The sequence below is a fragment of the Lotus japonicus genome, chromosome 1 (assembly GCF_012489685.1).
Source record: "Lotus japonicus ecotype B-129 chromosome 1, LjGifu_v1.2".
NCBI lineage: Eukaryota > Viridiplantae > Streptophyta > Magnoliopsida > Fabales > Fabaceae > Lotus > Lotus japonicus.
Window position 1 is genome coordinate 25377327 of NC_080041.1, and position 72089 is coordinate 25449415.

A 72089-nucleotide genomic window follows, 5' to 3' on the forward strand; every position below is an offset into this window, starting at 1 on the left:
TACTTATTCGGGAGAGGCTGTGGAGGATTACATGAGGTGGTATGGCGGTGTCCCATCGGTTCATCATCCCTGATGATAGGAGGGAGGAGTTCAGTGCTGTGGTAAGTTTGAATTTTATTTTTCATGCAATTGTGATTTTTTGTTCATGATATTTTATTTGTACACTCACATTTATGTACATTATTTTTGCAGACGGTTGTGCGTCGGGTCGTGGACTTGTTGGAGCAGTCACTGGAGGTGCCAGATGCTCTTGCAGTTGGCACGCATGCCCGATCCCTCACTGAGAGGGCGCTGGATCTTATTAGATCCAGCGCATTCATCGGTACCCAGGGAGTAGCCTTTGCTGCTGTCCGAGGAGCTGGAGCTGCAGGAGGCAGAGGTCGTGGAGGTAGAGCGCGTGGAGGCAGAGCCCGTGGAGAGGGTCCACCTGCAGAGGGCGCTCGTGGAGGCAGAGCTCGTGGACCTAGAGGTCGGAGGGGTGGCGGTAGGGGTCGGGGCGAGTGACTGTATATTTGTATATTTTTTGTGTACTTTTATATTATGACATGTGACGACTTTGTATGGACTCTTTATATATTAACCACGCTTTCTATTTCCACCTATTATGTTTAGACTCTTATAATGAAAAAAAACCTGTATAACTACACCGTAAATAATGAAAGGCAGGATAAGTAACATAAATAATCCATGGCAAGCAGTTCAAAGGGTACACGAAATTATTCAGAAGCAACACGAAAACTAAATTAATCCTTAGTGATATCGATGAAGTCGTGGGGTCCGTTATCCTGTGGAAATACTTCAACTACGTTGGGCAACGTTATATTCAGATAACGAACAGATTTACTCGGTGCAAACACAGCAACCTGCAAGTAAATTGCAGATTTAAAACCCACCATGCGTACTTGTTCAAAGGAAGCAAGATTAATGTTTAGGTAATAGATGATAGACCTTTTGGAGAACGAGAACAGATCCAACAGTTATGGCATTTCCAAATTCGCTGTCAGTGAACGCCTTGCGATGGATGCTCGCGTCAACGGTGCCCGTAGGGTCCTAAATCGATGCAATCGTGAAAGAAAGGGAGGCAAAAAATGTACGGTTAAAGAAGCTGGACAAAAGCGAGGAAATACCTTGAGGGTAACTTTGGCATCTCCGAAACCATTGGGAGTGCATGATTTAATAACAGCAACAACACTCTCTACTCTCTCAACATTCGTTGTGATTGTGCCCAGCGGAGTGGCAGATTCCACCAATTGCAGGGCTGAAATCCAAGCATTTGAATTGAAATCAGGATCAGTTTCTGTTGATCTGTCTTCGAGCGCACGCCTCACAATTTCTTGGGTCGGAATGAGTAGTGTGTTAGTGTTGGATCTACGGGCATACATGGCAGCCTGGACGGCGCCAGCTGGGCCAGGAATGAGAGGACGAGAGCTGCTAGAAGTGTTGCCTTGACGTTTGCAACGGCGGGCGAATGCATTCAGGTCCTGCTCCATGGTATGTTTTTTTTAACTTCGTTGCAAGACAGGAAGAAAGGGATGAAGAAGACGAATAGGGAAACCAGATAGATTTATAGCAGAATTGTTAAAAGATTTATGGTGTTTGGTGGATAGTACAAGTGTGGTTGGGGTTGTTTGGTGGTAGAGAGTAATGTCAGTTTTCAAGTTCGTCATTTAGTGGATGAAAATGACTAGACTCTGATGACGGAGTGGTTGGAAGTGACATGACTCTGATGATGGAGTGCTTGGAAATGACAGGACTCTGATGAAAATAATAAGGCCCATCAATATACCAATGACCATCAAATTACTATTATTAAAAGCAGCAATGAACAACATAAGGGCAAGACCCATCAGATTAATATTACAGAGCATTTAAAAATGAATATTACACAAAGTGTGGTGTCAGTCTGTGGTGATGTCTACATAGCTATGGTGACTAAGAGGAACACCAAAAGTAACAAGCCAAGCTTCGAATTCTGATGTGAACCTGCGTAAACGTGTATCATATGGGACGCACCAGCTTACTGATATAGGATCAACATACCGTTCCCACTGGAGAGCAATTGGCGGCATAGAATGTCAAGGAGTTAGATGGAGCTACATTATAGAGAATAACAATAAAATTAGATAACTTGCAAATACAACAAATTAATTCACAAACTGGATATTAGTGTACGCAATAAAAAAATATCTGTACAAAGTGATTTATCACATGACCAACAGCTATAACACGATGTACAGGAGGTGGACCTTCTCCTCTTAGTGGAAGGTATGACCAACAACCCTTAGAAGAGATGGATATGAAAACCACTTGGAACCTGGTTGCTACAAGGTATCCCATCTCTGGCAGTTGCATCCATTTATCCTCGGTAGCCGGATGACCAGGAGGAAGAGTGAGTCGGGAATGTAAGGCATTAACCACATGTCTGGACCACATTTCATCATACAACCCTCTGTGTCGTTCAAGTTCGTCTATCAATGCTTCCCTAACCCATGACCAACCTTCCTCACCTGATGGTAGTCCCAGTAATGCAGCAATGGCTCTATAGCCACAGTTACCATCATCCTCAACATTCTGAATTGTGTGTATATATGGGTGGAAAAAGGATGGAAAATGACCCATGAAATAGCTTATATCAGACTTCTTCACACGCTTCTTCTTCTTTGGTGGTTGCGAAGCCTTCTTTGCCTCTTTGATCTCCCTATCAACATGTTCAAAACCTGAAGGATCACGAGTCAAGGATCCTATTGCTTTAACCTTGGGTGGTTTTCTTTCGTTCGCCTTAAGAGTGCGCTTGGACCTTATCTGAACCTCAGGAGTACAAAGTGAACTGCTTTCAGGACAATAGATAGCTTGAAGCTTCCTCCTTACCATACTCTGCCCTCCAGTATCCAAAGAACTGAAATAATGTGTCAATGCCTCAACTTCTGGTTGCATATCTCCATGGTTCATGCCGCAAATATGGTTGCTGATAGTATCTGCAACAGGTTCAGGTACATGCTCCCAACTCAGTCTCTTCCAGAATGGATGAATTGCCTCATATGAAATTCTTTCATAACCTGCAAGTTCACAAAAGTGTCACTTTTAATAACAAATAGAATTAATTGACAAGAGAGTGGTTGACCGGTGACCTGCAAGTTCACAACCGCAAGGCAGTCCATGAGTCTCTCTCAACAAGCAATCGCATCGGCCGTAGGACTTCATTCTTATATGTTCAAACTATGCGACGCATCCCAAGAAGTGGCCAGGTCACCCTTGCAATCCCGCAGCATCTTCTTCAAACTGGCATGTGCACCCTCAGCCCTGCAAACAATAAACAGATATCTTATTAACTCTCCAATGTAAACAATCTATCAAATGAAAAACATATAACAAGGCATAAATTAAGCTCATATAATTTTTGTACCTGTTACTTGTTGTTGTTCCAAAGTGCATCACATGATTTGTCCATGCCTTGGCAAATTTTTCCTTGTGGACCAACCATGTAGTAGAACAATAGGAGGTAAAGTTGTTGTATTTGTCCTTGCACATATTAAACAACTGCATCCATTGAACTTCAAATTCTTCAACTGTTGCAGCATCCACCACCTCTCCCCACTTCCCCATAACCAATTCAGCAAAATCATCTGTACCAACATAGAGTTTGCACTTTGCCAAAACACACTTGTTGATGTGCCACAAGCATAATAAATGGCTGGTGTTGGGAAGGCTTTGCTTAGCAGCACTCAATAAGGCAAGATCCCTGTCAGTAACAATCACCTTAGGCAACATGGCTTGATCAGCTAATAGAGACTTCATACACTCCAGTGCCCAAACGTAGTCATCTGTGCCCTCATTAACAATGTAGCAAAAGGCTATGGAGTATGTCTTATCTGTGGAAGTCAGTCCAACAATCTCAAGCAAGAGAATTTTATATTTGTTTGTCTTGTATGTGCAATCCATAATCACTACATATGGAAATGTGTTGAACAGTTTGATAGCATTTGGATGAGCCCAAAATACATCCCTAATGACTTCCGATCCAGGCTCATGTCTTTCAAAGTGAACGTACTTGTCACCGTCCAACTTCTTCAACAAGTGTTGCATTTCTGTCAATGACCCGCGGAGGGATTTTCTTAACCTCTTACAAGCACCATAAATCTGAGATATGGTAGTCAAGTTTAAAGGATTGTTTTCCTTCAAAGTCAACAACATCTTTCTCGGTGGAACCCAACTCTTTGACATTTTTTCCACTTGCTCCTTCTCTTCGGAATTTAGACGACCAACAAAATTGTGGCCAAGTAGTGACCTAGCTGGTTCATGGTTGTGTGTACCTTCCATCACCTTTAGCCGCCAATCTCTATCTATGCCATTTTTCATAGGTCGTCCTTTTAGTCTAAAAGGACATTCTGTCTTTTGTGTTCTCGTTCCTTCAACAAGATCAGGGTCTCTGTAGGGAACATACTTACCATGCTTCTCGCACCCCCACATGACATAAGCTTTTCTGCTTCCATTCCCACCGCTATCTGACTTTGTGATCAACACAACATATCCATTTTCAATCGCAATTCCATGAACCCAATTGATAAGATCATCACGGGTAGGGAAAATCTGTTCAATGATGCATACCCAACACACAAACAAGGCATAAACAAGGGTGATCAAGACATAATAAGAATTGATATATTACACTTTCAAAACAATGCAAAAATCTGTTCAAAGAATACCTGATCAGTTGTAAATAAATGCGAGACATCTATACTTATACACGGGGGTACAAATGCTAGTGGTGACACCTCTGTAGTGGCCTCTTCAGGTTGAGCATTGTTCAATCCAACTTCAATCAATTGGGATTCATGAAATAAAAATGATTCTGTCATCCCTGGAAGAGAATACGGAACTTTATTATCCATATTGAATACGGAACTTTATAATTCGTATTGAATACGGTATATAAATTTTCGTATTGACTACGGAAATTTAAATTCTGTATTTGATCACGTCTCAGAATTCAGAAAATCATCATTCTAACTACTTAAACTACTTAATCTAACTACTTAATCTAACAACTTCAACTACTTAAACTAACAACATACAACAAACAACTAACAACACTTACCTCAAATGCTATCTTTTTGCATCCAATGGTGGAGAGCTTGCCAATGAAGGAGTTGGTGGTGGTGGTAGGAAGAATGGAAGTGAGGATGAAAGTGAGGTAGGAGAGGGTGAGAGAGAGGGTGGTCTGGAGGCATTACGGGGGTTAAGGGGGCTGGTGAGGGGTTGGTGACGGAGGAGTAATGGTGGAGGGGTTGGTGGAGGGAGGAGTAATGGTGGAAAAGGTGATGACTGTCAGAGTTAGAATACGGAATTTTAACTTCCGTATTCTATTTTATTGAATACGGAAGTTTAAGTTCCGTAGGGCATTTATGAGTTAAAAAAAAGAGGTGGGGCGCGGAGCCCCATAGGGAGGGCCCCAAACCCAACTCCCCTAAAGTTTGAATGTTTTTGAAGATTAAAAATTGGGATATTTTTGTCTAAAAGAAAAGGTGTTGGTTGCTAACTTACTCCTTCACAAATTTAAGTGGGAGTAAGTTAGCATTCCCCATATATATATATATATATATATATATATATATATATAAGAACTATATTATAATTATATAAACCTTGCAGCGAGGAAATCAATAACATCAACTGTTTGTTGTATGTTTTCATCTGTTTTTCCCCATTCTTGAGAACCATCTCTTGAAGAGCTATGCTCATAACCACTTTGAGAACCAGGTGCAGCATGAAGATCAATAATAACTTTCAACCCCTATTTCCTACAAGTAGATTAGTAATATTGAGCTATATCAAGTCACCATTATTAAGTAGCTATTTTAATTTTAGAATTTTGCTAAATCCATAAATACTATAAAAATAAGCTTATTTAATTAGGGACTCACTCTGCCCACAAGAAGGCATTGTCTTGTGCGTTCAAAGAACCCCCAACATAAGGTCACGGTGGAGTTGGATCACTTGCTATCCACCAACCAACAGGAATTCTAACATCATTTAATCCATTATTTGCTATGAACTTGAATTCCTCTTCCACAATAAAAGTGCTCCAATGTTCCTGAGAAAAGTCACACAATCAACCATTCACTTATCACCATGCTATAAATACAAATAAGAATACTCATAAGAAATTTCCTCATGTTAAAACTTCGTTAAATATCATTTGTCTACCACATAGGACTAGATTGATTGAACTCAAGTTTTATCATGAGTCATTTAGACCAAAACCTTGTATTATATATTACTATTAATGTTAATGTTACCTTCATAATTTGTTTTGCTTTTATGGGTCCATAACCATTTGTGACTTGGAATTCTCCTTGCAACTTCCCACCGATTGTCATTTTAAAAACAGTTGGGTCGTCTTCTCCCCATCCCCTGACCTCTGAAACATCAGCAGTCACCAGCACATCTATTTTTACCTGTAAATTAAAAATTCCACCCAATCAATACAGATATAAAAAACGCACGTGCTTCACAATTTAAGGTTTAAAACAATTGATTAATGACAGAGAATCTATATAACAAGTGGTATATAATATAATCCCTGTTGGTCACATTCTTCCAAGTTAAGGTTAGATGGAATTGTCGTCTTTACCTCAAATGGGGTATATAATATAATCTTCTTAGTCACATTAAGATACACTTGAGGACCGGACCGAACCGAACCTGAGCAAACCGGCGGTTTTTTTAAATATGTTTTTTTAGGGTTTGGGTGGTTTGACCGGTCGGTTTTGATCTGGGCTTCAGCCCGACCGAACCGACCGAAGTAACTTTTTATATTAAAAAAACCCAATCCCCCAATCCTTATCAGATCCCTAACCTCTCATTCTCACCAACTTCTCACTCTAACCAGCCGTCACACTCACGCTCCTCCTTCTCTGAAATTTCTCACCCACGTTCCTCTTCTCCTCCCACCCACCACAACCCGACCACCCTTCTCCTTCCCCTTCCTCCCCACCACAACCCAACAGCCCTAATCACCTAACCTCCTCCTTCTCTTCCTCCTACCGCAACCCAAAACCCTAATCACCCACCCTCCTCACTCTTTGACACCTAGAAAACAGAGATGGTGAAGGTGGTTGGTCGTGGCAACAACGCGATGGTGGGGCGAAAGGGAGATCGAGAGGACGAGGCTTTGGAGAAAAAATAGATCCAGATCGAGAGAGACATTTTCTAGATTCCGATCAAGGCCCAGATCAAGAGAGGCAAAGGGGCTTCTGAACTACACTAGATCCTCCTCCCTCTCTGCCACTCACCCTCTTCCGCCGGTGCCAGTACGAGATCGCTTCCCTCTCCCTCACAATGCAATTAGGTGGGGGTGAGATTTCCCACCCCGACTTCTAGATTTCATACCTCCCATTTTTGGATTTTTAAGTTCCGAATTATTTCGGAAATTAAGTTTCCAAAATTAATTCGTGATTTACATACCCCGGCAGTGCAAAATACAATGTAACACTCCACTTTTGAGTGGAAAAATACTTCGCATTTTTAAGTTCCGAAATATTTCGGAAATCAAGTTTCCGAAAAGTGTTTTAAGTGGGGTGACATTTCTAATGAATGGGGTGTCAAATCCAATCCCCCAATTAGGTTCGTTCTAGGTTCATCAATGGTTCTGGGTTCCCCCATGCAATTGAGTTATCTTTGTTAAGTACCTTTTTTGGTTCATATCTGATTGTATTATTTTTCTCTCACTGTCGGTTACCATCTAACCGACCCGTCAAAACCGCAACCCGCAAAATCCATGACCCGACCAAACCTATGATGTAAATGGACGGTGGTGGTTCTAGCCTACGGGTGTTATCAACCGACAAAACCTGACATCGGCGGCCCAAAACCGCTCGCAACCGACCGATTGCCAGTCCTAGTTGGTCGTTAGAATATATTGTGTTTTTTTAGATCTTTGCAACAAAAAAAAAATTGGTTTTTTATCCTTCAAAATTGTAATTTATGTTTTTAGTCATTAACATTAACTTTTCCATGCAAACTAAATAGAAATACTAGTTTTTTTTGGTACATCGGAAAGATAAACTGCTCCCGCCAGAAATCGATCTCAAGACCTCCTCCTACCCAACCCATATGTCCCCTAGCGCCTACCGCTTAAGCTATCCTACGAAGACAATAGAAATACTAGTTAGCTTAACACGAGGATTATTTTAAATTATTTTTACTGTCTATGAAGCACACATGGCATTGTCCAGATTTATCTCCCACAACCCTCTCACTCAAGATCTTCTCGCTCTCTCAACCGCAACCACCTTCCTCCTTCACCATCTCCGCCACAATCACCCAAAGTAAGCTAGAAATGCAGAAATCTTCTATAACAAAAACAACATTAATGCAAACACAGACATAGAACAATAACAACATCTATCAATCTTCTTAAAGTCAAAATATTCAAACCTTCAAACCCAGAAACCTGATCTCCAACATGCACGATTGTTGATATTGCTACAACGAGTCCAAATGAAGAAGACAAGACGACGATGCTAAAGATGAAGAGGACAACACACAACCACAAACAATTTCGAGGTCATTTCCTTGCCTACAAACCTAGAAACCAGCCAAACCTAGCGACCCCAACCCCTGCCAAACCTAGAAATCCTACCTTCGGCCACCCTCGCCAGAAAATCGTGCAACCAAACCACCACCGCACCTTGGCAACCTCAGCATAAAACCCTAAAAAAAAATCGGTCTCCCTTCAACCACAATGACACCATCTCCTTGCCCCGCACCTCCATCATGAATGTTGCCACAATCACCACCTTCCGCTGCCTCCCAAGCCCTAGCCCCGACAATGCATACAACCTCCAATAGATCTATGCCCCCAAAGCCTTCATCTTTCCTCCACCGATTCACCACCCTCTCTTAACAAAACCAGTAGACCAAGCCATGCCTCAACCCGGACGACCACGACCTCCACAAACAAGGGCTCAATTTTGATTTTTCTTGATCTCTTTCCTTCTCCATCTCTATGATGACATCGATGAGGGAAGAGAAACTTCGGTTGTGAAATCATCCCTCAACAATGTTTGAAATTCATAAAAAAAAGAAACTTACTTTGCATAATAGAAGAAGAGAGAAAGTTGTGAGATAGAATAGAGAAGAGAAAGACCTACAAATCTTAGAAGAAATAGAATAAGAAATTTGAATTGAAGGCGTTACAAATATCAGATCTTGTTTTTTTTTTCTTGCTAAATTGAATGAAGCAACATAAAAGATTTAGAATGAAAAAGGAGATGGTTGCGATTGGAGCTTTGGAGATGGGGAGGGAAGAGGAGATGGTGGGCGATGAGGGATGAGGGAAAAGGTGGTGGGGGGAGATGGGGAAGTGTGATGATTTATGTTTAGGTGACATAAAATAATTTAATATAATACACGTGCCACGCTGACTAGGATTACTGTTTGGTTTAGATGACAAAAATAACGTCAAGAACTACAAATAGAAATCATAATTTTGAAGGAATGGAAAATGATTTTTTTTACAAGGACTAAAATTGGAAATATGGTACATTGTAGGAACCAAAAACATATTTAAGACATAATTTTTTTTTACCCACATGAAAACAATCACTTTTTATCACTGCGACCGACGACAATTGAGTATCTAAGCCATAATTTAATCTTATTGGTCACATTTGCTGGGAGCATATTCTTAATGTCGGAGTAATGATTCCGCAGAATGAGAAAAAAATTGGTAAGGTGGTAAAAACTTACCAAGGCAAGGGTTGGGTCTTTGTTCTTTACATGTTTTTATTTTCTAGCTTTTATCTCTTCCTCCACATATTTCTACTTGTATTGGGTTGAAGTACCTCTTGTACTTTTCTTTAATATAATTCTTATTGCTTATAAGAAAAAAAGTGGCAAAAACTTAACAAAGACTAATTGGATTATGCAGTGGAAGAAATCAGATCACCAATATAATAAGTGATGTGAAAAGTCATGTAAACAACCTACATTTAATTAAGACTGACACGTGGAACAGTGATTGAGAAAATAATATGTTACGTATGTACTATGACGTTTTAGGTCCTTATTCAAATAATTTTTTTTTCATGATAAAAAACTATAAAAAAAAAATTGTATAGACCAGTTTAGATTCATTCCTATACATCAAAGAGTAAAGACATGTTTAACCCTTTAAATATTTTCCAATTAAAAAAATAATTCTATGGGCGAATACCCCACATACCAAATCATGGTATGTTGTTATTTCCCTTAGTATTTTGTTGACTTGCTCGTCAACTTATAATAAACATTTAAAGAGACTCCTAATTGACCGAAGAAGATTTTTAGTTAATTAGCTAATTTGTTTTATTTTATGCATTAACTAAAAGAAAGAAGGTAGTTAATGTTACCTCTTTCATCTAGTTCCACCTCCCTCCTTTTAAATGCGTTAACATCACACTTTCAAGTGTGTATAAAAAAGGGAGGTGAAACTAGATAAGAATGGTGACATTAACAATTACTAAGAAAGAAAGTGAATGCTCACTTGTTCGATGAAAGTTTGAGTTAAGTTAGTCCCTAGAAGAAAAAAATATATATCGTCATTGATTGTGTTAAATATTAATCTAGTTAATCCCCATGATTAAATAAAACGCATCTTAAGTTAGTCTCTAACTTCACCGACATTTTATCCAATAGGAAAGTATTTTCATCTTACAGGGATTCAATATTTGACGCTTTCTTTGATGAATTTGAATAAAATTAATTAAGTATTTACTCAAAGAGAAAATATAAAATGATGAGGATTAATTAATTACCTGTAGGAAGTATCCATTTGATGCTTTGATTCGAACACGGGTTGAATTGTCACTTTCCTTGATAACATGAAACGTTGCAGAATCAGTAGGAGTGTTGGTCACTGAAAGAAATGTTTTCCGTGAATATTATTGATGGGTAAACATCCTATTTATACAAGTACATTGTTGACTATTAATAAAAATTAAACCCTAATTATAGGCATAATTACATGAGAATTAATACAAGAATATTCTATTCTATCACACCCCCGCAGTCGAAGCGGGAGGTTCACCAACGCTGAGACTGGAACGAAAATCATCAAAAAGAACCCAAGGAAAGCCCTTCGTAAATATGTCCGCAATCTGATGGCAGGAAGGAACATGAAGGACGCGAGCCTGGCCACGCGCGACCTTTTCCCGAACAAAGTGGATATCCATTTCTATATGTTTGGTACGCTAATGGTGCACTGGATTGCCAGATAGGTAGATGGCACTAACATTGTCACAGTGGACCAATGTTGCCTGAGAGAGAGGAAAGTGAAGTTCGAGAAGTAAGTTGCGGAGCCAATAGGACTCAGAGACAACATTAGCAACACCCATGTATTCAGCTTCAGCACTAGAGCGAGAGAGGGTGGGTTGCCGCTTGGAGGACCAAGAAATGAGGTTGTCGCCAAGGAAAACACAGTAACCAGAAGTAGAGCGTCTGCTGTCAGGACATCCCCCCCAGTCAGCATCAGTGTACGAAACAAGTTTCTCGATGGGGGAGGGATACAAATGTATACCATAAGTCAAGGTGCCACGAACATAGCGTAAGACACGCTTAAGGGCAAGCATGTGCTCGGTGCGGGGAGCATGCATATGTAGGCAAACCTGCTGAACTGCATAAGAAATATCAGGACGAGTAAATGTAAGGTACTGGAGAGCACCAGCAAGACTCCGATACAAGGTGACATCCTCACAAGGAGTCCTAGAGGAAGAACTGAGCTTCTGCTTGGTGTCAACCGGAGTAGCATAAGGGTTGCACGAAGCCATGTCGGCTCGAGCAAGAATCTCACTAGCATAAGTGCTTTGACTGAGAAAGAGGGCACCTGCATGTCGATGGACAGCGATGCCCAGAAAGTAATTGAGAGGACCAAAATCCTTCATAGCAAATTCTAGAAGTGCCATAAAGGAGTTGCGGAGATCATGCGACGAAGCAACCAGAATGATGTCATCAACATAGAGAAGTATGTATGCAAGATCAGTCCCCCGCCGAAAGATGAAAAGAGAATGACCTGATGTGTTGTGTCGAAAGCCAATAGAGGAAACATAGTCAACAAACCGCTGATACCAAGCACGAGGCGCTTGTTTCAGACCATAAAGAGACTTCTTCAGGCGGCAGACATAGTCCGGGCGCTGAGAGACGCGGAAACCCAAAGGCTGATGCATGTAGACAGTCTCATGGAGATCACCATGCAAAAAAGCATTCTGGACATCTAACTGATGAATGGGCCAGGATCTAGAGAGAGCAATGCTGAGAACTGTCTGTATGGTAGCCGGTTTTACCACGGGGCTGAAAGTCTCATCACAATCCACACCTGCAATCTGAGACCTTCTATCACCTACAAGACGAGCCTTATAACGCTCAAACAAACCATTAGACTACTTTTTATGGCGAAAGACCCACATACATCGAATAACATTAACATCACAAGGACGGGGAACCAACTCCCACGTATTATTGCTAATAAGAGCATTAAATTCAGATTGCATAGCGTACTTCCAATTAGGATCGGATAAGGCTTATTTTGGGTTACGAGGCAAGGGTGAGATGGACGGGTCAACAATAGAGACCGAAATACTAAAAGACTTTTCAGGTTTGGAAATACCGTGCATGCTACGGGTGGTCATGGTCCGAATTGGAGGTGCAGGTGGGACCGGAGGCAAGGGTAAAGGTGCGGAAGAAGTAGGCGAGGAGGTGGGGGCCAGTGAGGGCGGCGTAGAGTCAGTGGGACTCGACAGTGGGATCGAAAGGTCAGGAGGGTGTGTGGATGTACTTTGCCAATGATAGATCAGAGAAGGAGGTAGGTCCTCGGTGAAACAATCATAAGAGGACGTAGAGTCCAAGGGCAAATCAGTAAAAGGAAATCTAGTTTCGTCAAAGATAACATGCCGCGAAATTATTAGTTTTCTGTTTAACAAATCATAACATTTATAACCTCTGTGATGCATCGGATACCCCAGGAAAACACACGGAGACGATCGTGGTTGTAGTTTGTTTATTGTAGCGGAAAAAAAAGAGGAAAACATAGACAACCAAACACGTGTAAGTGTGAGTATGAAGGGTCACGATGATACAACAACTGAGTGGGAGAATCATTTCTAAGAGTCTTCCGGGGCAGAATGTTCAGAAGCTACGTTTCCATTTGAAGGGCATGATGCCAAAAGGAAGGAGGAACAGACGAATGAGCCAAGAGGGTGCGGATCATGTTGTTAATGGTGCGGATTTTTCGTTCTGCTTTGCCGTTTTGAGAAGAAGTGTGAGGGAAAGAGAAGCGAAAAATAAGGCCATTAGCATCACAATACCGACGAAAGGAATCATTGTCATATTCACGCCCATTATCACATTCAAGACATTTAATATTTGCAGAAAATTGAGTTTTAATAAGTGTAGCAAGAGTAGTAAATATATCATAAACCTGAGATTTCTTGCTAATCGGAAACGTCCATAAAAAATCAGTGTGATCATCCAAAAATAAAACGTAATAACGATGACCAGCAGTGCTTAAAACAGGAGACGTCCATAAATCACTATGCAAAATATCAAATGGCCTCAAAGTAATAGTTTCAGAGGAACTGAAAGGCAACCGAACATGTTTGCCTAAAACACAAGAATCACAAACAGTACTAGAACGCGAAGGTTCACAATAAATAAGTTTATTATTTCTAAGGTGATTTAAAGCTGAGGAAGCCGGATGACCAAGACGATTGTGCCAGACACCAGAAGCAAGACCAGCAAAATGAGAGGAACGGGTGACTGGGTAGAGGTCGCCGAGGCTGTTACATCTCAGGAGAGGCATCCCCGTTTGGAAGTCAGACACCGAGAATCCAAAAGGATCAAAAGAAACAGAAACATTATTGTCAGTAGTGAGTTGTCGCACAGAAATTAAGTTTTTAATTATTCGCGGAGTGTGCAAGACATGGTTGAGTGCTAAAGGTTTGTGAGGAGTGGGAATAGAAGTGTGTCCCAAACCCTGAATTGGAATGCCCTGGCCACTACCAACTATCAATATCTGATTTAAATGACTTAAATTAGAAAACAACGTGAGAGTACCTTGAGATGCCGCAGTATGGGACGAGGCGCCGGTGTCCATGTACCACGTACGTGGTGTCTGGAGGAGTCAAGGACATAGTGTGCATGGCAGCAGCGATATCAGTGGGTGCTGGAGAAGCAGTAGCGGTGTAGGCTTGAGGACGCTGACCCAGAACGCCGGGTTGCTGCGGAGGAGCCATGGGACGCGACCATTGAGATGTGGGGTAAGGACAAGGAGGCATGCCCCAAGGGGAAGGGGCCAAACCAGGGGGAGGAGGCGTTGTAGCAGGGGAACCAGAGGAGCCAGATGATCAAGTATAGCGGGAGCCACCTTTCTTTTTAGGTTTACCAGAACTACCCTGATAGTTACGATTTTGCCCTGACCCAGAACGGTAGGAAGAGTGTCCCTGATTGCAGCGGTTGGTGGTGCGCTGCTGAGAAGAGTCATCAGAGTCCCGTGGATGAGAAGCAGCAGTGTGCAAAGCAGTCTGAGAGGCAGGGCCTGACATCTTGGCGAGACCAGATTCCTCTAGAATCAGCATGGAACGGACCTTGAGGAAAGGAGACAAAGGCTCACTCTGACGGATCAGAGTGGCAACACCACGGAAAGGCTCAGTGAGACCAGAGACCAACTGGAGAACAAGACGATGGTCACTAACGGGGGCACCAACATTGCGCAACAGATCAGAGATATGTTTCATAGTGGTATCGTCGGTTGGAGAGCTAGTGGTCGAGTCGGAGGTAGCCATAGAAACTGCAAAACATAACAATAAAATAAAAATAATAATTTTTTTTTTTAAGTTTCTGGATGGAGCGGTTGTACCGGGTTGGGTTGAGCCGGTCTGGTCTGGTCAAACCGGTTGTTGGCGAACCGAAAAGGAATTAAAAATAATTATAATAAAAGAAATAGGGCAATTGGAGGACGCGGGTCGGGTCCTGGGCCGCGGGTTGAAATGGATGTTGCAAACCCTAGGGGCGGCGGCGGCGCTGGCCGTTCTGACCGACGGGTGGCGCGCGCGCGAGCCGGTGGCGGTCGGCGACGGGGCAGGCGCGGTTGGGGGCTGCCTGAGGTGTGCGGATCGCGAGGAGAGGCGGTTGTACAGGTTCGTTTGGGAACGAAACCCGTGGTGCTGCAGTTGTTCGTTGGGGACGAACGGAGATGAGCGACAGTGCTGCTGGGAGGAGCGCGGTGGCTGGCTAGGACCGGCGGCGCGACGGAGGTGGCGCGGGTGGACTAGCGGCGGCGGCTGCACTATGAGAGATAGGCGGCGACGACTTTTGAGTAAGGAAGGAGAAAAAGGAAATAAAATAACAGTAAAGAATTAGGTCAGATAGGAAAGGATCTGAACCTGCTCAATGATACCATGAAGTAAATGTTTTCCATGAATATTATTGATGGGTAAACACCCTATTTATACAAGTACATTGTTGACTATTAATAAAAACTAGGGGTGTGCAAGGGACGGGTTGGGACGGGTTTTGGTTAACCCTAACCCGGCCCTAAATATTGATCGGACCAATTCATAGACCATAACCCGTCCCTAGACCCGAAGCAACCCGACATTATGCGGGTCCAATTTAGGACGGGTCTATGTAGGACGGGACCGGGTTGGCCCGAGGGACAATAAGTTTAAGACTATTTGATACTAATTGTAAAATTTAAAGATAATAACATATTAAAAGAGTTATAAGTTGGAACTATTTTTTGGATGAAATAACTTGAAAAGATCCAATTCTTTCATAATCTATTGCACTTGAGGTTTACATTTTGTTTGATCATTTCTTCACCTGTCTCACATATGCATAATACACACACATGATTTTCTCTTGTTAGAACAGGAAAGTGTGCATAGTTTGACAAACGTTTATTTAATTCATAAGGTAGATGTTAGACATTTTAATCTCATCTACATGGTAAGATAAATTTGAGCACCATGTATCACATTTTAATCATTATAACAAATTAAAATTTTATAAAATATATATGTGGGACGGGCCGGGTGACCCGAGTGTCAACCCGAACCCGACCCTACCCGAAGTCGGGTAACTCAAAGATCAACCCGAACCCGGTCTCTTTTAATGATCGGGCCGGGTTCAACCCGGCCCTAAAGGCTTGGGCCAGGACGGGTTGGCGGGTAGGGCTGGGTCTTGTACACCCCTAATAAAAACTAAACCCTAATTATAGACATAATTACATGAGAATTAATACAAGAATATTCTATTCTATCAGCCACAGCAACCGCATTGATCCCATCTAACCCCACAAACTGTTTGTTGAACACCGTGAATCTGAATGTTACCTCATTTATCCTCCACAGCTACAAAATTACAGAGAACATCATCAAAATGAAACATCCAACATCACTTAGAACACAAATTAGTTTCAATTGATTACTACTAAAACTACACTCATTGTAAATGTTTCCTAACCAGAAGCAACGGTGCTGTTTGCAACAAGGTTTGTTCCTCCACCAGACTCTGCACAGAGATATTTCCCTGTTTTCACAGACTTGAATTGAAGACCTGTTCCATCCTACAAAAAATTAAGAAACCATAAATAAATTTAATTGAAATGTAATTTGATTTTGCATAGATATGAACTGACCAAGAAATCCTTATTTGGAATTCCATCAAACAGAGAAGGTTTCATCCAACCTTCAGTAACCAACCAACCACCAAGATTAACTGCTCTCACTCGAAACTCAGGATTTGCTCTTCCAATAGACAAGGAAACCAAACTACAAATGGTGACCAAGTTAAGCAACTATATTTTGAGGTTGATACAGCTCAACGTCATCTTTAGATGTCTTGGATGTTGATCCAGGGCTCCTCAGACGACCCATTTATAGTTTTATATATGTGAAATTTTTTCTTTTTCTTTTTGAGGGGCTGATGAAGAAAACTTATCACTCCTAAATGATCAATTGAGGCGGAACCCACAAATTTTTTGGAAGTATATAGTTAGCAGTAATAGTAATAAAATCTTCAGGTTAAAGTAGTGACGGCTCCAGAAATTTTCTGTTGTGGTTGCAAAACTCTTCTCACACTTATAATGGATTTCTATGTCATAAGCATTGATATTACAGTTAGAGTGGCGCAGCGAAACATGAGACTTTTCATAGTCTAATGGCTAAAGAGAGAGTCTGGGATTTTACCAAACACATTATTCTAATGGAATAAGTGATATGGATATCAACTTATAAATATACTCACCACAAAACCTTAAAGTAATGAGTCATTCCACTTATAAATTACTCAACTCTTGTTTATATATCTTTCTAATGTGAGACTTATTTCATCCACATTTTTTTCTTCACATTTGTACTTCAACACCTCTCTTTAAAACATTATATATTTTTTAGAATTTAGAAAGGTGAGAAGAAAGAGAGGAGGGGAAAGAAGAAAACAACATAAGCATCGTTTAAGAAGATGAAGCATTGTATAAGAGGGTGTCAGATTTTAAGGTTTTCAAAAAATTGAGTAATTAACTTGTTAAACTAAAAACATAAGAAGCTAAATGAACGTGGGTGGGTGGGACGCAAATTTCGAAATGTATGGCTGTGTGGGCAAAAGATCACTAAGTATTATACTTCCATTTATTTAGTGGGGGCATTATTAGTTACTAGACAGTATAATACTTAATACCTAAAAATTTTACTATATTTTTATTAACTTTTATGAAAAACATGGGGGGCATTTGACCCTATTAAACAACATGCATCCGTCCCTAGGTTAAAGCAAAGTTTGATGATAGTTCCTATTGTTTTAGAAATTACTTTGTTTTGGTCCTTGTTGGAAGTGGCGGTCCGGTGATCTTGCCAAATGTCTTCACCGGTCCTATGTGGTTGTGCAACGTATTTAATGAAGTTTAGTTGGATTTTTTTCTCTTTTATTTAAAATTATATTTTCCACCCAACTTATCCTCAATTAACACAAACCTAACACTAATTCAATTAACCTAACCCAAATTAGATCCCCAAAGTAAAACCCCCAAACACCTCATGAAACACAAATAGAAGTGGAAAGAAGTGTCGTTGTCATGGAAGAGGAAAGAAAAGCAGTGCCCCACGACGGAGAAGTAGAACGAAATTGAAGCAGTGCCTAGCAACGAGATTGCAGACGAAGAATGATGAGGAAGAAGAACTCGCATGTGATTGGTTATAAAAGGTGATAATGAGAGAAATTTATTAAATGAAGATATAGGTGAAAAAAAATATCTTGATTTTATAAAGTAACAAACATTTTGAAAAATATGAAGACTAAGGGTATGTTTGCTTGTAGTTTTCAAAACATATTACAATTTTAAAAATATGAAAAACATGTTTGATACCACCTGTTTTCAAAAACTGTTTTTGAAAACCGTTCTCATTTTCAGTTTTTAAAACTAAAAAACAAAAACATCTAAAAGATGTTTTCAGTTTCTGTTTTTAGTTTTCAAATAACAGTTTTCTAAATGTTGTAAAACATGTCATTCAAACTGTGTTCTTCTTATGAAAACTGTTTATAAAAATTACTTCTGAAAACTGTTTTCAAAACTAAAACTGCAATCAAACAAAGCCTAAAATAACAATCGTTGTGGAATGTAGGGAGTAATTTCCAAAACCAGAAGCTATAATTTCAAAGTTGCAGGTCACTGAGGGTTAGCTCAAGTGGTTTGAGCTAGGGGACACAAGGGTCAGGAGGAATAAAATGTGAAGGATCTAGGGTTCGAACCCTGAGAAGGGACTAATTTACTGACATTACCCTGAGAAGCTCCACGACTGTGCATCCCCTTGCTTGCCTGTGGTTGAAGACATGTAAAGAAGCCATGGTCGTGCTTCTTGAATCACAATAGTGCTGCCATTTCACGCAACAAGAAGTCTCGTCTTTAACATAGGTGTTGCGCATAGTGACCGGGTGTGAAGGATAAAAGGAAGAGTGATACGTTGTGTGAGTTAGAGCAAAACACAAAGAAGGTGACTTTCTCTAGAGGAAAAGAAGAGAGGCTAAAGCAGTGAAGCTAGGTCCCTGGTTTAGAAACTATCAGGATTTATTTACTTTACTATTGTAATATGAGTAGCTAATTCTTCTCTCTTGAGGTTGTGATGCAGGTTAGGATTTGAACCCGTTATTTTTATTTATGTAGTTCATAATACAAATTTATAATTGTGCTTTCTCTTCATATGCTTCATTCTAATGTGGAGTATTTAACCGTAGCAATAATATGCTAGTTTACTCCTCGCTGGGAAATTAATATATGATAAAGTAAAGAGGATTGTGTATAGATACTAAAAAGTTAGTTTTGGTGCGCTCATGGCACAGGTGTTAGGATTCTTGTATACTTCCAACTCACCTTTGATTGAGTAGTGAAATATTAATTCATTTGGTATTTTCTTTGTTTTAGTGCTTATCTAAGGCAATCACGCTTCCAAACACTTCAGGTGCTACTTCTATATTGTACTTTAGTTTCTCCTTCACTTTAGTTTTGATGATGATTTGGATTCCACTTATGAAATTTATGGACTAGACTATGATGATGACGTTTATGCATGATCATTAAATTTTTATTAAGATTTTTTTTTTGTTTCATTCTTACGGTAGTCACCGACAGTCTCACTAAATCACCGACGGCCTAAGCCACGCGGTAATTTACTGAAGATTTTTAAATCCGTATGTAAAAAATTAGCAAGGAGCCCAATACCTACGACCAGAAAAGTCATCGATACGTGTTTCTTGTACTGGTTGCATGCATGACTATACTCAACCATGATAATATATGTTTTTACTAGGGGTGATGAGTCATTGTTCTTGCATGACTATACTCAACAACTTTTGATTTCCTGTGATTCTTTTTCGTTCATAAAGAACATATTTCTCAACATAGAAACAAGAAACTTGAGGATCTTCTTCTCTATGTGTATGTGAAGCATGATATGATTCCAAATCTCCTCTTGGTGAGAAGAGTCTGATCTTCTTTTAGTTTTGATTGTGTGGCATTCGAGATCCTCTTGCTGAATTGGAGTTGAATCTCCATGAGAGTGCTGCTTGCGACGTGTTGAAACCATGGTAATAAGAATTGATTTACATGATTTTACATATACGATTCTTTCAAAATCTCAGCAATATAATTCTCAGGTCAAGCCTAGGGTGTATATGGTGTGCACGACTGAGAGAGCATGTGCTTGCCAAAGACACTCTAATGCCAAAGTCAGCTTTGGATTAGAAAGAGAATTTTCTAAGTCTATAAGAGCAATATTAGTCATGCTTAGCTAACAATGTGATTAAACATGTGTATTTAGTGGTTGGAGTAAACAATGATAGAAGTGTTTACATTTGCCAAACCATTTAGTAGCCAGTATTTGAGATATCGACCTAACTTAGGTGAACTTGATCTTCTATTCTATTTGTTTGACAATCACTTAATAGTGTAGTCATTTAGTCAAAAAGTGGAAATTCAGTGTTTGGTCGTCGTAGCTGATCAGCTTGACGGTCACTTGGTAGTGTAGTCATTTTGACCAACCAGGACGATGATGGATCGTGTGGTCCTTCGGACCAACCAGAGCAGTATCCTTCAACATGTTTTAGCTAACTTCTTAAGGACAACCTTCACTAAAACCACAACTCACTATGGAAGAACCAGAAGACACATTATACAATCATTAATTTGAGTACTTTAAATTATATTGTTGGGACATATGTGATCCAAGCTTAAGTTCTTTTTTTTTTGAAAGAATTTGTAGAGAAAATTGAATCAACCCATCTTTTGGTATTCATTTGATCAAATAGTGATTTCATAAAGATTAAGTTCTAAAAATTTCTTTTTAAATAATCACAGATTTAAGCCTTAGTTAGATAAAAAAGAGTAGCACTAAATTGAAAAAAGATGAGGGTTCCAAAAAATTACACAAAATATCCAAAAAAGCAAGAGGAAACTTTCTAAAGTTCGTTTTTGTTTGATTAACAACTATTTAAAGCTTGATGTAACCATTATTGATCATCCACTCCAGACTCCAATGCTTGTAGTTGTCAGAATTTTTAAAAGCCCAGTAGGCCCATCCAAACGTTGCTCGCCCAAAAACATCTAACTGGGCCTTGGAGAATCTTTGGAAATCTTCTTTTGTAGCATTCTTAATTTTCCACTCAGCAACCCATTCACCTTGAATTGAAATTAATGTTAATTAAAATAATCAATAACATAAATTCTAAAATACATAAATGAATAACAAAAAATTCTAAAATAAAATCCACAGTTATCATTTGATTTGTTGTGGTGACAAAAAAATCAATTACATATAAGAGCATAAGCTTTTATAATTTAATTTCATGAAGTAAAACATCTTTAATACATTTAAGCTATTATGTATTCTATTGTTGGAAAAGTATACTAAATCAATGTTCACGGTTGATAAATTACGTATTTGCATCTTTTTAATCAGATGATTCATAAAATTATCTCGCTTGATTGATTAGATTTAGATTATCACTGAAATGATAAGCATTATTGTAAAATGACTGCAAAAATCAATCTATATTCATAAGGGATAAAGAAGGGTTTTTGAAGACTCACCGACAAATACCAGAGGACCATTTGCAGTTGTAACAAAATTCAAATCAGATGAACGGTTGGTGTATATGTAATCAATGTTTTGTTGAACAGTCATGTCGGTAAATAAATCGTCGAAAACACTGTAGTAGTGGACATCAATCACTGATCGCCTGAGGCCATTGGCAACAGGGAAGAATTCTTTAGGGTTTGGCGAACTTAGCCTATTTGATAACACCACATAAGCTGAGGAGGAGTGCTTGCGCACTGCTTGATAACCAGCCTTGTAGTACTTATTTAAACTTTCTAGTGTTGCACCAGGTGAGCGAGGCTCATTTAAGAGTTCAACTGCATAAAGACAAGGGCTTTTTGCATACCTATATACAATGCATAACAATATAAAATTGATTATATAATCCAAATACCAATGAATATAAATTGTGGTTTGCAACTGCAATCTTGATATCAAAGTTTTTCAAGTCCTTTCAACTATAACTATGAATGCACTTGTCGCATTTTACCCCAATTTTAAGAATTTTGACGCAACAACAACTGTTATCCTCCCAACCACAATTTAAAAACATCAGGCTACCATTTATATTTAAAACATGAAAGAAGTTCTCCATATGCAATAAAAACCTGGAAGTTAAGAAGCCTATAATTCGAACTGTCTGTTGGATGGTTTCATCTGTTACTCCCCATTCCTGAGAACCATCTCTTGAAGAACTGTGCTCATAGCCATTTTGAGAACCAAGTGCAGCATGAAGATCAATGATGATTTTCAATCCATATTTTCTGCAAGTTGACCAATAATCCCATTGTTATCATTTAAGTAATCATTATGAACCACACCATCTTCGGTTTAGAATCTAGTTAAAGCCATATAAATACTAGACAAAGGAATTTATTAAGGTTCTGAACTCACTTTGCCCACATAAAGGCATTGTCTAGTGCGTTCAAGGAACCCCCAACATAAGGAGAAGGTGGAGTTGGATCACTTGCTATCCACCAACCAACCGGAATTCTGACAGCATTTAATCCATTACTTGCTATGAATTTGAAATCTTTTTCCACAATAAAAGTGCTCCAATGTTCCTGAGAAAAGTCACACCATCAAGCATTCACATAACAACATGCTAGATAGAGGATTTCGGTTATATTTGAATTCATGTTGACACTATTCCAAGACATTAACATTTATTTTGAGATACAAGCAAAATCAAACTCTTATTAAAATTTCAAATAAAAGTTGTACAGGTTTCACTCGATCCATTAGTATCAAAAAATATGATCCAATGTGGATAATTTTACTCATGACTAGTAGACCAATAATATTTAAGATAAGTTAATTTAAAATATTTATTATTTACAAATAATTATATTAATTCATTAGTATTAAATAAAATTATCATATTAGTCATTTAGATAACTCCATCCAAAAATAGGTTCCCACTTGTATCATATACAAGTCTTAATCTCATATGTGAACCCGAAGGTTGAAATGAGGTGATAAATCAATAATTAAGCTTGCAGCTAGTTTTCAATTTCAAGTGGTCTATCAATTTTTGGGTCATGTCAATAAGTCAATTCATTTATTTAATGTTACCTTCATAACTTGTTTTGCTTTTATGGGTCCATAACCATTTGTGACTTGGAATTCTCCTTGCAACTTTTCAGCGATATTCATATCAAAAACAGTTGGGTCGTCTTCTCCCCATCCCCTGACCTCTGATACATCAGCAGTTACTAGAACCTCTGTTTTTGCCTATAAATTAATTCCACCCAATCAATACTTAGGTAAAAAAAATAATACTCACGTGCTTCACAATTTAAGGTTCAGAACAAATGATTAATGACAAAGATTTAAGAATCTATACAACAAGGAGTAATGATGTATACACACATCTCATTTTTTAAACACTTCATTTCCACCTCTTTTTGTTTCTATCTCTCATCTTATCATCTATCACATCTCATACTTTTTCTCTCTTACTTTTTCTTTTCTTCCTATCTCTCTCTTCATTCCACCTCTTCCACCTCAAATGAGAGGTGTGTAAGTAACATTATTGATACAACAAGGAGTAGTGGTATATAATGTAATCAATCCTTGTTAGACACATTCTTCCAAATTAAGGTTAGACGGATTTGTCCTCATATTTTTTATTAAAAAAAAATGGTAGAATAGAGATAAAACATCTTTAGACAATTAGGTAGGGTGTGAGTGACATGTTGTTTGTCTAGCTTAGGTTTACTTTTAGGTAGTGGTGTAAAAGGATCTTCTAGCTAGAGAAATGTCATTGAGTTATGATATATACATATTTTTCCACTTTTTTTTCCACCTTTATTTTCATTTATTTTTCTTTTATTTATCAATCAAATTATCTATCACATCTTTATTTTCTCTCTTCTTTCTTTTTATCGCTCTCTTCCTCCACCTCTACACACCTCAAAAGTAAGGTGTGAAGAGATGATTATTCGTCCAATTGACATTCAACTCGACGCAGAAGTTTAAATTTTGGATCCATGAAAATGTGAAAGTTAAACCAGAATCTATTCGTGACTAGTTGTGTCCATCTAAGTTGGTTGCAAAGAGCTCTCTTATTAATGGTTAAAAATGACATCCTATGAAAATATGCATGTTTATCGATATTATGCACATGTGGGATAATTAATAGATCCATTATTTACGGGGAGCATTTTCTTATAAGCTATTTTCATTTGCTGATTGTGTACTGGGGGAGCATTTTCTATACAACCAAGTGGTATATAATTTAATCCTTATTGGTCACATTTGCTGAAAATTTTGAAGGGATCATTTTCAACTTATAATAAACATTAAAATATCACTGGTTTGTGCGTCAACTTACAATAAACACTAAAGAACATTATCAAAAAAAATAAACACTAAAGAAAAAGGCAAAATGCAGAGGATTTACCTGCAAGAAGTATCCATTTGATGCTTTGATGCGAACAAGGCTTGAGTTGCCACTTTCCTTAATGACATGAAAAGTTGCAGAATCAGTGGAAGTGTTTGTCACAGCAACCACGTTAATCCCATCTAACCCCACAAACTGTTTGTTGAATACCCTGAATCTGAAAGTATTCTCATTTATCCTCCACAACTACACAAAATGAAACATGCAACATCAATTTTTTAACACAAACTAAATCAGTTTCAATTGATGAATAAAAAGTCACTCACTGAAAATGTTTCCCAACCCGAAGCACTTGAGCGATTTGCAACAAGGATAGTTCCTCCTCCAGACTCTGCACAGAGATACTTCCCTGTTGTAACAGACTTGAATTGAAGACCAGTTCCATCCTATACAAAAAATGATCATGTATGAAGAGGGCCATGAAAATAAGAACCCATAAATTAATTGAAATGCAAATATTGTTGGCTATAGCCTATAGATATTTCACTGACCAAGAAGTCTTTATTTGGAATTCCATCGAAGAGAGAAGGTTTCATCCAACCTTCAGTAACCAGCCAACCACCCAGATTAACTGCTTTCACTTTAAACTCAGGATTTTGATTTAATCTCCCACCATAGGTGATAACAAATATGGTGAAGATAATCAAGTTGAAAAGACATGTTTTGAGGTTGATACATCTCGTCATGTTTAGATGTCTTCGATATCTTTGTCTCAAGTTTAGAAGATTGTTAGAGCATTAATTATATAGTGAATAGAGATCAAGTGGAGTCTAAATCTAGAAACTCTGACCCATTAGAGTTCGCAGTAGGCTGCGTTAACATTGCAAAATATATTAAATAAAAGTTTGAGTATTCACATGGAAGTTGAAATTCCTCCACCGCACCAAAGTCCATCTCCGTCCTTTCCCTGTTGTTGTTTTCAATTCACTCTTGGAACTTTTATTTTGTTAGTTTAAAAGTTCATTATTGTTATGGATATTTGGATGCTCATCATAGTTAAGAGTCCATGGGTCAGACCCACATGTATACTTGTTCATCACTCTAAACCTAATAAGGGAGTCTGCACCTAGCAGCGGATCCCCATCAGACTACTTCTCATATCTCTCTTCTCCTTTCTCTCTTACTTGCTACGCTTTATATACAACACGTTATCAGCACGATAGTCTCTCCATAAAATTTCTAATTTCTAAGTGAAAGAGTAAGTACCACTTCCAGAGTAAGTACCACATCCATGTGGAAGGTTATAATTTTAAAATTTTTTTTTCCTTCTTCTTTCTTCCCCTTCTTCTTTGAATCATTTATCTATGAGTTTAGAAGTACCATAGAAATAAATATGAATCTCGAAGATTCATAGCATTACAGTCCAATAATTGAATTATTTTTGCATGAATCCTGAAGATTCATAGCCTTACAGTCCAGAAGCACTGTAATTTAATTATTTTTGCATGAATCCTGAAGATTCATAGCCTTACAGTCCAGAAGCACTGTATTGAATTATTTTTGCATGAATCCTGAAGATTCATAGTCATACAGTCCAGAAGTACTGTAATTGAATTATTTTGAGAAAAATATATGAATCCATAAGATTCATAACCTATTTAAAATATGAATCCGGGAGATTCATAACCTCATTGGAAAAATATATGAATCTTGAAGATTCATAACCTACGAGAGTCTGGAAGTACCGTAGTTGATTATCTAAAATATGAATCCTGAAGATTCATAAAGATCATATCCGAATTGCATTGAGATATATTCTCTTTGAGTTATGAGTTCAGAAGTACCATAACATGAATATTATTGAATCATATTCGAATTGTATTGATCATTCTTCATTCCTTTCTTGATGTGAAGGGAATATTATTGAATCTTTCCACCAGAAGTGGAAGAGGTAAAGAAAGTTCATAAGATACATCATATTAAAATAACGGGAAGAGATCAAGAAAAGAGTCATAAAATATACTATATTTTAGTTATTTAAATTGAATTGATCTCTTTATTTTGGTAAAAGATCTCTTTATTGAATTGACTATTTTTTTATATGATTTTGTTACATAAATCCTTTTATGATAATTCATTTAGTTAATTTGTAATATCTTTTTTATTAAATTCAATAGATCACTTTAAAATTAATAAATATAGTATATTCCGTATTTTTATATATAAAAAAATGGAAACACTAAGTCTGTATCTTTTTGTTAGTTCCTTTTAAAAATGCAATTATAAAATTAAAGATACGAAATATCTCCTAATTGATTTAACAATAGAGAAAAAAAAATCTGATTTGACCCTAATCTATTTTTTTTTAAAAGATATTTATATATATGAGGAAAAAAAATTGATTCTTTGTGCACTTCACGATAGTAGATGTAATATCAATTTACTTTTATAATTAGTTTTTTGATTTTGGGGTTATTGATATTATGAAAAAGAGCAAATGTAACATTAATTTAATTGCGACTCTTGATAGAATTAGAATTGGAAGGTAATTAGAAAAAAATGGAAGGTACTTATTGATTTTAAATCTTATAAGTTTTTTTTAATGTGTAAATATTTATGAGATCATGAAGAGAGTATATTTTGGAATAATTATATGAGTTTGTTATAAAATTATTTTCATTATTTATGACAAACAAATTTATTTACATGTATTTGAACTTCCTTTTTGTATGTTAAAAAAATATTTAAACAAACTTAGTTGTTTGAAATAAACAAAAGAAGAAGACCTTATAGTCTTTCGTCAATACATTATAGTTTCTGAAGAAATATATCGTTATCATTATAAATGATCAAGTTGATTGAAAGACACGTGTCTATCATGTAAGCTACAGAAGTAGCTATATTAAGGAAGGATTGTGATATTTCCTGAAGTGAATATTTCAACAAACATCGCAAAAGTTGTGATCATTTAGATCAACGCATGGTCAAATGTCCCTGAAGGACATCCAATGGCATATATGATATTGTTTCATGAAATGAAACTTTTGTGGTGGCTCTCTAGAAGAAGCCTATGAAATTTCAAAGCAATATCTTAAAATTGATCATTGACACTCTTGAAAAGATCTATTGATCAATAATCTTATATTTTCTTTTGAAGAAACAACCTCAGATGCGGTTGCAATCCTAAAAATGGTATTTGAATTAATGGTTGATGTGACCATGATAATGACTCCTCATTTCGAAAGTCTTCTTGACACAATGTGATGGTCAGACAACATGTCCTATTGACACGGTGATGAAGCGAATTGCAGTGCAATTGCTAATAGTTTGTTGAGGGGGAGCATAATAATATGGTTGTGACTCACACTTAGGGGGAGAAATGTTGAGAATTGAAGTGTGAGTTAGAGTCTCACATTGGCGCATGATCTCATGCTTTCTGCTCCCTTTATCTTCCCCTAAATTGGTATCAAAGTATACAAAGATAAGGAGCAATATAAAAACTGTTGTTAGATATTGCTTTGGATCGGTAGTAATCCAGACATGTAAATATGTCAAATCTATTGCGTTTTCCATGCGATGGATATGAGTTAAAGGAAATTATGAGATGTAATACTCATCTTGTGACACAATTGACATGTACACATATTCCTTATTAATTTGAAAGTCTTGAAGGACTTTATTTACATCTAATTGATGTAACGATAAACTATGGGTTGAAAATATGAAAATCCTTGAAGGATTTAAAATGTCAGAAAATTTTACTTCAAACATTGAAGTATTATTTTGAATGCTAAAGTTCTATATATGGAACAAATTGAATGTGATTGGCATGCATGACCGGTTAGACCATCCCAAGTCTTATGATGCGAAAGTATATGAATTCATATGAGTACCCATCGAAGAACCTAAAGATTCTTCCATATAATGAATTCTTATATCTTGTTCTCATTACCAATTAATAATTGGTAAAATATATGGGTTTGAATCCCGCATACTCTTGAGTATATTAGATGCGATACACGTGGACGTATTCACTCTTTTTATGGGTCATTTAAGTATTTCATAAATTTATCGATGCATCGACTAAATGACCAAATATATGTCATCAACTCTCAATATTGATAGAGTGAAAATTCCAACCTTGATCAAGTTGGTAAATGACATGATTTTGAATATCTAGTTGCACATGTTCGTATTCAAATTATCTAGCTGATTTGTTTAATTAAATGCCTCATATTTATAGCTAGACAATTACATATGAGAACAAATATCCTTATTTATGGACATGTGATATTGCAATTAGCAGCATTGACACGCATCAAGCCAACAATTCATTAGAATTCTCCCCATTGCAATCGGTTCATGGTCAGGAACCTAATATCTCTCATCTAAGAATTTTCAATGTGCGTTATATATTTTGAATCGCTCCACCACAACGCACTAAGGTGGGACCACAAGGAAAGCTGAGATTATGTAATCAATTTGAGCCAGTACCGATATATATTCTATATCTTACTTGTTGTTTCTCATCATTGGGGGGAGAGGAAATTAAGCAGCTCTGAAAATTTGTAAAGAATGCATATGTATATTCGCACTATGAACCAGAAGTTTAAAAGATGCATTCTCTGACCTAAAAGGAATTATTAAATTCCTTATATGCTGCAAATACCCTTCTCTAACTTGATATGCCAGTTGGAAAATTTGTCATTATTATTAGGTTAAGGCATGCCTAAAACTTGGTTCAAAAATATATATCCTAGACAAGGATGATGGTCTTGTTGAGGAGGCAAACTATCTTGAAAAGTGTAGAGACTACAAAAATGTTTATTCCTCCTGAAGAGGTTGAGGTACTTGTAATTATTTATTTAAGAGATCTCATATGATTATGTCTCTACAAGTTAACACAAGGAACCAAGAACATGAAGAATTGTCGACATGATGAAGTAGCGCTCAATATTAGAAATATGTGCGAGAATCTTGAACCCGAAAATGAATGGGTGTGATTGGCCATAAATAGAAAGAAGCAATTCATTTGCTGAATTTAAGGGTCTTTGGACCTCATATCTATACCCTAAAGGTATAAAGACGATAAGGCTTAAAGAGTCTTTGTAGTAAAGTGAAATAATGTTGTCATATTTAAGACAAACAAGTGACAATCGTGGTGGATACTTGGAGTTACAACTTATTGGTATGGCTCACTTGAGATTGATATCTCTATAAAACTCCTTGAAGATTGTAAGATGCCTAAAGCACACAATTCATGTTCTCAACAATGAACAAATTACTAGATTGAGGCAATCTAGATGATTATTTTCTTAAGGACAGTCACAAAATGACCCAACAAAATCATGCATATTTATGATGAGATATGAGATTGTTTATGTCATAATTAATGTTTATGACAATGATTTATTGAGACTCTAGAAGAGCTCACAAAAGCTGTAGATTTGCTAAAGAAAAAATTTGAGATAAAAGAGTTGAGAATGAAACTTTTGTCTAGCCTTATCAATTGAGTATCTAAAGGATGAGGTATTTATGTACCAAAGGACTTATATTGCAAAGGTACTAAAAGGATTCTATATGGAAAAATCATGTCCACTTTGTACTCTATTGATTTTAAGGTCATTAAATGTAAATAAAGATCATTTTAGACCTTGAGAAAAGAATGAAGAATTACTTGATCCTGAAGTACCATATCTTAGTGCTATCAAAGCATTATTGTATCTTGCTAGTCATACTCGACTTGATATATCATTTGCTATTAACTTATTAGCAAGATATAGTTCTTCACCTACACAAAGACATTGGAATGGAAAACAAGTGTTTCGTTATCTTAAAGGCACATTAGATATGAGTTTATTTTTTTCCTTTATGTCCAAGCTTAATCTAATTGGTTATGCAGAAGCTGAATATTTGTCTAAATATCTCAAACAGGTTACTTGTTTACATGTGGAGGAACAACCATTTCATAGAGACCTGTGAAAGAAACTATGATAGCCACCTCAGCTAACCTTGCAGGAATATTAGCATTACATGATGCAAGACGAGAATACGTTTGGCTGAGATTCGTGATTCAATGCGTACTTGATATTGGTGATTTGTCCTCTTGAAAGATGCCGCCAACAACTGTATATGAAGATAATACTACATGCACTACTCAATCAAAAGAAGGATACATCATGGGAGATGGACAAAGCAAAGATCACCGAGGCTCTTCTTCACTCATGATCTACAAAAGAATGGTGACATAGACATCCAACAAGTTCGTTCAAGAGATAATTTGGAAAACTTATTTACGAAGACTCTTCCAACTACAACATTTGAAAAGCTTGTGCGGAATATGAGAGTTCGTCGGCTCAAAGATCTCAATTAAAATGCATTGCACTCTTTTTTCCTTAACCATGTTTTTTTCCCATTGGGTTTTACATGGTAGGGTTTTTAATGAGGCAATGTACAAAGACGAACTATAGAATGATGTACTCTTTTTCCTTCACTAGGTTTTTATCCCACACTGGGTTTTTCCTAGTAAGGTTTTAATGAGGCACATTCTTAAGGGATGGTCATCCAAGGGGGAGTGTTATGAATATTTGGATGCCCATCATAGTTAAGAGTCCATGGGTCAGGCCCACATGTATACTTGTTCATCACTCTAAACCTAATAATATAAATACAAGGGAGTCTGCACTTAGCAGAGGATCCCCATCATACTATTTCTCATATCTCTCTTCTCCTTTCTCTCTTACTTGCTACGCTTTATACACAACAATTATGTTAAAATTTAGGTTTAATACATCAGAAGATCCCTATAATTATAAAGGAAATTAAATTCAGGGCCTGAATTATTTTTGCATCAAATTGGGTCCCTAGGAATTTTTTTTTTAATTCAATTAAGGTCAAATGCTGTCAGATCTCAATTTTGTCCTAGTCAACAATTACACGTGGCTTTTATAATTTTTTTTAATTAAAAAATTAAAAAAATAATTTTTAATTCCAACTCAATTATTTAATCAGAAAAAAAATTTAAAAACTTAAAAAAAACCCTAATTTAATAATCCTTAACTAAACAATCTAATAATATAAATAATAAACTAACCTAATAATCTAATTATAACCAATCCCTAATTAAACCCTTTCATCCCCAAATTAAACCCAATTACAAATCTTTCCCATCCCCAAATTGAACCCAGACAAGAAACCAAGCTCTCCTTCCTCCTCCATCACCAAGAACAACAACCAGTCAACCATGGATTCCAAATCCCCAAGAAACAACAACCATCACCACCACCTTCTCCCATCACCTTGCAGCTCAAGTAGCAGCAGCAGCACCAGCAACAATGCAAGCTGACACCCCATACCCGACTATGTACCTTCATCAGAAACCCATCACCAGATATGAATCCGCCACCCCATACCCGACTACCTTCGTGCAAGCTGACACCTCCCTTCAAGCAAGTCGTCTAGATGCTCACCGGATCCACCGAGACCGTCAAGCAAGCCTCCTCTGAAGTCCTCGCCAGCGCCGCCAAGCCCAACAAATCACACCACCACCACAGCGCTGCTGCATTTCTTGTTTCAAAGCCTCCATCCCAGAATCTTCTTCCTCTCTCAGAGCTTCAATCTAAGTTTTTTTCCTCAGTAGCATTACAAGGTAGGGGAAAGGGACATGAGGGATTTTGGGTTCAATTGAATTTTGATTAGGAGAAAGTGGAGGAGGAAGGTTCCAGAAGATGATTAGGTTTTTTTATATTAGATTTTGTTAGGTTAGGTTTTTTTATATGAGGAGGAGAGGGTATTTTATTAGATTAGGTTTTTTTAATTAGATTTAGGTTTTTATTAAGTTTTTATTTTTTATTTATGCTTTAATATATGAGTTGGATTTAAAAAATTAAGTTTTAGAGTTTTTTCAATTAAAAAAATTTAAAATGTCACGTGGAAAAAATGAGTAGGCTAAAATTGAAGTCACTTCAGCATCAGACACACTTTGTCCTTAATTGAATTAAAAAAAATTCCTAGGGACCCAATTTGATGCAAAAAATTTGCAGGCCCTGGATTTGATTTCCTTTACAATTCCAGGGGCCTTCTGATGTATTAAGCCTAAAATTTATTTGGTATATTCTTAAACCTTTAGCTATATATTATTTTTTCTTTCTGAGCGAAGCCAATATCTATGAGACTAATTCTTTGCCCGACCATCAACATACTATACAGTAGTGTTGAACTACGATGTGTACCCAATACTTGTGTGTAGCAATTATTCAGTCTATAGAAAATTATTGGTAACTTAAAAATATTTTAATTGAAATACTATATTCCGTTTTCTTGATAGGAGAAAACCGGAAACTGCTTTTTACAGTGGAAGCGAGCACAGGAAAGGGACTCTCGAAACTTGTTTTATTCTAAATTTTAGATTCGTGATTTTTTTTTTCAAAAATGTTGTAAATCTTTTCGTCTAGTATTCAGGGAAAATTTTGAGTAGTAAAAGGGCAATCGATTACCACTATAGTATCTGTCTCTACTAACTGGGTATTTCCTCATATTTGTGATGCTCGCCTTCTTTTATTGCTTGATTGCTTGGCAGCTTTTCAAAATCTTCCGGATAGTCATCGCGGCGCCATTCCTAGCCATCAGGGAAACTGCCCTCTTCCCTCAAGATGGTTCGTCTTGCTTCTGCTTGATGGAAACTAGGGTTCCCTCGCACTTTTTTTTTTTTCAAAAAAAAAAATGAAAAAAAGGGACCTGGTATCCTGAAATAGAAATAGAAAATTGTTCCGATGGAACCTTCTCTTATACCGAAAATTGACCGTTGATGTATCCATCTGGGGCTGATGCTGGCTCAGAAGCAAGCGTAAACCAAGAGCTGCATCAGCCTTCCCGCCCGGGACCCTCCGCTCCTATCCAAAATAGGTCGGCTTCCACTAGTTCCGTGGAGCAGCCAGCTCCGCCAGTTGATGAGTCAAGCTCAGTCTAGAGGTAACCCCAAAAGTTTCAAGCCACCAAAGACTCCAGTGGGTCACTGCTTTGAGCACAGACCAAGAAATGGTCTTTCTGCAAGAAGTTCCTCGAGTCAAATGACACGGAGTCAGAAGCGAAGATGGCAAATGAGGAAATGGCTCGTAGAATGAAGGTTGAGTACTCTGAGTCAACATGGTTGATTGGAAAGTCGCAAAAGACCGACGCTAAGAAGGGAAAATGAGCCAGAGAAAGGAGAGACCCAGGATGTAGATATGAAATACTCCGGTACTTTTAATTCAGAAGGAAAACCGTGCTTTGACAAGAAGGAAGATGATGGGGATGATGATCTATCAAAGAAGGCGGTCCTCAAGTTTTGGAGTCTTCCTCCAACGGAGAATAACCCCGAGTAACTGGATGAGGATGTGGAACTCTCCTCCAGTTGCGGAGATTGATTATGGTCTGGAGCCAACAGACAGATCAGAGGTGAGCAGGGACCCAGCTAATAAGGGCAAGGTTGTAAGACCCAAGTTTTTAAGCTTATGCTAAGGGAATAAAATCCTATTCATGATTAGGGTTGATGGATCGTGAAGGGAAACCTGAACTAGAGTTACCAAATGAAATAAATTTATGAAGGAGAAAGTTCAGGAAAAGTCTAAGGATTGTACCAAAGTCGATAAAAGTTATAGCACGATCGTTACACGCTTAAACCTAGGTCGGAAACCCTAGTATATAGCTAGTTTTCACTTTTAGGCACGACGGAAGTTAATTCCAAAAATCTTCAGAGAAAGGTTAGAACTTCTCTTTTTCCATATATCACAATCGTTTCGAGGCGAAACTCTAGAATCTACGAACGTCCGATTCCAATCATCGGAAGTTTGCCGAAACCGAAACCCTGGTATTTCAAAACCCTAGAATCACCCGACAATGAAGACTTTTTCTTTCAGAGCTTCAAATGAATATTCCACACGCGTACACCCATTTCTCTTGATGATTTCAATCTTTCTTCAGAAGGAAGTTTTCCATTCCGACATCCGATGCAAAAAGCAACTTATCGGGTAAAATAGTTTTATACCGACTATGCATTAGTTGCCAAAAATACAAGGAGACCTCATTTTAGTTTGGCTTAAATGCATTTGGTGCCCCTGATGTATTTCAAAAGTGCAAATGATAACCCTACTCTTTTTTTGTAAACGTTTGTACCCCCTTTGTTTTGAGAAAGTACACCGAATGCCCCTCCGTCAGGTTGACGTTAAAATCCTAACGGAGGAGCTGACGTGGATATTATTTTTACTTTTTCCTTTATTTTCTCTAATGCCACGTGGATTTTATCAACTAAAAACAAAAAAAAAGGAAAAATGACAAAGGCTTCAAGAAATTGGTCTTCTTTCTCAGAACAAAGCTCGCCGGAGAAACGCCAGTGGCGGTGGTGGCGGTCGCCGGAGTGACGGTGGCCGATCGTCAAATTGATTGAGGGGTTTTGAAGCGGATGATGAGGGGAGTTTAGCCATGGTGTTGGTTTCTCCAAAAGGTGAGTGGTTCCCCGGAGATCGGAGGTTGAAGGTGGCGGCTAGGGTTTGGTTTCTCCTCTATTTCTCTGTTGTTTCTTATCATGTTGGTGATGATGGTGCTCGCGGTGGTGCTGGACGTTGGTGGTGTGCTCGTATCTGAACCAGAGGTAAGGAAAAGAGGAAGATGATGGCTTGATGGTGCTGGTTCGTGAGGGAGAAGGTGGTGGTGCTCTGGCTCGCGTGAGGAGGGAGCGGTGGTGGCGGCTGGCACGCGGTGGTTGCTGGCGTGAGAGGAAGGAGGGAAACATGGTGAGGGTGATGATTCTTGCTGCTGTATCAGAAGAAGAGGAAAATGATGGCTTGATGGTGCTGGTTCGTGAGGGAGAAGGTGGTGGTGCTCTGGCTCGCGTGAGGAGGGCGCGGTGGTGGCGGCTGGCACGCGGTGGTTGCTGGCGTGAGAGGAAGGAGGGAAACATGGTGAGGGTGATGATTCATGGTGCTGTATCAGAAGAAGAGGAAAATGGGTTTGGAGAAGAAGAGAGAAAGAGAGATGTCGAGTGAGTGAGAAGAGAGAGAGCGTGAATGAGGGTAATATCCACGTCAGCTCCTCCGTTAGGATTTTAACGTCAACCTGACGGAGGGGCATTCGGTGTACTTTCTCAAAACAAGGGGGTACAAACGTTTACAAAAAAAGAGTAGGGTTATCATTTGCACTTTTGAAATACATCAGGGGCACCAAATGCATTTAAGCCTTTTAGTTTTGGAATTCTTTCGCCAAAACATATCTTAGAATTCATGGAGAATGAAGCCGGAAAAATCAGATTCGCGAAACTTTCATTTTACCGCGTTTTGCCAACCTCTATATATAGCAAGAAAGAAGAGAAAAATCACAAAATCTTGCCCATTTTCTTCCAAGAGGCCGCGAGTTTGAGAGGAGAGGAGGAAGAAGAGCTTTTGTTCAATTCTTGCTTGATCGTCGATCAATCAGTTGCTACTTCAAGGTTTCGAGGTATAGTCGCTAATCCTTACCTCTGATCGCTTTTTCCATAGCTTTTCTATAGACTTTTCTGAGCTGATAGTTTTGAGGTTTTTGCAAAACTATCCTGAATATTTCATTTTGATTCTAAACATCTTCTCTACATGCCCAAGATCACTTCTGCCGGATTAGATTTTCCGTTATGTCGCCGGATTTCCGCCGGAATCAATTTTAGCCTTAAATACCCATTTTTGGAGTAAAGCTTCAACCTTTAGGCTGAAAACTATCGCCTTAGCTTAGTGCTAGTAGGATTAGTTGTCATAAACGTCGTTGGTGACGTCCCTGTCAAATTTGGTTTTTGGGATTTCAGTTTTGAAATTCTAAGTTAAAAATCATGACCAAAATACCCCTGCGACAGTTTTTGATCCGATAATTTTTCCGAGTTCAGAATACCCTTAGTTACGGCTAATGATAGCATAGGAACCAAGTTTGATCGAAGAAAAATCGAGTCCCCTAATTACCTAAAGTGGCCGAGCCTATAGGGGGAGGAGGAGGAAAATTTCCTTTTCCGAAAACTTGTCCTTTCGCGCTAGATTATCGTACCTCGGAGTATGTACTACTTCGAGTAACCCTAGTGTCTATTGTTTGCTGAGTTTCCGATAGATTCTGATAGTATTTCTGTGGTTTTGCTCTAAAGGTGATTTTAAGGAATTCCCAGAGGAGCAAGCCTTTGATTGTGAACAAGTGTTAGGAGATCGTCCTGGAGAATCTACAGGTGAGGGCTACTCACTGAATCTCTAGTTAATGCCTAGGGTCGATACTTTCGACTTGATTTACTGTTTATGCACTTGTTGTGTTTGAATGGTAAAATGTTTTCTGAGGCTTCGGCTGACAATGTAGATGATGCATCTACTGAATGTTTTTGATGATTGACTTACATGCTACGTGCTATGTGGGTAATTTAGGATGTGTGGTGCATGCCTTATATGCTAAGTGCTATGTGGTTATTGCTTAATATGTTGATATATGACATGTTGATTGATTGTGCTGAGTATTTATGCTTTTGCAATGAAATCTGAGTTTCTGAATGGTGAGAATAGCGGGCAGGTCATGTCGATTTTAATTTGAGAGTTTTGAGAAAGTTTGATGGGACGAATGAGATTCGGGCCTTGTTATGATGTTTATGGATCGAGACATTCTCTGGAGTCATTTGGGGATTTGGAGATCCCGAGAACTTATAAGATTTTGCGATAAGACTAAAAGGATATTATTTTGAAAAGAAAACTCATAAGACATTAAACAACCTCTAAATCTTCAATTAATGATAATAAACTCAAAAGGAAGCTTCGGATGCAAATCTTAGTTTTGGAAAACGAGAAGTGTCGTCGGATCCAAGTGTTGAGGAGATTGGTAAGTTCTGAGTATGTTGATACTCCTTCGCTCGTTGAGCAGTTTGTTTAGCCATCCAAGGGATGAGCCGAGAAGCTTCACTGAGGCGTGAGACCTTGTGAATGCGTGATACTCCACTAAGGCGTGAGACCTTGTGGAAAGCATGGATCTTCACTGAGGCGTGAGACCTCGTGAATAGCATGAAGCTTCACTGAGGCGTGAGACCTTGTGAATGCGGGATACTCCACTGAGGCGTGAGACCTTGTGGAAAGCATGGATCTTCACTGAGGCGTGAGACCTCGTGAACAGCATGGAGCTTCACTGAGGCGTGAGACCTTGTGAAAGCGTGAATCTTCACTGAGGCGTGAGACCTTGTGAAAAGCATGGAACTCCACTGAGGCGTGAGACCTTGTGAGAGCATGAAACTTCACTGAAGCGTGAGACTTTGTGAATGTGTGAGACTCCACTGAAGCGTGAGACTTCGTGAGAGCATTGATGACTCGAAGAGTTGTTGTGAGTGGTTGCACTCATTTTATGATTATTGTATTTTGTCGCAGAATCGACTTTTACCTTAGGGTAAGCTTTTAGAGACATTAATTTACCTAGAACACGTGGCGACGTGTCGAGTGAGGTCGGAGACGTTGTTTGGTTAATCACATTGCATTCATGCATACATAGGAGGTTAATACACGGCGTGATACCGGACCTCGGAGAATTCCAAATGTCGTCGGTTTCCAAAATGGTCATAAGACCCGGAATGCCGTGTAAGAGCGTTTGTAGACGACTCTTGTAGCAGACCGAAATGGCAGACCTACGGGTTACGGCTGATCTGGCTACCTTTGTGTGGTGTAAGAGGCACGCGGGCAGAAATGGTCCCACCGTTGCTGGTGCTAGGATTGATCCGTTTGATGCCCCTCCGTTCCGGATTGCATGTTGGTTGACTGGGTTAACTTGCATATCATTTCATGCAACATGCATACTGACTTAGTTGCTGAGTGTGATTGCTACTTGTTAATTCTATTTGGAACATGTTAAGTGTTATTATTGTCGTTTATGTTATTGTGGAATATGCAACCCTAGGATGTTATCCCTAGCTATAAGCCTAAGTGGCTATTCTCTTATCTATATCTATTGGTGCTATTATTTACGTAATTCTTTGGAGTTGACCCTCGCGTCTTCTGTGTGTGCTTTGGCGGACAAACGCCCATTGTCAGATGTCTTTGGCGGGCTAGTTCATGATGGTTCACCCTTTGGGAGGAACTAGGGGAGAAGCTGGAACCGGAGCGCATCGCGGTAGCGAGAGGAGGACGGAGGATGTACATAGACTAGGTCGTTCTGGATTTCGAATTCGGACGACGATCATGCTAGCATGTAGGTCTTAGTGCTGGTGTGAGCTCCTAGAGATGGGATTAGTATAGGAGTAGAGTCTTAGCTTTGAACATCATTTGTTTCTTTGGGGACAGGGTAGTTTCCCACCTATAGCTTTTTGTGTGGTTTCTTTACGGGAATCACAGAGAGTTGGTTGGACTTAGGAGGTCTTGTTTCAGGCCGATTGGGCTAACTTATTCTCGTTTTTGAGGTTTGTGTTGCGGACACTTCACCTCTACTTTGGTCTGTACCTTTTGCCTACGGGCGCTACTTTTCTCATTACCCGTCACTGGAGGTTTACTCGTGACGAGGCTAGCTACTTACAGAGGGGACTGTAATATATATTGTATATTAGCTTTATTGATTTTCGCTTTTGGGTTTTATTTAATTCAGTTTTGTCTTAATTATTATCGGAAAAAAAAATATACACGTTTTTTCCGCATTAGTTTTCTTTTTGGTTACTAAAGTGACGCCACCGAAATCAGGGTGTTACAAAGGTCGTGATTACTGACACAACCATCTTGCCACGGTGCAAGAAGCTCCCAATTTATGTTACCATTGGGCATGTATGTAATTGAGTAAACATTAATTCGTTCAGAAAAAAATACACTATGAGATATCACTAATTAGGTCAGATATATATGACCACTATATACAATGAATGTTTTTTTCCAAGTATGTTACACGACTTAATCTTCTGAACATAGAAACCAAGATCACTAGTGAAGTTAAATCTACCCTTACTAAGGATGTAAAATTTGATAATATTTAATTTTAATCAAAATATTTCAATATTAATCATACAAGATAAAATATTTTTAATAAATTATCAACTGATTTTTTTTGTAGATCTAAACTTTCTTGAGTAGTTCTATTTGGTACGAGACGAAAGTCACGACCAATATAATAAAGGCAACATTATGATCTTTTTAAAAGATTAATACCTAATTAAAACATAAAACTATATTGAGATAGTTTTAAGCGGAAACAACAGAACAAGACGATTCTTGTGTATTTTGTACCGAATCATTCGTACTATGAAGCATTTCTTCTTTTTTCTCAAAACCAAACCCCACCCATCATCACGTTATGAAAAAGCTAGCTAACACCCACCAAACCAAGATCGAAGGGGACTAACATCAGATCAAAAGGTTTATGGGTTTTTCTAGGTCATATAGAAGGTTTTTGGGTCAAATCACAAGATTTCTGGGTCAGATCGAAGGGTTTCTGAACGTGGTTTGGGTTTAGCGAAGGAGAAGAGGACATTGGCGTTGAAATAATGGTAGTCAAGTCGTAGCGCACATAACGTTAGGAAGCAAGCAAAGATGACCCTTTGGAGCATGCAGCTCTTTGTGTTAGCGTTGAGTCTTTTCCTTAGTTAATGTAAGTTATGTCTACAATTAAGGAAGCTTTTGGTGTAGTGTACTGATGATAAGCAAAACATCATTAGATAAGTTGCTTGTTTAAATTGTTTTACTTTTCTCGTTTCCAAGAACAATATGTTGCCAAGTTGTATCGGAAATGTTATTTTCGCTCTATATAGTTTGTATAAGTCTTTTGATGAATGAATATTAAACTGTTGTTATTTGTTTGCCATTCAAAACCAACAAATTATTTAAGAGCTCCTTGACCTCAAGGGGACTGTGAGTGAAATAAAATAAGTAAGGAATCAAAACAAGTGAGAAACCCTTAACTAGAAAAAATGGCTTCCGGCAGCTCCTCCTTGCTTCAACCTCTTGTAATTTTAAGAGGAAAACTATGATTTATGGGTTGTATAAACGAGTACTTGTCTTAAAGCTCAGCGTTCATGAGATGGGGTAGAAAATGACAACAATCCATCCCCTCTACCTAGCAATCTAGCAGTAACTCAGATAAGGTTACACAATATAATGAAGAAGTGACTAAGGAAAGCATATCACCTGCCCTAAAAAAATAGCTTCACATGATGATGAGTTTATCAAGATTCTGAATCCAGCAAAAGAATTTTGGGACAAACTTAAAGAGAAGTTCAAAGGGCGTAAAGAACAAGGAAGATGGAGATATTAAACCATAGAAGAGAGTTTGAAACCATAAAAATGAAAGAATAGAAAAACATGAAGGAGTTTTCTAATAGACTTTCAAAATTGGTCATACAAATTAAATAAGATTGTTGGGTTAAGAGCTTAATCATCAAAGAGTGTTGGAGAAAATTCTAGTGTCTTCCTGAGAGGTTTGAGTATAAAATATCCTCTTTTGAAAAAAATAAAGATTTTTCTAAAATTTCAACGCTTGTGAATGCTTTGCAAATTGCAAGTTACTGAACAAAGAAGATATATGTGGATGTAAGAGAAGGTTGCATCTAAAAGTGCCTTTGTAGAAAATAACATAGGAGGAGGTTGGAAAGGAAAATATTGAGCATACTCTCATTGAAAAGACCACCAATCATACTGAAAACTTATGTTGGTTTAGATCGAGAGTGAAGTGTAGAGCCTGAAACCAGCTTTGGTCATGTGGAGCAAGTTTGCGGAAATATAACAAACTAACAATATCAGCGCGCAAGTACAAGTTGAGCTACATGAAAACACTAAGGATCATTTGTTTGTTGCTTCTTGCTATTTAGCAAAATATAGCAATGAAATCATACTCATATATAGTCAATATTGCATAAATCACATGACACATGATATGATGCTATTATTTTCAAGGAATTTCATTGGTCCTACTTCTCTAAAATTACTATTGGCAACAAATAATCGTTTTTAATAAAAATCATCGAAGGAATGACTTCTAAGGTTTTTTTTTGTTAGTACATCGGAAAGAAAACATCTAACTTCTAAGGTTTAACTTCATTTGAATACCTAGTAAAACTTTAGGATTAACACCACTGTCTTGCAAAATCTAAAACATTGATTTTTATTGGCTAAAAAAAATGTTAAAATAATTTAATATTTAATTAACTTACACAAGTAATTATTATTGCAGAGGCTAGAGCCGGAGGTGATTCACAGATTCAACTCATAGAGTAGTGGACAAGTTGGGAGATGGGAGACAGCCTTTGTTGATATCCTGAGGAATGCACAGGAGAAGTAATTCATTTGCTATCCAATTTATCCTTCTAGATGATAGTTACGTTAGTGGAAAACTTTATCATGGAACTGATGAATGAGAACTTGGGAACTCCATGAGCTAATAAGGGTACGAAGATATTCTTATTTTTACGATGATTTGTAAATCATCTTTTAATTTTCATTTTTAAATTAGATATTATATAAAGTTTTAAAAAATAGATACCATATAAATTTTAACTTAAACTTTTAAACTAACAAAATAAAGTTCCAAAGGCTACCCAAGAGTCAATTGAAAACAACAAAGAAGTCAATCACAAGAGGGAAAGGACGGTGATGGACCTTGGTGCGGTGGAGGAATTTCAACTTCTATGTGAATACTCAACTTTTTTTAATATATAATTTGCAATGTTAACGCAGCCTACTGCGAACTCTAATGGGTCAGAGTTTCTAGATTTAGACTCCACTTGATCTCTATTCACTATATAATGCTCTAACAATCTTCCAAAGTTTGAAACAACATATCATAAAGAAATCTAAACATGACGAGATGTATCAACCTCAAAATATGGCTTCTCAACTTGATTATCTTCACCATATTTGCTATCACCTATGGTGGGAGATTAAATCAAAATCCTGAGTTTAAAGTGAGAGCAGTTAACCTGGGTGGTTGGTTGGTCACTGAAGGTTGGATGAAACCTTCTCTCTTTGATGGAATTCCAAATAAGGACTTCTTGGTCAGTAACAAATCAAACTATCTCATCATTTTCTATATCTTTTGTTATTTTTTCTTCTATTTTAGTTCTTTCAGATTTTTTATTGTTTTAAAATTCCAAGATTTGTTTAATCTTTTGTATCTAGCTATACCCTAGTTTAACTAAATTAGTGATGAAGAATAAATAAAAGAATAATTATATCTTCACACCTCATTTTTGAAATGAGGTGTGGAGTGGAGAAAGAGAGAGGTAGGAAGAAAGGAGAGAAAAAGTAAAGATCTAATAGATGATTTGATTGATAGAGAAAAGAAAAATAATAAAAAATGAAGGTGAAAAATGAGTGGAGAGGTGTGTATATATCATAACTCTAAATAAAATGAGTCAGATACAAATAGTGATATAATATTATGAAACAATTAAAGATTTCTTGTATTGTGCATTAAGTTATGAAAATGAGGTAATATATTGCACATTAATCTTGTATTGTGCAGTCTTAATTCACGGCCATGAGAAATTCTTCCTTTTCAATTTTTGTAGGATGGAACAGGTCTTCAGTTCAAATCTGTGACAACTGGAAAATATCTGTGTGCTGAGTCTGGTGGAGGAACCATCCTAGTTGCAAACCGCACAACTGCTTCTGGTTGGGAAACATTTAAAGTGAGAAAATGACTTATTTTAGTACTGCTATTCATTAATTATTTATTACTTTGTATTAACAACTAATTAATTTCATGTTATCGTTAATTTTTATTTTTCAGTTGTGGAGAATAAACGAGGCTACTTTCAGATTAAGGGTGTTCAACAAACAGTTTGTGGGGTTAGATGGGATTAAAGTGGTTGCTACTTCTTCCAACACTTCTAAGACGTTTCATATTATTAAGGAAAATGACAATTCAACCCGTGTTCGAATCAAAGCATTCAACGGACAATTCATACAGGTGATCCTTTGCATATATAAGCGCTTATGTAATAAGCAGTTGTTTAGCCAAACGCACCTTATGGCGATTAACAATGCGAAATGTGGGGTTGCAGGCAAAGACGGAGGAGCTGGTGACGGCTGATGTTTCAGAGGTTAATGGATGGGAAGATGATGACCCAACCGTTTTTGAAATGACGATCTCTTCAAGGTTGCAAGGTGAATTCCAAGTAACAAATGGTTATGGTCCAATAAAAGCTCCACAAGTTATGAAGGTACGTTTTTTTTTTATATGCAAATGTTAGATGTTAGTAAATTAGTCTTTCATTAAAAAATGCACGATTTGACCACTAGCTGTTAGGTGTTAATGTTGAAAAAAAAGTTCCCCCACATTGATGGATGAAGAGGTTTACAATGTTGGAACTCCAATTGTTTCAAACATTTTTGGACCTTCAACGGCATTTTGGTATAAATACGTGATATCACAGCTAGTGTACCCAATGGGCTAAATTCGAAAATAAAAACTAACAAAAAACAACAATCAACCAAATCAAAGTGGGGGCACCAGGTTGATGGAACATGGTTCTGGCTTCGTTGGACTGGGTTGGTAGCTGCAATATGCTGGCTTGCCCGCACCAAGTTGAGAGTTGGGTCATGGGGCTTAGACGAAGGCCTATGCTCCCAAGCTCCAAGACTGGAAGGCACCGCGTGAGGTTGGCTTCATAGAGCAGTGAACACCTCCGGCTCCTGATAGTGGAGGGATCACAGGCCGCTGCACTTCCAGCCCATAATGCTTAGTGCGCCTAGCCTCTTGAACCATTATCTTTTTAAGAAGTTTCAAAAAAAAAAAGTCAGAGACACCTAAAAATCTAGTTTAGGCAGAGGGAGCATAAGATTGACGATTTATCAGGTTCTACTTGTATAAGCCTGGGCAACAAGTAAGTCTAATTCGACTAAGCCAATTAGATTTAAGAGGAGTGTTGAAACTAAAAAGTAAGTCTCAAATGAGTGTGATGACGAAGAAAACGTGGAAATGTTAGAAGTTTAATTGTCTTAAGATTTTTGAATCAGACAGACACTCACAAATAAAGCACAAACACTCTCCTACGGTCCTACCCGGCTTCCGCTCTAAAAGTTAGGATAATTTGAGGGTGAAGGCAAAAGTGAGGTTTGATCAAATTCAATGAGATTAAATGCATTTTATCATATTTTATTTTATTTTAGATAATTCTAACAATCCAGCATAATAGAACTACATTTCATTGCACTGCACTTACCTTATTATATATCAAGATTTATCTAAAGAGACTTACGCACTAAATGTGATCTCAGAGTTTTTGAGAATTAATCTCATGGTTGTTAATTGTAGGATACTTTGGGAAACCAATAAAATCTAAACATAGTGTTAAAATTAGCTACAAAATTAATTATTTGTTGATGTTCATTCACAATCAGATGAGACTTACATTAATTTTTAACCAATTAAAGATTTTAGTCAAAATTAGTGTTGGTAACACTCCTTTCAAATAAGTATTAAAAACAATATATTTCCAAAATCTTTTTAATGTATCAAATGACTTATTTTAAGCACTAATTGAAAATATAAGCGCGTATTTTTATAATTTTCATGTTTTTAGATAATGTTTATTCATTGCATATGTTTGTAGTTCTTTTAATTTTTTAATAGGTATTATTAAAAACCTATATTCATGTTCACCGGTATTTTACTAGATCATGATCAAGAAAACAAATCCAAGATATCTAGCAGGTTGTATTGTGATTGTGAATGATTGATGGCGTGCATTATTTCAGGAGCATTGGAGCACTTTCATTGTGGAAGATGATTTCAATTTCATAGCCACTAATGGACTAAATGCTGTTAGAATTCCAGTGGGCTGGTGGATAGCAAGTGACCCAACTCCACCGTGGCCCTACGTTGGAGGCTCCTTGCACGCACTAGACAATGCCTTCTTGTGGGCACAGTATGTCCATTATACATATGTGTGAATAGTTGTGTTTTCATTGAAAAAATTGGATTGATCCCAAAGAATCTTGTAGAGATCCAAATGACTAATATTTACGTATATATATTTGGTTTAAGTAGCTATAATTTCTAAAATGAAATATCTAAATAGTTGTGTTTTCATTGAAAAAATTGGATTGATCCCAAAGAATCTTGTAGAGATCAAAATGACTAATATTTACATATATATTTGGCTTAAGTAGCTACAATTTCTAAAATGAAATATCTAAATGATGAATTGATAATTTATCTGTAGGAAATATGGATTGAAAATCATCGTTGATCTTCATGCTGCACCTGGTTCTCAAAATGGCTTTCAACATAGTTCTTCAAGAGATGGTTCTCAAGAGTGGGGGAAATCAGATGAAAGCATCCAACAAACAGTTAACATTATAGACTTCCTATCTGCAAGGTTTATATAATACAGTACACCACTGCACTACTCTATACATCATTTACATTTGCAACATGCTAAATTCATCCAAGATAGGTAACTATTAACCATACATATATGCATATTTCTATGTATTTTAGGTATGCAAGAAGTCCAAGTCTTCATGCAATTGAGCTCATAAATGAGCCTCTCTCACCTGGTGTGACACTAGAGAGTTTGAACAAGTACTACAAGGCTGGTTATGAAGCTGTGCGCAAACACTCATCCACAGCTTATGTGGTGTTATCAAATAGGTTAGCATCGTCAGACCCAAAGGAACTCTTCCCCGTTGCAAATGGCTTTATACGATCTGTGATTGATGTCCACTACTACAACATTTTCGATGATGCATTTGAAAACATGTCTGCACAACAGAACATTGATTTCATTTACACAAATCGCTCATCAGAGTTGAATTATATCACAACCTCAAATGGCCCTCTAACTTTTGTTGGTAAGTCTTCAAATGACCCATCATCTTTATTTATGACATCTACGAATATGGTCTGATTTAGATGAAGATCCTTTACCCTAATTTAGCGTCGTATTCCTTGTATCACTAATAAAATCATGTCATATACGCGTGAGTATAGTAATTTTAACCTTAATTAAGTGATTTTTAAATAACATGACCCAATATGATTGATAACACATGAAATGAAAAACTGAAGAAGAAGTAGATATTTTTCTCCAATATGGTTTAAACTATTAGGATTTGACTAACTATAACAAAGTTGAGTAACTTGTATTAGGTTATATTCTTGATTTTCATTATCACTATATCATTCAAAACTATTAACTTGATTTTATTCTAGATAATTTTTGTCAAAGTTTATTTTAGAGCTTAGACTTCACATTTTATAATCTAATTTCTAAATTAACTTGATATTAATTCTAATTCAAGGTGAATGGGTTGCTGATTGGCGAGTAAAAAATGCTACAAAAGAAGACTTTCAAAGATTCGCAAAGGCCCAGATAGATGTTTTTGGACGATCTACATTTGGTTGGGCTTATTGGGCTTTCAAGAATGCCAACTTGCGTTGGAGTTTGGAATGGATGATCAAGAATGGCTACGTCAACCTTTAGACGGAAAAAAAATGCTTGTTGCAAAAAAGAAAACCATAGGAAATGTTTTGGACAAAACAAATAATAATGAAAGTTGGGTATCCACTGTTTTTAATTAAATAATTGCATAATATTACTGATGAGAAAAATTTTAGACAATAATAACCTTGGAAAACGTTTTTTTATGAAATAATATATATTAAAATCTTTTAAAGAGTATTTAATGGACATAAAGTTAAAATTTAGAGGTTACAAAAAAGTGAAAAATCACTAGATTTCTAAAACATTTAGTAGATGGTTCAATTGTAGAGAGAAGTGCATGAAGAAAATTATATTGGTAGATGTCTATCCACGTAATATAATTTTCAAACCTTGAGGAAATTAAGTTTATAGCTGCTGATTATAGGAATATCTTAATAATAAAATAACAATAAAGCATAAAATTTGAGGAGCTAGAACACTTTTATAGAATGAAATCTAAGATAACATAGAAGTAGTAGTAGTTAGTTTTTTTTTGGTCGAAGTAGTAGTTAGTTTTTTTTTTTAAGTCGAAGTAGTAGTTAGTTATTAGAAGAGAGAAAAAGAAAATACATTGGGCCATGTTAATGTTAAACTCTAATGTTATATGGGCCGAGAAATCCCCTTTCAATTCCATAGTCAATGTGTAGCCCATGATCACCAAGCCTATCTCCTCTCAGGCGCATTAGGTCCACAAAATTAGGTGAGTACTGGAACGAATTTTTTTGATAAGCAAGTACGGGAACATAATGACATACGGTGAACCTAATGTGGACCATTTTTAAAGTGGTCTAATTTTAGACCACTTTTTTTAACCTACTATAACAGGTCAACACATTTTTTTTTAAATAAATTTAATATATGACAAATTTTTAATGATATTTTTTCTTAAAAAAAATAATGTGTTGACTTGCTATACCCGGTCAAAATAGGTGGTGTAAAATTACACCACCTAAAAATGGTGCATATTAGGTTCTCCCATGACATATATGCATATATAACATTTTGCCCAAAAAAAAAAATGCATATATAACCTAAGATCGTTTTGTGGACTTACTTGGGCTCCCAAGGAAAGAAATGAGGTAGCACATGTGGCGAGAGCACTACACTTTTGAGATGACTTCCCTCATAACCGACTTTACATAAATTGTGTGTAAGTCGTCCTTTAACTAAATAAACATTAGTAATAATTGATAGAGGAGGATTACCATTCATACCTGTACCTATAATTGTACAATTTTGGTTACCACCAAAAATATCATATTGGGTATACCCAAATGGACTCGGATCCTTTCACAATAGTATTTTTTATGGGTGTTCTATCCATGAACATTGAGATGAGGTATAGTACCTATAGTGTAAGCACTACTACAGAAATGACATTTTGTCACGCTTTTATTGTCACGGTTATAGGCGGAACCGTGATAATAGAGCAATTACCACGGTTATAAAAGGAACCGTGGTAATAGGTAACAATATTTTATTAATTTTTTTATGGACCGTGACAATAGAGAACTTTACTCTTCAATTTTTTTCAGAATTTTTCCTAAACCCTCTCTCCCACTCGATCTCCCACTCTCCATCGACCCGTTCCCTATCTACCACCGCCGCTGCTCTCTTCTTCCTCCGATCGTAACACTTCAAATCCCTAACCCTTTGGCTAGCTCTACCTCTCCCTCGCCGGCGGCGACGTCCGCGTCCTCATCATCCCCTTCCCCGATGAACATGCCCCTGCCGTCGACGACGACCTGAAGCCTCCCCTGCAGCGGCGATCCAGAACCCGCAGATCGAGGAACTCGTCGTTGCTCCGCACTGCCGTCAGGTTCGCGAAATCCGAGCACCACAAAGGTGAGGGGAACGACATGGCGGCGGTGGCGGAGAAGGAGAAGAAGGAGTGGAGCGAAGAGGACGTTGAGGTTTGAAGAAGCAGATGACGAAGCATCCCGTGTGGAAACCTGGACAGTGGGAAGCGATGCAGCCTTCATTGTGCAACACAGGGTGGACAACATGATCTGGGAGAAGAGAAGCGACGATTCTGAAAGGAATTCTGGAAATCTAAGGCTGCTTGTGTGAAAAGAGTTGCAGAATTGAAGAAAGGGTTTCATAATGCAAAAGCTGCTTCCTAATGGTAAATGCACTTTTGATTTTTGTCAAATTCATTGCATGTTTGGTTATTTTGTCAACATTATTTTGTCAGTTCTAACTTTTTGACTCATCTACCTGCAACTGAAGGGAAAATCAGAGTTAGAGCTTGGAGCAGACATTGAAATATTTACAGGTCAGCATTGGTTTTGGGTTGACAATGATTCATTAGCAACTTGGCATGAATCTGCCAGTCTAATGTAGTTTATGTTCTTTCATAGTTATAGTTTGTTGTTAGCATATGCTTTATCAATTCTTGATCTCTTGCCAAGCACCACATGGATCTTTAGAGAAATTGAAGTTTAACATGGTTTACAATGTATGTCTTAACAATATCTGAACCCTTTTCTTTTTGCAGGTCATAAAGATTAGAGAAATTGTTGGCTTGAAGTTAAAAAGGAGAAGGAAAAATAGATTTTGTGGTAAGTATTTGTCCAATTTGTGGCTTGGTGTGTATTGTGGTATCATTGCATCATTTAGAATCTTTTGAACCTGATTCTTTCTTGTGCTCATTTTTGCTACTACCAGGTTGAGCATAGCTGCATCAATTGTGGTGTTTGCATGGGCAAGTACTTCAGTGAGACATGTAAACTCAATGATGATGATGTAAGTGATTCATCTTGGAACAAAGGAATTTTGTGTTTGTGTGTGTGTGTGAGAGAGAGAGAGAGATGGTCATAAGTTGGTGTCTGTTCTCTCTATAAATGTAGCATCTGGTTTGGTGATGGGTTATAAGAATTGTTAAATCATCCAGGTTTCCGTTATGCAACATGTTCTGTTGCATAAAGACTCCCAAAAGACTCAGCCACCCCTCCTTCCCCTCAGCCACCCTCCCTTCCCCTAAAGACTCCCAAACACACCCTAAGAGACCAATATTAGGGGGGAAAACAGCTTGGAGGACCAAATCCAAATCAAGTAAACTATAGGAACTATTTAACCTACAAAAATCAAGCGTTCGGAAGTCTTGCTGAGACTCCAGACACATTTGGAAATGGGTTAGGGTAGGCTGTAGCATTGTTGATGAATAGAACATTGGCTTATAAATTATAATTCATCAGCATTTCAGTTCAATAATATCTGCATTCCTTCCACATATCATTACAACTAGTTTAGTTAGCGGATGCCGCACCAGTGCATCACCAACTCAATCAGTAACATACAGCCAGTTCTAGTTAGTTTAATAATCAGATGATTAGCCTAATTGATTCACTTCACATGATTAGCGGATGTCTTTTGGTTTGTAATCTTTGGGATGGAGTACCCCTAGTACTCCATATTAGTCCAATTTTGCTTACCCATAAAAAAAGAACATGTTTGAAAAGTTTATGATGTTATCTGACCTAAATTGCTTGGCCTGGTCTTGATGATTTATTATGAATTGATGTCCTGCACCTTCTTTGAGTGCTGATTTTTTTTGTGTAACTGTATTGCTATTTTCATTGTAAATTCCCACTTGTTCTTTTCTTTTTTGCTTGTGTATTTGCCTAATTTTAATTACTCTTGTTTATTTTGAAGGATTAGAATTGCAATCAGTGTATCCTGCTTGGGAATCGGAAAATTGCAGAGGAGCAAGTGCCACGGCTGGAGCTCATAGTCATAGGCAAAGTTACTTGGTTGATTTGTTGTATCAATTTGTCAAAAAGGTATTTTGTTTTACATCTTTGCTTTGTTTTTCCTTGCCTTACCTTCATTTCAGCTTGATTTGTTTTTCCTTGCTTTGTATCAATTAAGTGAGTTTTGACATATGGTTCAGAATTTAAGCTGCATATGTATACATAAAAGCTAAGTTCCTGTGAGCAAAAGAGATAACTGTGTACAGTACATGTTGACAAATAGAAATAGAGAACTAATTGAGGCCAGGTCAACGGAGGCTTATCATGTGTAGTTTACTTCTATGTCTATTGTTTAATTTGTGTCACCTTGTGTTTGGTTATCTCATTTATATGAGCTCATGACAACATATGTACCCATAAAAGCTAAGCTCCGGTGAGCAAAAGAGATAACAACTCATGTTTACGGGCATCTTGTTCTGCGTAGGACTTTTGTTCTCTTTCTCTATTTTTTTTTTTGAATGAGTCTCAACGCTGTATGAATTTGAAATATGTGCTATTTAATATGTGGTTGCGAAGTCACTTTTCAGGGTTGGTAGGCCTTATTAGTTATAATCCTGAACCTCTTAGACATTGTTATTTGAAATGATTGAATGAGTTGTTATTTAACATGATATTAATTCAAGTTGTCGAGTAGAATCTTCTTATTGCCAATAAAATGCATACTGGAGATCTGATCTGAATAATTACAACTTGTGAAAGGTTAATAGGGAGTCTAATAAACTTTTCTATTTTTGACCAACATGATTCTTGAGCACCCACAATCTAAAAAATCAATTTAGTGTTCTGTACCACCCATTCTGTCGTTTCTACTTTTAATTGCTTGCTAGAAATACAAATTCATTTCAAGGTTGAAATATTTGAGTAATTTGGCTAGAATATCTGAATGTTGGTGATTTTATGCAATTTATTTTTCAATATAAAGTACTAAAATTTATGCACAGACCATGAAAAAAATCAAAAAATCTGTAGCTATTTCGCAGAATATGACCTATTGTCACGGTTAAAACCGTGGCAATAGAGGCCACCTATTGCCACGGTTACGTACTTAACCGTGACAATAGGTGGAATCTATTGTCACGGTTAAGTACGTAACGTCTCTATTGCCACGGTTAAGGACGTAACCGTGACAATAGAAGGAACCTATTGTCACGGTTACGATTTACTAACCGCGATAACAGGGGAGTCAATTGTCACGGTTCCGCCTAAAACCGTGACAATTGAGCAATTGTCACGCATTCTATCGTCACGGTTAAAACCGCCGGTAGTGAAGGAACGTGATGTGAGATTTCTAGAGAGAATGAGAGCGTAATCGTTTCGAGAGAGAAAGTAACTGAATTTCAATCTTGTTATTTCTTAAATGGGCTAAAAGTCCCTTACAATTGGTATTCATCCCCTATTTATAGATGTGGGGTTGGGCTTGGTGCCTTTAACCCTTCCTAATGGGCCGGTTGGGCCTCTGGGAGGAGGCCCAAGTTCCTAGTCCGCTTGTCGCTCTAAGCTGGTGGTCCTGGGCGAGGGACCCTGGGGTCTTGCCCAGTCCACAAGTCCACAAGACACCGAGCTCGAAGCATGAGAGTTAAGTGTGTTTTTAAGTAGAAAAACTAGGGCGACGACCATGAGAAGCTAATTAACGCTAAAACTTGAGGTGTAACAATAAAGAATAATGGCCAACATGGCTTGATAATTAAAGCTTTAAAATTAACATTTTGAACGTCTTGCCACGTTCCCTTGGCGGCCCAATTCCACAAGCGGGCTTGCGGCGATGACGCTTGGTTCCCTTGCCTTGATCTTAGTTGTGGCCGCCAGAGTCCACAATGCCTTGACGCGTGTACACCACATGTAATGTGCTGAAACAATGCAAAGGTCAATGAATCTGCAGAACCTCAACTGCCATTCTCGAAATGCCCCTTCAAATCTCAATTGAACTTGTCGATTTGATTTCGAACCAATGACCTTCAACCGTTGTAACCCTCAGCTTAATGCTTTGTTCCCACTTCCCGAAATCCGTGTCACACTCCCTCGAGTAATCATTTTATCTTGCCACGTCGAGGCTTGATTTCCCAACCGCTATTCTCCCTAGCCTTTAAATTCTTCCTCTTTCCATCATTCATCACTTGCTGTCAATTGTTCTCATATTCGTCCCTGGCTCTCATACTGGTTCCTTTCGCCGATCTTGCAAACTCCAAGCTCCGACCCTTCTTGCTCCTCTTCTCACAGTCACTTCCTGGTTAGTTTTTTCATCCCTTCTTTCTTCTTCCATTTTTACGATGCCCACTGCTGGGGCCCTTTCCTCTACAGAGGAAATCAAAGCTCATCGTTTGGCAACCTTTGCCACTCTCCCTTTCCCCATCTCAGAAGCTCCTGAACAGAGGATCCTTGATCAACCATCAAAGCTTTCTACCAGCGGCTCTATTTCTGACCTTGCTCGCAGGGTTGGTGGGCTTTGCTGTTCCCCGTCGTTAGAGGACCTTCTTCGTACCACCGGATGCCGGGCGCAAGACCGCCCTTGGCAACACCGCGTGTTTAATGACCCGAAGTACTCCCACTTCTTCTTCGTATATGAATACTTGTTTCTTGATCTAGGCGTTAAACTCCACTTCTCACCCTTTCTTACCCAAGTGCTGTGCGATATCAACGTTTCTCCTTGCCAACTTCACCCGCTCCTGGACCTATCTGAGGTGCTTTGAGATTCTCTGCCATAGTGTTGATGTGGCGCCTTCCCCTCCCCTTTTTTACTTTTTCTTTGAAACAGATTCTCGATCCTTGAGGACCCACGGTTGGGTCGTTCTGGTGCCTCGGCCGGGTCGAGAACTGTTTGCTCCTTATAGAGTTGGTTCCGAATCTTACTTGGCCCGCCGGTACTTCCGGGTCGTCGTTCACCCTACTTACCCCTCGTCATTCACACAGAGGGAAGGGAGAGCCCTTTTTCCGTTTTATTGGACACAGTGTCCCAAACCCATATCCGATTCTCCCAAAACGTCTTCCTCCTCTAGAGAAAGTTTCGCCATTGGGGTCTTATCCCGGCTTTCCCTTTTTAGTTGCACTGAACTACTTGGCGCTCCTCCGGGCTCCAAGCTGTCCCCCCTATTAGGTTTTCCCTTTTACCGTCTTCTTCACACCTTCCTCCGAATTTCTTCGTTTCTGATGATTTTCCCTGAAATTCTCTACTGCCGATCTGCTGGAAGCCTTCCTCTCCGGGAACGTTAAGGCGCCCTCTCCGGTCCAGGTTGGAGAGAAAAGGCAAAGCTCATCGGTGGGCAATGGTTCTCCCAAGAAGAGGAAGCTAGGCGATCCAAGCTCCCAGTTGCACCTTTGACCGTCTCAGGCGATGGGTCCATCGTGCCTGACTCCATTGTTCCATATATTGCACCCGATTCCTTGGCGCCCGATCAGCACGGCGAGGTGAACGCTTCCCCAGCCGTGGGTACCTCTCGCCCCCTGACCTCAACGGTGGGCAAGCCGCTACCGTCCTCTGCCCGCCCTCCGTCTCCTCTGAAGGTATGAAAAACGATAGAAATGGGGGTTTGAATAGCGTTTTACAACTAAAAACTCAGCCCACTTGAGATTTAAATAAATCTCTTTGAACACCAAAGATAAGAGTGCAGAGATAAGAGATAAGGAAAACACACAAATGATTTTATCCTGGTTCACTTGATAAATCCCTCAAGCTAATCCAGTCCACCCGTTAAGGTGATTTCTTCCTTCTTAGAATGAAGGCAATCCACTAATCAGAGTTTTGTTACAACTGCACTTGCTACCTGCAAAGTGACTAACAATACACTGACTTAGCTAACACTAAGATTCACTCTCTTAGTCTTCTCTAGGATCCGATCAACCTTGATCTCCTAAAGGTAAAACAAACAACTGTTTGAAAGTATTGGGTTTACAAATAAGTGCTTCTTCAAAAGCTGATAGTAAACACACTTAGTTCTATTTGAAGAAAGATTGCTAAGAAGATTTGAAAATATTTCTTGTGCGTGAGTAAGTTTCTTAGGCGGCATCTTTCAATCTTCAGCCTCTTTATATACTCCAAGGATTAAGGTTTGAACGTTGCATGGAGATGCTATCGTTGGAGGGAAGATCTGGAATTTCCAAGTTCTGCTATGGCAGAATCAGTTAGGTAAGGTCGTCAGGAATGGTACAATTGCTTTTGTACTTTGGATAGCGACATGACCTTCAACCTTGTTGACTTCTGATCAGAGTGATGCTTCATCTTGGAACTTGTGAAGCTTGATGATCAGAGTCAGAGGGAAGCTTGGATCCTCTGACCTTTGTGCCTTCTGCTTCTGGACTCAGAGGAGAAGTACTTGGTCTTCAGAGCCAGCTTACTCTTGGACTTCAGAGTCTTCACTACTCTGCTTCTGAAGCTTCAGAGCGTCTGATCCTTCAGAGCTTCTAGTGAGCTGAATCCATGTCAGAGCTTTGTAATCTTCAGATCTTCTGAAGCTTGAACTACTGTTCAGATTGAACATAGTACTTGCGAAAACGTTGCAGAGGTTACTCTTTGAGTATTGTGCTTCTGATTTTTGTGAGATAGGTCCAGAGTCTTGGTCTGTCATTTGAACACTCAGAAAACAACGTTAGAGTACCATAATTGTTCATACTTAATAGTTAACTTGTAATCATCAAAACATAGAGTTTTACTACTAGATCAAAACTTGATCTTACAATCTCCCCCTTTTTGATGATGACAAAACCAAGTATTTTCATGAACAATTCTTAATCAATAAACTGAATTCACTCAGAGTTTAGAGAATAGAGAAAAACTTATCTTGAGGTGAATGGTTTATGTTGCTCATTCTGAATCCAAGTCACAGCTTGATTCTGAGCTTAGCTCCCCCTAAATCTAGGACTTAATGAAAATGTTAGTAATATCTAGATTCTGAGCTAAATCATAAGAGTTCAGATTGATAATTTATGACATAGACAAAGTGAGATAATCAGAGCGCATAAGTATCAAGAGTAGAGTAAAGGTATCAGAGTCAACTAGTATCATGTAGGTTCAATCTGCAAGTGCACAGATATCTCCGGGTTTTAATATCGAATCCACACGGACCGTGAGTGAGAATTATGGTTTAAGCTTGAAGCTTGTGAATTTGAAAGCAAGTAAAATTCAGATTTTGGATTTGTTTGTTTGTAACAAGAGTTTGCAAAATAAGCAATAGTAAAGAAAATGAAAATATCAATTGATGAAAATGCTCTGGGTTAATGTTCATCCAATCCTTCCTAGACAACCTACCCTATGCAATTGAAACCTTGAATAATTCCCTTATTGTTATAGCCTAGATATTCACTCATTGATTCCTCACATGAGCAATTCTCCCATACTAAAAGCTGTAAGATCAAGTTTTGATCTAGTAGTACAACTCTATGTTTTGATGATTACAAGTTAACCTTTTGATATGAACAATTGTGGTACTCTAACGTGTTTTTCTGAGTGTGCTATTTACAGGCTCTGACCTTGACTCAATCTCACACAAATCAGAAGCACTGTGTATAAAGGGTAACCCAAGCAACGCTTTCGCATTCACCATGTTCAGTATGAACAGTGGAAAAGCTTCAGAAGATCTGAAGCTATACAAACTCTGATGAGGACTCAGTCGCTAGAAGCTCTGATGATCCAGAAGTTCTGACAACCAAGAAACACTGAAGGTTCAGATGTTCTGATGGTGTAGAAGACTCTGAAGATCCAGAAGCTGAATAGTGGAAACTCTGAAGTCCAGAAGCAAGAAACTCTGAAGGCCATGTTCTTCCCTCTGAGTTCAGAATCAGAAGATACAATGGTCAGAGGATCTGTGCTTTCCCTCTGACTCTGATCAACCGGCTTCACAAGTTCCAATATGAAGTATTCCTCTGATCAGAAGTCTCCTAGGTTAAAAGGTCAAGTCGCTATCCAAGTACAAAAGCAAGTGTACCTTCCTGACGACCTACCTAACGTTCTCAGCCACAGCAGAAGCTGGATTTTCCAGAACTGCCCTCCAACGGTAGCATTTCCCATGCAACGCTCAACCCTAATCCTTGGAGTATATATAGAGGCTGAAGATTGAAAGAAGCGGTGAAGAAAAATATACGAGAAGCAACACACGCGCAAGATATTCAAAATATTCTAAGCTTTCTTTCATCCTGTAATTTATTTAGTTTACACTCAGCTTATTCAGAAGCAAACCCTTGTAAACACCAACCTCAAACAGTTGTTTGATTTTCCTTTAGGAGATCAAGGTTGATCGGATCCTAGAGAAGACTAAGAGAGTGAATCTTAGTGTGAGCTAAGTCAGTGTAATTGTTAGTCACTTGTAGGTTTCAAGTGCAGTTGTAACTCTTACCTGATTAGTGGATTGCCTTCATTCTAAGAAGGAAGAAATCACCTTAACGGGTGGACTGGAGTAGCTTGAGTGATTTATCAAGTGAACCAGGATAAAATCCTTGTGTGCTTTTCTATCTCTATCTTTTGCACTTAGTTCTCGAAAAGATTTGTTAAAATCTTTAAGGTGGTAGTTTTGTACTGAAAACGTTATTCAAACCCCCCTTTCTACCGTTTTTCATACCTTCAAAAGCTAAGCCCAATTCCTTGTGTACTTAGTCATTCATATGAGGTTTATAAGCATGCAATTTTCAGGCCAACAAAACCAATCCCTCACTCTATTCCTAGAAGCAAGCAAAAAGAGGTCAATTCCAACCCAAGTCCCCAAATTACAACAATCTTCCAATATGATTGCAATTTAGCCTTAAGCAAAGGTGCACCCAAGCTTATCATGCATAAAAGAATTGAAATATAAGGTAGATTCAAGAACAAGGGCATAGAGATAGGAATTAAGTCTAGAAATTCATGAAATCACATTGAACCCAAAGCAATAGAAGAGTCTAGCCACTCATGGCTAGTGAATCCATACAAGAAATGTAAAGAAAACCTGGAAAATACAAGGTGGAAGCCTCACACAAGCCCCAAAAGCACTTCCTAAGCTTCAATACTTGGTAAAAATCTAAGAAAAAATCAGAAGTCCTGAACAAAATGGCCTAAAGCCTTATTTATAGGCATTCTGGACGAGCTAGGGCGCTCAAGCGCCGCAGCGCTTGAGCACCCATGAAGCAGAAGCTTCACTTTCCCTTCTGGCAAGCTGGTGCTCAGGCGCCAGGCTAGGGCGCTTGAGCGCTAAACACTCGGATTTGGGGACTTTTCAGCTTTTTGTAACCCCCCTTTGAATGCTTTCTTCAATTCCTTTGCATCTTGGCCTTCCTTTTCCATAAGTTACCTGCTGCAGCACTAAAGGACCAAGACAAGGAGTAAAATCAAGAAATTCAAAGGGCTTTTAACCACCTTAGTCCCCACAAAATCATGGCAAAACTCATGCAAGTCCTAAACTCTATAAAAATGCAAAAAAACCCTCATAAAACCATAAAATTACTAAAACTTGACTCAAACTCAAATAAACACAAAAATGCATGAGAATGCATGAAACACTACATGAGACAAAGAAAAAGACTCAAAACACTCAAAGAAATGACCCTAAAACCACTACTAACATAGGGTCATCATATCACTTCAGAGGAAGTGAAAATGTATTCCTTGTATTTGCCTAGTGACACATCTATGGTCATAAAGGTGGAACTCTTAAATTCTCCAAAAGAAAAAAAATCACACTAACACAGCTTACACATAAAAAACTGGGTTATACTCCCCCTTTTTGTCATAAGCAAAAAGCATGGAGTGTGAAAAACTTAGCTTGAAGTACAAGGTACTCCCCCTTAGAGAAGGTCTAAGTTTAAAAAGACGGAGAAAAGAAAGAAAAAAAATATTGAGGAAAACGTATTTAATTAATGCAGATGTAGAAGAGTAAATGAAGAGGTTGAACGTTTACCACCGGCCAAGGAATTAAGGTAAACTACTGTTACCAATTAATAAACCTTGAGAAACTGCTTCAGCATTAACTTCGGTAGCTTGAACTGAGCTTATAAATAGCAGTTAAACCATATCAGTCTTCACATTGCATTTTCTCTTGATCGTAAAAAAAATTCAATGGCATCCTTCAGTGCAAGCATCAAGCAGTTGAGAGAGAAAGCCTTTGATGAAGATCTCTTCATCAATGTACGCCATCCAGAGGAACCGAGCGTTTATACCCTTACAAACCAGCTATTAGGCATGAGCCTAAGTCCGGAAATGGACAACATCCTTAGGAGCTTCCTCAGATTCGTGGAGGAAATGCAGGTCTGCTTTCAGAAGGAGCTGGAGCTGTATGAGAAGATCAGAGCAATAGAGGTGGCTCTGGAGACGGTGGCGGCGGGTCCTCAGAGGCAGGAGCTGCGCCAGAGCTTAGTCCTCTTAGAGTATAGGCAGCATCGTCTGGAGCTTGAGAAAGCGACGATGCGTAGGCAGTGTAGAGAAATGAGGAAAAATCCTCCCTTTTAATGTAGCAATGCGTGTATGCAATTTCTTATTAATAAAAAAAATTTGGTTGGTGGTTAATGAGAATGCTTGAAATAAATTTTATGATGAACAAGTATTATGCAACACATAATGAAGATGTTAATAGAATAACACGAGAATAGATAAAGAAACAAGGTTCAAAACAAATAAACGTGAAAAAGAAAAGCATAATACAGGAAAAGAAATCAACAAAGATAAAATAGGAGAGAAGAGAGTTCCTAAAACTAGGGTTTAGGTGTCCTCCGAAGCAGTTCTGTGCACATATCTTTCAAACTCTGAAGGAGAACTTCATGAGAGTTGAGCCTTTATTCAATGATATCAATCCTTGAGTCTGACTGAGGTTGAGCAGACGTTGCAGCGTCATCAGAGTGAGGAACTCGAGCAGATGTGGAAGCAGCAACAGTAATTGGAACAATTCTAAGTGCTTCATTTCTGAGTGCCTCAGCTTCAGCTTGTAATAATGCTGCTTGTTCCAGAGCTTGCAACCTTGCAGCTTCACGTTGTTCTGCCTCAATCTGTGCAGCTGCTTCTTCTTGTTATTTCTTCCTTCTGGTTTCTTCAATAACAGAATAGAGTTGTTCTCTCATCAGCTGTTCATTCAGAGCTTCTCTTCTTCTGAGGCGTTGAGTGGCAGATTCAAACACTTATCCTTTTCAGCATTTAGGAAACCAACCATCACCGGAACTTGGTCAACCATCCAAGAACACAAACGATCCCAATCCTCAACAACCATGTCTGGAAGCTCACTCAGGTCAGTGCGACCATGCACATTGCGAACCTTTCAAGATGCTTCATGATGAAATGAGTTGATGCAATCAAGGAGGGTGGTTGGTCCAGAGTAGGTGTAGGGAACAAGGGAGAGGTTTGGTTCAGGTGATGAATAGTGGTTGCTACTTGCTACCTTAGAGGAAGAACCAACCTACAGAGTCTGATGTGCAGATATGTTGGTCTCAGGGTTTTGATGAGAGGTTACAGTCTCAGGATTTGGTGATTTGTCTGAGGAATGGTTTGAGACTGAGTCAGCATTTTCTGGAAGAGAGTTGTGAGGAGGAGGAGGTGGAGGAGGCATTGAGGCCAGAGGTACTGCTTGGATTGGGAAATCCGGAGCAACCAGAGGTTCTGGCCTTGGTCCAGGGTAGCGGTTTGGACTAGGAACAGTTATGAAATGTGCAGGAATTTCAGAAATCATTGTTCTTGCAATCTGAAACAATTTACGATTGGCTTCAGATTCATTTGAGGGAGAAGAGAAAGGAACATTGGTAGGAAAGGAAACAGAAGGACCATGAGAGAGAATTTCACGTTCAGAGTGAGTGTGTATAAGGTTCAGAGGTGGTTTTATCGGAGGCTTGTGTTTCAATGACTTGTGGTTCAGAGGCTTCTGGATTGTATGGAAGGATAATAGGTGAGGTGGAAGCAGAGGGTTTGTTTGCTTGGAGCATTTTCCAGAGGGGTTCTTCCTCAATGGAAGGTTGGAAGAATAAGGCCCTAGGGGGTGAAGGAGGGGAGGTTGATTGATTGATTGGTGTGGGTTCAGAATTGGTTTGATCATGAATTGCATCAAGCAGATTGAAATCATCATCTGAAAGAACAACAAACTTACTTGAAGCTCTAGCTGCAGATCCTGTGACTCTGGTAGAGGGTGCAGGTCTAGCAGGCTCCTGAGTTGGATGCAGATGAGTGACTTGAGTCACAATCCTGACCTTCTTGGCCTTCTTCTGAGGCAGTGGTTCATCATCATCATGGTCATCACCATCAGAGGGATCATTCTCCTCAGAGGCTTCAACTTGCTTTTTCTTGCTCTTGCTCTTCCTGGGAGATTCAAAATCAGGAGGATCTGGGAGAGTCCTGAAGAATTCATCCACACCAATTTCAAAGCCTTGCCGTCTCAAATCATCAAGGTAGATTCTGATTGCCTCTGGGTCATCAGCCTTGGACCAGAGGGGGTAGTCCTTCAAACGAGTTCTTCTTCTTGGTCTTGCATCAGCAACTTTGACCTCAGCCTTTGTCTCTATCAGACCCATTCTCTTCATAGTAGAAGGAGTGAAGACATCCCCAGTAATTGTTGTCAAGTCTTCACTGCATCCTAATTGTCGCAAATCCTTTATCAGTTTGCTCTCAATGAAGAAGTCAGAAAGCAATCTGCCAAATGGTATGTATTTGATTGCAGACTTGGGTGAAGCAATGGTTCTTGACTTCTTGATGCACTTCTTCAGATAGAAAAAAAGAAAGTAGGGCAGACAGATATTGTGGTGCTCCTTGATGAAGAAGAGTAGCACCTTCTGGGTAAAGTTGATGTAATTTGGAGAGCTTCCCTTTGGCCTTTGATTTATGCAGTTTAGCAGAATCTTATGCCAGATTCTGAAGTCAGGTTGAAGATCCTTGGTCTTGCAGTCATTTTTCCCTGGCTTCCATGTAGAGTAGAGAGCCATGTTGACTGCCACTTTGGTCTTTAGTTTCACTTTTGATTCCTGCAATTGAAATCTGTAGCCTTTGCTTGTTTCTGCACCCAGAAGTTTTGCAAACGACTTCTCAGTAATAATGATCCACTTCCCCAGAACAAACGACACCACTTGATGCTCATTGCAATGAGCGTGCTTCCAAAATTCCTTCACGAGTTTGTCATAGACGGGACCATGGAGTCTTTGGAAGTACCCTTCCCAGCCTTGAGCTTGAGCTTCAGGACGAAGATCAACTCCATTGTCAGCAATATTGTCGAGGTCGAATCTCCATTCAACAAGAACTTGGAGATCTTCTGGAGGGAAGATGCAGGTAACTGCACATCTTCTCTGAGAAAGGGGAATAACATCTTCTGCGTCTTGGACTTGTGCTTGAGCATTCTCAGTCGATCTGGGACGCAGAGCATGACCCACTTGCCCTGTTGGAAGACCCACAACCATTATGGGAAAAACTCTTCCATCGGCGGAATCAAATCGCTCACCGGAGTCAGCTCTTTCAGAATTTGCCATTGTTGAAGGTAGAAGGTTTGGGTCGAATAGAGATGAGAGAACGCGAGAGAGAATCGAGGAAAACGAGGGTTTTGCAAACAGGAGAGAGAAGCAAAAACGCGTGAATGAAGGAGAACGTGTGTGCGTAGTGGTTTTAGAAGATAACCGTTGTTGATTGTAAAAGCAAAAGTAAGATCAACGGTTGAAAATTAAGGACATCAATATGAACAGTTATTACACACATCACATGGTGGAGATAAAGCACATCAACACTCATTACAACAAATTGTCAGCACGGGCACAAGGAACGATGTATCAAAGTAACTGACACATGCTTGTTGTCTCATTTCAGAGTAAGCACCAATGGGTACTTAACTTCTGACTAAGTTACCTTCTAAACTAGACATCTTCTGATGAGGAAGTATCATAGTCAGAGGTTCTGATCCATCTTCAAACTGGACAAAAGTCCATATTCAGATTTTTCAGTATAAATTTAAATATATCTTCTGCTAAGGGCTTTGTGAAGATATCTTCCCATTAATGGTCAGTATCAATAAACTTCAGAAGAAGTACGCCCTTCTGAACATAATCTCTAATAAAATGATACTTTACCTCAATGTGTTTAGCCCTTGAGTGTAAGATTGAATTCTTACTGAGTGAAATTGCAACAGTGTTATCACAATGGATTGGAATGTTGCTCTCAAGGATTTGATAATCCTCTAGCTGATGTTTCATCCAGAGCATCTGAGTGCTACAAATAGTTGCTGAGATATATTCTGCCTCTGCAGTGGATAGTGTAATAGTAGAGTGCCTCTTGCTTGCCCATGAGACTAGGTTACTTCCTAGAAATTGACAATTTCCAGTAGTACTCTTTCTTTCAGTTCGATCTCCAGCATAATCAGCATCACAATAACCTGAAAGCTTATACTCTGATGTTTTCTTACACATCAAGCCGAGGTTAGTGGTACCTTTCAGATATTTGAGAATTCTCTTAACAGCAGTTAAGTGAGTTTTTCTAGGATCTGATTGGAAACAAGCACATAAATGGACACTAAACAGAATATCTGGCCTAGATGCAGTTAAGTATAGAAGTGAACCTATCATTCCACGATATAGCTTCTCACTTACTTTCCCACTGGCATCTTCTTTCTCCAGAATGCAAGTAGGATGCATAGGAGTCTTAGCAATTATTGATTGTGTCATATTAAACTTGCTTCAGACCATAGAGAGATTTCTTCAATTTGAAAACATGGTCAGGGTTCTTCTCATCTTCAAAACCAGGAGGTTGGTGCACCTATACTTCCTCTGAGATGTATCCATTCAGGAAGGCACTCTTGACATCCATCTGATGAAGGATTATGTTGTGATTCACTGAGAAAGAGATCAGCAGTCTGATTGCTTCCACTCTTGCTACTGGAGCAAACGTTTCAGTATAATCTATTCCTTCTTGCTGACTGTAGCCTTGAGAAACTAGTCTTGCTTTGTTTTTTACTACATCTCCTTTTTCATTCAGCTTGTTTCTGAATACCCATTTGGTTCCAATGATGTGAGCGCCTTGAGGTTTCTTGACAAGGTTCAAAACATCATTCTTGGAGAATTGATTCAGTTCTTCTTCCATTGCCAAAATTCAGTCTTTGTCTTGAAGAGCTTCATCAATTGATCTTGGTTCAATTAAGGAAACCAATCCCTTCAGACTAAGTAGAGTCTCTTCAGAGGGTCTGAAAGCTGATCTGGTTCTGACTGGTTCATCTTTGTTTCCCAGAATCAGCTCCTTAGGGTGAGAGGCAACAATTCTGCTCTTCTTCTGAGGCTGTGGATCAGAGGGACCAACTTCCTCTGGAGTGTCTTCCTCTGGTTCAGCTTCCTCTGGAGCTTTGCCTTTGTCAGAAACATTGATACTCATATCTGCAAACTTTTCAACTTGCTTTGACTGATCAGAGACAAACTTATCATCAAATCTAACATGAATAGATTCTTTAATAGTTTTAGCATCAGTATTATAAATTCTAAAACCTTTAGAACGTTCAGAGTAACCAAGTAATAGGCATTTAGAAGATTTAGAGTCAAACTTATGTAATCTATCCTTAGTATCCAGAGCATAGCAAACACAACCAAAATGATGAAAATAAGAAATGTTGGGTTTTACTTTCTTCCACAATTCATAAGGAGTCTTATTCAGAATTGGTCTGATAGAGATCCTGTTCTGAATGTAACTGTAAGATCAAGATTTGGTCATGTGGTACAACTCTATGTTTTGATGATAACAAGTATTTATTTGTGGATGAACAACTATGATACTCTAATGTTTGTCTTGAGTGTTTTGACAAACAGGTTCTGATTCTGAAACCAGAAGATATATTCATCAGAAGATCTGAGGATCAGAGGATCTGAAGATCAGAGGATCTGGAGATCAGAAGATCAGAGGATCTGAGGATCAGAAGATCTGAGGATCAGAGGATCTGAGGATCAGAGGATCTGAAGATCAGAAGATCAGAAGATCTGAGGATCAGAAGATCTGAAGACCAGAAGCTCTGAGGGACCAGAGGCTCTGAAGGTCCAGAAGCAGAAGTTACGAAGGTCAGAGGATCCAAGCATCCCTCTGACTCTGATCACCAAGCTTCACAAGTTCCAACACGAAGCATTCCTCTGATCAGAAGTCATTGGTTAAAGGCAAATGTCTCTATCAAGAAGTACAAGAGCAGTGTACTATTCTGACAAGCCTACCTACCAAGGTTCAGCCACAGCAGGTTCTGGAAGTTCCAGAAATGCCCTCCAACGGTCATATTCTCTCAACAGAAATATCCTTTGCACCTTGGACTATAAAAGGCTGAAGAAAAGAAGAAAGCCAAGAGAGAGAAACCAAGAGCTGCAATACAAGAAAAGATTCAAGCCTCTACTTTCTTCATCTGTTCTTATTTAGTTTACACTCAGCTTATTTAGAAGCAAACCTTTGTAAACACCAACCTCAAACAGTTGTTTGATTTTCCTTAAGGGACCGGGTAGGTCAGTATCCTTAAGAAGACTAAGAGAGTGAATCTTAGTGGTGATTCCTTTAGGAGATCAAGGTTGATCGGATCCTAGAGAAGACTAAGAGAGTGAATCTTAGTGTGAGCTAAGTCAGTGTATTGTTAGTCACTTGTAGGTTTCAAGTGCAGTTGTAACAATTATCTGATTAGTGGATTGCCTTCATTCTAAGAAGGAAGAAATCACCTTAACGGGTGGACTGGATTAGCTTGAGGGATTTATCAAGTGAACCAGGATAAAATACTTGTGTGCTTTTCTATCTCTTATCTTTAGCACTTAAGTTCTCGAAAGATTTGTTGAAATCTTTAAGGTGGAAGCTTTATCTTGAAAACGTTATTCAAACCCCCCCTTTCTACCGTTTTTCACACCTTCAGTAATATGCTGTGTTTACTGCCTCAGCCCAGAAGTGCTTTGCCATGTCAGTTTCTTGAAGCATGGTTCTTGCCATCTCTTGAAGAGTTCTATTCTTCCTCTCAACAACCCCATTTTGTTGAGGAGTTCTAGGACAAGAGAAATCATGTGCAATTCCATAGGAATCAAACAGACTCTCAAACTTGTCATTCTCAAACTCTCCACCATGATCACTTCTGACACGCATAATCCTGCAAGCCTTCTCGTTTTGCACTTGGGCAATAAAGGTAGAGAACACAGAATGAGACTCATCCTTGCGGGATAGAAATTTTACCCATGTCCAGCGGCTATAGTCGTCAACAATGACCATCCCATATCTCTTGCCACCTATAGACTCAGTTTTCACTGGTCCAAAAAGGTCGATATGCAGAAGTTCCAACGACCTTGAGGTGGAAACAACATTCTTAGCCTTGAAATGGACTTTTGTAAATTTGCCTTTCTGACATGCTTCACAAAGAGCATCTGAAGAGAACTTCAGAGAGGGTAAGCCCCTGACAAGGTCAAGCTTACACAGCTGAGAAATCTTTCTCATACTGGCATGCCCTAACCGTCTATGCCATACCCATTGCTCCTCATTAACAGAAACATGACACTTTACTTTCTGAGTTTCCAACTCAGTGAGTTTCCAACTCAGATAATCTGATCTTATAAGTGTTGTTCCTCCTCTTGCTATTAAACATAACAGAGTCATCGATCTGACTTACAGCCCTGCAGGACTTTTGATTAAAGATAATATCATAACCCTTGTCAGCTAATTGGCTTATAGACAATAAGTTGTGATTTAATCCATCTACTAGCAGAACATTATCAATGCATGGACTATTATCAATACCAATAGTACCAGAACCAACAATTTTACCCTTCTCATTTCCTCCAAAGCCAACTTCGCCTCCAGGCTTAAGTTTTAACTCTTGGAACATACGCCTTTCTCCCGTCATGTGACGCGAGCATCCACTGTCCAGATACCATGATTGGTGTTTCAGTGGAGCGATCAAGGATATCTGCAACATAGATAATCTTGTCCTTAGGTACCCATTTTTTGGGTCCTTTCTTGTTAGTTACCCCAGAGGTTCTAATGACCTTGGTTTTCTCAACATGATAATGTAAAAGAATTTGAGCATGATATTTAAGCACAGAAGGAGTTCCCTTTTTACGAGAGGGTTTATCAATTTTAGCAGGCAATGATTCAGGCAAAATGGTACCAGAGGGTACAAACAGTTCATGCAGAGGTTTGGCCTTAGGCATAGTAGGCTCATTTCTACTTGGTCCAGAATAGCCAATGCCACTCATTCCATTTCTGCTAACGCCATAGATCATTGAAGCCATCAAGCTTCTATCTACGCTTTTAGCTAGGAATCTTTGAAAGAATTTTTCATATTTAGATTCATTCTTTATATCAGAGGCATCACATGCAACAACTTCTTCTAACTTGACAACTTGATTTTTAAGCACAGAGTTAGAGTTAACTAAAGCATGATTATTTTCTTTCAGATCAGAAATAATTTTCTCATGTTCAGTAGAAGTTTTAGAAACAGCAGTTAATTCCTTTTTCAACCTTTTATGCTTAGTCAAGAGAGAGTTATATTTATCCATGATATCAGACAAAGCACATTTAAGTTCAGAGGTTGAGAAGGAAGCGAATACCTCATTTTCATCGTCAGAGTCTGGATCTTCCTCTGATGTTGGTTCGAAATTAGTTGCTTCTTTTGACTCTGCTTATTTGTTCTTGACAATAGCCATGATTCCTTCAACAACTTCTCCATCAGAGTCAACATCCTCTGATTCTAATTCATCAAAAGTCACAATGAGGCCTTTCTTAGCTTTGAAATGCTTCTTTGGCTTCTTGTCCTTTTTCAGCTTAGGACAATCACTCTTGTAGTGCCCTGATTCTTTGCATTCAAAGCATGTGACTTCCTTTGATGAAGACTTCTTCTGACCAGAGGAAGATTCATTCTTTCCTTTATACTTTCCAGAGCCTTTGTACCTGCTCTGCCTGTGCTTCCAGATGCGGTTAAGCCTTCTGGAGATCAGAGTCAGCTCATCCTCATCAGAATCTTCAGAGGCTTCTTCAGATTCTTCTTCTTCTGCTTGGAGAGCTTTAGCCTTTTCAGACTTGGATTTCAAGGCTATAGACTTCTTCTTTTGATCCTGATGTTCAGAACGCTTCAGTTCATGACACTTCAGTATGCTTATGAGTTCTTCCATACTCATCTGATCAACATCTCTTGTGAGCTCCAAAGAAATTATCAGAGGCATCCAGCTTTCAGGAAGGCCTCTCAGAATTCTCATGACATGATCAACTGTTGTGTAGCTCTTGTTGAGAGGTCTAATTCCAGCAATGAGTAGCTGAAATCTGGAGAACATGTCCTCAATGGACTCCATTTGGAAGGATTCATACTTTCTGATTAAGGCCAACACCTTTGATTCCTTCACCTTTTTGTTTCCTTCATGGGTCATCTTTAATGAATCAAAGATACCCTTAGCATACTCACGATCTATTATCTTTTGATATTCTTCGTAAGAGATAGCACTTAGAAGAATAGTTCTAGCTTTATGATGCAGTGAGTAAAGCTTCTTTTGTTCTACAGACATCTCTGATCTTGAGATCTTCTTGCCATCAACATCAACTGGACGCTCGTAGCCATCCACTATAATATCCTAGAGATCTGCATCAAATCCCAGAAAGAAGCTTTCAATCCTGTCTTTCCAGTATTCAAATCCTTGCCCATCAAACATAGGAGGCTTTGCACTGTAGACATCTTTTTGCGTTTCAATGGTGGCAGCCATTTTAGTTTTTCACACCGGCCTAGATCACTGAACACTGTTAGGTGTGGTAATCAGAACTTGCACTCTAATACCAATTGAAGGTATGAAAAACGATAGAAAGGGGTGTTTGAGTAGCGTTTTACAACTAAAAACATAGCCCACTTGAGATTTAAATAAATCTCTTTGAACACCAAAGATAAGAGTGCAGAGATAAGAGATAAGGAAAGCACACAAATGATTTTATCCTGGTTCACTTGATAAATCCCTCAAGCTAATCCAGTCCACCCATTAAGGTGATTTCTTCCTTCTAAGAATGAAGGCAATCCACTAATCAGAGTTTTGTTACAACTGCACTTGCTACCTGCAAAGTGACAAACAATACACTGACTTAGCTAACACTAAGATTCACTCTCTTAGTCTTCTCTAGGATCCGATCAACCTTGATCTCCTAAAGGTAAAACAAACAACTGTTTGAAAGTATTGGGTTTACAAATAAGTGCTTCTTCAAAAGCTGATAGTAAACACACTTAGTTCTATTTGAAGATAGATTGCTAAGAAGATTTGAAAATATTTCTTGCACGTGAGTAAGTTTCTTATGCGGCATCTTTCAATCTTCAGCCTCTTTATATACTCCAAGGATTAGGGTTTGAACGTTGCATGGAGATGCTACCGTTGGAGGGCAGATCTGGAATTTCCAAGTTCTGCTATGGCTGAATCAGTTAGGTAAGGTCGTCAGGAATGGTACAATTGCTTTTGTACTTTGGGTAGCGACATGACCTTCAACCTTGTTGACTTCTGATCAGAGTGATGCTTCATCTTGGAACTTATGAAGCTTGATGATCAGAGTCAGAGGGAAGCTTGGATCCTCTGACCTTTGTACCTTCTGCTTCTGGACTCAGAGGAGAAGTACTTGGTCTTCAGAGCCAGCTTACTCTTGGACTTCAGAGTCTTCACTACTCAGCTTCTGATGCTTCAGAGTGTCTGATCCTTCAGAGCGTCTGATCCTTCAGAGCTTCTAGTGAGCTGAATCCATATCAGAGCTTTGTAATCTTCAGATCTTCTGAAGCTTGAACTACTGTTCAGATTGAACAAAGTACGTGCGAAAGCATTGCAGAGGTTACTCTTTGAATATTATGCTTCTGATTTTTGTGAGATAGGTTCAGAGTCTTGGCCTGTCATTTGAACACTCAGAAAACAACGTTAGAGTACCATAATTGTTCATACTTAATAGTTAACTTGTAATCATCAAAACATAGAGTTGTACTACTAGATCAAAACTTGATCTTACATCCTCCGCCCATCCAGACAACTCATGGTTCATCAGCCCCTAGCTCTCCTAGGGTTGGTGGCGGGGAGGAAAATCTTTCCTCGGACCGCCCAAAGGACCCTTCCAGCAGCTCTTCTACCGACCCTTTTTCCTTCTTGCTTTCTCACCCTTATCTTGAAAAATTGAGGGAAGTGCCCAGCCAAAACCCGCAGGACGTTGCCCAAGAAGCCGTGTCAAATCTTCTCCGCGACGGCTGTCTGTTCACCCAAGTGGCTTGGCAAGCTCGGCCCCTTACCGGAATTGCAGAGCTTCGTTGGGAGGTTGAAAAACTGCATGCTAGCAACCTTCAGGCCAACAAGACCTGTTCCAATTTGTCCAACCAGTTGGCGTCTGAGGTGGATAAGACAAAGAAGATGCAGAAGAAACTCGCGGAAGCGAAGCTTTCTCAAATAACGACGGACGAGAAAGAGAGGAAGCTTGAAGTCCAGGTCGAGGAGCTCCGTAAGGACCTTGGCACCAAGGAGGCCATCATTGCTTCTTAGGAGGAAACCCTTGCTTCTAAGGACAAGTAGATTGCTGATTTGCACGAAAAACTGGCGGACAAAGGTAAGATACTTGCTGAGACCCAGTCGGATTTGGAATCGAAGTGCAAACTCTTGGCTGAGAAGGATGCCCAAGCCATCACCTTGGAGAAGCAGATAAGGAAGGAGGCTACTCACGCGGCGACTAATGAGCGTATCCGCGGCTTCCTAATTGCCAAGGCTCAAGTCAAGTACCTCCATCCTACTATTAACCTTGACCTCCTGGGGGCTTTCAAGAAGGTTACCCCCACCAGACTGGTGGGTCCAGAAGATCCGCCGGAAGTTGCTTGTGTTGACCTTAGAGACGCTGTGGAATAAGAGAAAAAGATATAATGTTAACCTATTACGAGTTATTGTAACGCTTATTACTTCTTTTCTTCGTTTAAACTTGTATTTTACTTTCAAGTTATTCGATTCAGCTTTACTTCTTTATGTTTTATGCTTGTTTTAGCGCTTTTTAGAGTTTTTCTCTCTTGCACCCCCATAGTTCCCTTGTTCCTGAATTATGTCTGACGACATTGATAATGTGCCTTGTTTAACTAGGACTTTTGCTCAATTTTTGAACCGAGGCTTTGTCCACACCATATTTCCCATAAGAGCAGGTGCGACCTCGCCAGTTTTGTCCTGTCGAGGACTTATTGCTGCTAGGGGCCTAATGGTCATATAGGTTTACCCAGACTTATGCCTAGTTAGGTTCGCTCGCCCATATTTCGGGGAGGTTTTTAGGATAAGAAGTTTATCCGCATACATCGCCAACGAGTGACGGCGAGCTGCGTCGGCTTTTTCGGAGCGATCCCCAGACATCAAGGTGGTGTTGGGATCGCCACCTTCAGGGAATTTTTCCCCCCTAGCTCTCGCCGCAATTCAGTGTGATTGAAATTGCTGGATACAATTTTTGTATTTTCAATCAGACATGATAGTCAACAAACTCCCGAGATGGAGAACAAGAACGTGTCTTTGTTTTTACCATTTAGGCGCTTTGGCCAACAAACTCTCGAAATGGAGAACAAGAATATGCTTCTTCGTTTTTAAACCTTCAATCTTCGCGAGACGCGCCTAGCTGATCATCCTCGCGCCGAAACTAGCTCCCTGTTAATCCTTTAGCTGTAATAGTATTTCAGGCTCGCCGCGTTCCAGGAACGTGGCACTCGCCTTCCGTCTAAGCTCTCCAGGTGATAAGTCCCCTTCCCTAAGGCCTTCAAAAATTTTTAAGGGCCTTCCCAGATTGGACTCAACTTATTCCCAGTGTTCTCAGTTCGTTTCTTAAGCACCAGGTCCCCCTCCTGCATCGCCCTCGGTTGCACTTTCGAGTCATACTTCGCCGCAGCTCGCTGATTCATCGCAGCCTCTTTGATGCGAGCCTCATCGTGTGTTTCCGATAACAAATCTAACTCCACCGCCATGTTGGATGAATTCTCGCCCTCAAACCGCGGCGCTGTTCGCCAAGAACTGTGGTCTATTTCTACAGGCAACATAGCGTCCGCCCCATAGGCCATCCTGAATGGAGTTTCCCCAGTGGTTGAGTGTTGCGTTGTGTTGTAGGACCAGATTACAACCGGTAGTTCGTCCAACCAGGCTCCCTTCGCCTCCGAGAGCCGGCGCTTCAAACCCCGCAGGATTACCTTATTCGCCGACTCTGCTTGCCCGTCAGTTTGAGGATGTTCCACTGAAGAGAACCTTCTCTGAATACCTATCTCTTGGTAGAATTCTCTTGTTTGGTTACTTACAAACTGCGTCCCATTATCTGAAACGATCGCCCTTGGTACCCCGAATCGGCATACGATTCTTTTCCAATAAAAACTTACGATCTTGGCTGCAGTAATGCTTGCGAGGGGCTCGGCTTCCACCCATTTGGTGAAGTAATCCACCGCTACGAGGATGAACTTCATTTGTGATCTGGCGGTGGGAAAAGGCTCAACGAGGTCAACTCCCCACATGGCGAAGGGCCATGGGGAGCTAATCGTGGCCAATTGTTCCGGCGGGGCCCTGGGCAAGTCCACAAATACTTGACACTTTTTGCATTTCTTCACGAATTCTGCACAGTC

General features: G+C 38.9%; 2 protein-coding genes across 3 annotated transcripts; one reads left to right on the forward strand and one right to left on the reverse strand.

Annotated features, from left to right (window-relative positions):
* Nucleotides 1–20894: 20894 nt before the first annotated feature.
* Nucleotides 20895–25272, reverse strand: LOC130734255 (probable glucan 1,3-beta-glucosidase A). Of its 2 annotated transcripts, XM_057586597.1 has the most exons (8): nucleotides 25017–25268; nucleotides 24792–24911; nucleotides 24526–24711; nucleotides 23196–23354; nucleotides 22515–22684; nucleotides 22229–22384; nucleotides 21614–21966; nucleotides 20895–21202 (listed from the first exon to the last, which is right to left on the reverse strand). In XM_057586597.1, exons 1-8 carry the CDS (start codon nucleotides 25209–25211, stop codon nucleotides 21015–21017), a joined length of 1527 nt encoding a protein of 508 aa, XP_057442580.1. In that variant the 5' UTR covers nucleotides 25212–25268; the 3' UTR covers nucleotides 20895–21014. The 2 variants fall into 2 exon arrangements, with proteins under 2 accessions (XP_057442580.1, XP_057442581.1); XM_057586598.1 differs by lacking the exon at nucleotides 23196–23354 and having other exon boundaries at nucleotides 25017–25272.
* Nucleotides 25273–42156: 16884 nt separating this feature from the next.
* LOC130734256 (probable glucan 1,3-beta-glucosidase A) lies at nucleotides 42157–46988 on the forward strand. The gene is made up of 8 exons (XM_057586599.1): nucleotides 42157–42439; nucleotides 42956–43075; nucleotides 43177–43356; nucleotides 43451–43609; nucleotides 45147–45316; nucleotides 45614–45769; nucleotides 45892–46244; nucleotides 46695–46988. Exons 1-8 carry the CDS (start codon nucleotides 42245–42247, stop codon nucleotides 46874–46876), a joined length of 1515 nt encoding a protein of 504 aa, XP_057442582.1. The 5' UTR covers nucleotides 42157–42244; the 3' UTR covers nucleotides 46877–46988.
* The last annotated feature ends 25101 nt before the right edge of the window (nucleotides 46989–72089 follow it).

What these genes read in the sequence shown, in the direction of transcription:
- LOC130734255 (XM_057586597.1), bottom strand. Translation starts at nt 25,211, where the DNA reads ATGACGAGATGTATCAACCTCAAAACATGTCTTTTCAACTTGATTATC. An exon ending in CGGGTTGGGAAACATTTTCA is followed by an intron (nt 24,712 to 24,791) that starts GTGAGTGACTTT and finishes CATTTTGTGTAG; the next exon opens with TTGTGGAGGATAAATGAGAA. An exon ending in CAAATGGATACTTCTTGCAG is followed by an intron (nt 23,355 to 24,525) that starts GTAAATCCTCTG and finishes ATTAATTTATAG; the next exon opens with GCAAAAACAGAGGTTCTAGT.
- LOC130734256 (XM_057586599.1), top strand. Translation starts at nt 42,245, where the DNA reads ATGACGAGATGTATCAACCTCAAAATATGGCTTCTCAACTTGATTATC. An exon ending in AATGCCTTCTTGTGGGCACA is followed by an intron (nt 45,317 to 45,613) that starts GTATGTCCATTA and finishes ATTTATCTGTAG; the next exon opens with GAAATATGGATTGAAAATCA. An exon ending in TGGCCCTCTAACTTTTGTTG is followed by an intron (nt 46,245 to 46,694) that starts GTAAGTCTTCAA and finishes TTCTAATTCAAG; the next exon opens with GTGAATGGGTTGCTGATTGG.